Source organism: Felis catus, chromosome F2, assembly GCF_018350175.1.
Source record: "Felis catus isolate Fca126 chromosome F2, F.catus_Fca126_mat1.0, whole genome shotgun sequence".
Classification (NCBI taxonomy): domain Eukaryota; kingdom Metazoa; phylum Chordata; class Mammalia; order Carnivora; family Felidae; genus Felis; species Felis catus.
The window spans coordinates 39410792-39482880 of NC_058385.1; the positions used below are offsets into that span (position 1 = coordinate 39410792).

The following is a 72089-nucleotide window of genomic DNA, read 5'->3' on the forward strand; positions in this document are numbered from 1 at the left end:
CACAGTAGAAATGCCCCAGTGTTTGTTCGGGCTTTAAGAAATTGGCAACTTCTACTCCTCGTCTCCAGGGACATCAGCTCTTGTAACCCAGATCCTACTCTGTGAGGAAGACAGACAATATCCAGCAACCAACTTACCAATCATATAAGTGAGCCATTTTGGATGTGGATTTTCCAGCCCCAGGCAAGCTGGCCTAGCTGATGTCACAAACAACAGAGATAAGCCTTCTTGGATGAGCTCTGCCCAAATAGTAAACTCGTGAGTTTAAGAAAAAGAAAATATATATATATATATATATATATATATATATAGTTCAGTTTATAGCAAATGTCATCTTTCCAATTAAAGAAGTCTGCTATTCTTTGACTTGCCTTTCTATTATGATTAATTGGTGGGGTTGGTAATGGACCTTACACTTAACCAAGATGAAATTAGCTAAACGTGAACAATTGGTTTCTTTGGAAAATGACATCAGAAGACCCTGCTGTTGTTTTAAGCCATTAGGTTTTGCCATGGTCTGTTTTGCAGCAATAGATATCTGGAATAGTCTCTAATAATAATAAGTCTCAGAATATTTGTAAAATAAGAACAAAGATGTTGTCATAGTTTGGCTTTCCCTAAAGCAGACCCAGATGTGAGGTGGCTGGGGTGTGATGTGAAGAACAAGGTAGGAAGGAATTTTGAAGACACGAGGCCCTCCCATCGATTTCACATCACATCACAGAGCTAGTCGTGATATTTCTTCTAAGTTTGATTATGTAAACGTATCATGTTTTCTGCCATGGAGGCACCTATATCGAAGAAGGACTTCATGATTTTGTGTTTTAACTTTCAGCTTATTTAAGTGTGAATGTATATTACAAACCACTGGAGTTATGGGTAACAAAAGGCAAATAAAGGAATGTCAACTTCTTCTCCAACGAGATGTCATTTGCCGTAATCTGAACCCCTTCGCAGCAGTTAAGTCCTACAATGTCACATTTCCCTGTGTAGGACTTGGTGCCTTACTAGATTCTCCCTTGTAAACGAACATCTCACATATTTTCAAGAAGGCATGATTATTTTCATTTCCCGATGCAGAAATAAAAGTGCAGTAAAGTTAGGTAACTCTCAGGAAATGAAATGGTTAAGCTCCGGCCCTGGCCTTCCTGCATCCTAAGCAATCTTCAATCATACAGAACACAGTGAGATGAGACTTGACCTCTTATTGGCACTGTAGATTTTCTTAGTGTGACCAGGCAAAGTAAACAATTCGAGATTATAATCATTAAAACAAATTATTGATATTTATAAAGTATTATCATTTTAAATCGCTCACACATATTTTATTTGGTCTTCACAAAAACTTTATGAGATGAATAGGGCAGGAATAGAGCTTCATGTAATTTTTTTTTTTTTTTGTAGTTTAGAATAATAAGATTCAAGACATATAACTGATTTGTCCAAATCGATGTTTGACCTGAGTCATCTATGTCGATTATGAACATGGAGCAAATTTCCTGGGTAATTTCTAATTTTCCACCATCAAGGCATAACAAATAGGTCGTTTTAGAACGCTTTATTAACAATTCATTGTTCTATATTTTAGTGACCTTTCCTTTGAAACTTTTTAATTCACTGAAGTCAAGGATTAAGTATAATGGTCATTTTGAACTCTTAATTTCTAAAACTAAAAAAAAAAAAAAAAAAACCCCAACTCCAAGAAACTTAGAACTTTCAGACTTGCAAAAGACCTTTAAGAAAATCTTTGAAAATTTTCCTTTTGACCAATGAAGAAACTAAGACTCTGAGAAATGAAACGATGTTTTCACAGTCGTGGCTAGTTTATGCAGAGGAGGATCTAGGACCCACACTTTCTGACTGTTCACCTTGAGACTGTACTATAGCTTCTGTCACAGCGTGGGGTCTGTGATGTATCCAAACGGACTTGGTTTCTTCCTTCCTTTCTTTTTTTTTTAATTTGTTTACTTATTTTGAGAGAGAACTTGAACAGAGGAAGGGCAGAGAGAGAGGAAGAGAGAGACAATCCAGCCCGACACTCCCACAAACCGGGAGATCATGACCTGAGCCAAAATCAAGAGTCGGACACTTAACCGACTGAGCTACCAAGGTGCACCTGAACTGACTTTGTCTCTATTATAAGCCACTTGAAGGCAAGGATTAGGTTTTATTTTGTTTTCCTACAATGTCTAGGGCCAATTTAAGTGCAAACCAAATACCCGAAAGGATGGGTGGAATCTGGCTTGGAAAGGAGGATGACAGCATCAGATGTATGATATACAATGGTAAGCCATTTTCCCTCTTCTTTCCCCTCAAGAAATTTGCATGGTAATATGGGCTCTCTCCACAAGCCCGGCAGTTGTTACAAAATAGTAACAAGGAATGTTTTTATGGCTCCTTCCCCTGGCTCTTGCATACCTGCTCTTACTTGATCCTGCCACAACCACAGGAGGGCTTATATGTGAAGGGAGCACATTTTGGAGAGGTTAATGGGTTTGTTCAAAGCTATACAGGGAATACACGTAAAGCAGGGGATTTGAATGTGGGCTTTCCGTTCCAGAAGTCATGCTCTTTTCAGGCCCTGTCTTGAACCTAGGGACCACCTAGAAGATGGTTAGGACAATGGATAAAGAAACAAGAAGTCACATTTGAAAAATAGTTTTACCAAACGTATTCTGTAACCTTAGGCAATCTTTGATGTGCCTAATTTGTTCACGGAAAAGCATCTCTTGAGACAACCCAGGAGGAACAGCAAAAAAAGTGTAGAATAAATACTTTTCCCCTTTTTATGTAGTAGATCCCACCCTTTGTTTCTAAACACTCTAGTGCGAGATGGGAAATCCTAAATCCCCTGAAGTGTCTTGACATTTCAAACTATTATCGAATACAGATATTCAATTCAATTTGAAATAGGAAATAATGTTTTATGTGGGTATTAGATTCCAGCCAGATAACTTTTTTTTTTAACAAAATAAAAATGTGAGGATACTAGTTCACAGTTTGTGTTGCAAGAATATTGCTTTCGTTTCTTCCCGAGAATGAATAGGGCACACCCCTGCTCCATCTACTATGCCGTTATCACTTTATTTGCAGTATATAATCAAACCCAAGGAGACATCTCTTTTGTTCACAGCGTGACTCTGCAAAAGAGAGAACGTATCTGTTGGCCAGTCTGATATTCCAATGGAGAAGGGCTGTCATTAAAATTTTGCATACTATCAAGTGGGAATGCAGACTTATATTGCAATTACTTTCCTATTAGCTGCTGCCCATTGCTCCTGACAGGTATAAATTAGATCTCGCTAGGTTGCCTACAGATTAATGAGTTCCAGAATTGGCATTCAATTGTTTGGGAGTGAAAGGCAGAAAAGGGAGTTAGATGCCAAATCTTTATACACCTGTGATTAGAAGATATTTTCTTTCATTTCATATTTTTCTTCCTTCCTCGGTATCGCTTGGGTGATAACTGACACTTCTATCCGAGGATTCCTTTCCGCGGAGCAGAAACTTGCAGCTGAGACGAGGCCAGAATTAATAATTTGCGTGAGCAAACACACAGCTGCTGTTTGTGGAGAGAGATTCTATTAACGAACAGTGAATTCTCATAATTAGCCGAGCGGTTTCTGCAGCTGCCCGCCTGACCCCCAGACTACACAAATTGTGGGTAGTGTTCGGCCTCGAAATCAATCTTACCTAATTACTATAAGCATGTTCCTCCAGTCCTAATGACTGCAAAAAATTAGACATTTCTTACTCATTCAAATGCTCTTCTTATTAGATTTTCCTTTGTACCTAAATTTATATTTGTCTATTAGCATTTCTAAGAGTGTACAGGTGTAGTTACAAATCAGACGCAGAGGAGTCTAATTCACGTTCCTGCGAGCGTGTACCCGCAAATGTCGGCTCTACAAACAGGAGCAAGATCTGTGCTCCCTGAAAGCATCATTTCCCAAACAGCATTGAGACAACGCTCTGTGGGTTGGTTGTCACCCAAAGCCCTGCTTCTGTTCTACGCTGAGGCCCCCTTTCCCTCAGCTGCCGCTGCTCTCCTCCCCCGCCCAGCCCCCCGAAACTCTATTCAATTAAAAGAAAAGAAACTGTGCATGCCACATAAGCCCTGATCTCATGGGAGCCGGGTTTCTATTTGCCATTCTGTCACCCTTAACTCAGACTGACTTATTCGACATTGAATTGCTCGACAAGGGTGTGGCCAAGTGTCCCATGCTCAGTCTTGCCCACCCACACTGCAGCAATTCATAAGACGTGTCTGGTATTCGTTTGTTCAGGTAACTCGCTGTGTTTTCTTCGCAGAGGCAAACTTTGAACCAAGTCCTCAGTCCACGATAATGGCACCGAGAGTTACGTTTGCTGCTACAGTGGAGGCATGTGCGCATAGCCCAGGTGCATTTCAGCTACAGTTCTTTTCCCTGAACTTCCAGATATGTATAAGTGCTATTTTGAAGTAAGGTGATTATACGCAGGCAGTGTGGTGCAGCTCGGGCCATATTCTCCAGTCCGCACTTAGAAAATGGGGTTTGAATTGTTTCCTCCATGAACAATATCATCCAGGTCTGAGATGAATAAAGCTAGTGTGAATGTTACTGGAACTATAACCTCTTTTTGGCCATCTACCGGATTCAGTGGTGACTTAGTTGTTTTATCTTCCCCTTCCTTCGTTCCTTCCTTCCTTCCTTCCTTCCTTATCAAGTACCTACTATCTACCAAATATTGTGCTAGGTAAGAGGTACACATTAATGGGTAGAATCAATAAAATCCCTCACCTCATGGTGCTTCTACTTGAGAGGGGAAGACAGTCAATAAACAAGTGAATAAATACATACATACACAATTACCAATTGCAAGAGGCAGTAGTGTTATTTGAAGGGTGTAAGTTTAGAATCAGACTTTGTGGGTTCAATTCGTGGCTCTAAGACTTACTTGCTGCTTGTTTGTTGACAAGTTATTAAACCTTTCATGCCTCAGTTTCTTCATTTTTAACGGAATAAAAGTAGGCATACTCACGTGGCTAAGATGAGAATTAAATAAACTGACATCTGCAAGAAACTTGGAACCTGGTCTGGTATATAGGAAGGACACACTACATGTTGCCTATTACTGTAACTGTCACGCAAGAACAAAATAATCTATAAGAAGAAATGGGGGAAGATGCCTTAAACTGGACGGGAAAGGAAGACCTTTTGTTGGGGCTAACATGAAGCAGAGACTTGAAGGTTGTGGAGAAGCTGACTGCGAGGAGACTAATAAGTATGTTCTAAGCAGTGAAGCCACACATGCAAAGGCTCTGGTAGGAGCCTGGTAGCACAAGCTTGATATGTTTCCAGAACTAAATGTGTGGCAAGGGACCCAACACAGGGTAGATTACAATAGCTGAAAGATGAAATGCTCCAAAGAGCAAGCATGAGGAATGCTTTTGAATATCCTTTTGAGAAATCAATGTTACCATTCCATGTTTATTATATACTCTATTATAATCTTTGGTCTAAAGATGAGAGACAACAGAATCTTCCAAAATGGCGCCCTGAGGAAAATACATGTGATCTGAGAAAGCAGGCAGGCAAGTTATTATTTTGTTTCTTCTTCATCAAACCCTAAGTGCATTTGTCTTAATGGCAGCTACATAAAAAAGAAAGTTTGGGTGATGAGCCTTTACTGAAGTCAAGAGTTGAAAATCACATCAGAACTCAAAGGGAAGGAACCGAAGGAACTTTGCAAATCAGATCTAGTGAACTCCGGGTGTGAAAGACAGAACATCCCCTCCCCCCAACCCAAGTCAAAGGCTGGCACTCACATCCAAGTCTGAATCTTCAGAGCAACCTTGGTATGTGAACAGGCATAAGTGGATTTAGGAAGGGCTACCTCACATATCTCAGTTAAGGAAAAATAAAGACTTTCACATTTCACACAGAAGGACCAGAAATGAAGCAGCCCTGCCTTCCAATTACTCACGTTGGGAACAGTCAGGGGCTAACAAATGCTGATATGTAATTGCCCTGCAAGGGAAAGGCCATGGTACCATAACAACGTAATGCATCTCCCTCCTCGCCTCAGGGATTTGGGGCACCAGGTGACGTTATTTCCTGTGGCCTTATGAACAGAAAAAAGTATATTTTAAAACAGACTGCTGCCATCCACCGAAAGTCATTAATTTACCATTAAATATAGAGGCAGCTTTATGTAATGTTTTATAAAGTATATGAACATTCCAAAATCATCAATTCATATTTGGTCATAAGCCAAAACCAGCTCTTTAAAGCAGAATTTAATTAACTGTTCAGTAAACAGTGGTAAGATAAGGGAAATTAGGCTGCGACTTCCTTTGGAGGTAATCTAGGAAATAAGTTGCATCACTGTCTGGCTCCCTTCTACCAAGAGGACTGGATGTGACTGAAAGTGAAAGGCAGTTGGGGCTATGATGCTTCACATAGGAGGAGCCATTTAAAGGGTTTTTACTGCAGGCTGTTGTACCTGGAATTTATGGCTAGGGCTTGAGGTCCTAAGCATGATTCTTAAAGTGTGATTTTTGCATTTGCATTGGATTCCTTTGAAATGCACACAGTTAAAATGCAGATTTACAGGCCTACCACTCACTGCTTAAAACCATAATCTGAGTGGAGCGGGGAAGAAGGCTGGCCCAGGAATTCCCAGTGATTTTGATTCTCACTCCAGTTTGAGGATACTGCTTGAGGTTAGAAGATTGGGTTCATATAGGGGCATCTGGGTGGCTCAGTCAGTTAAGCATCCGACTTCAGCTCAGGTCATGATCTCACGGTTCGTGGGTTTCAACCCCACGTTGGGCTCTGTGCTGATAGCTCAGAGCTTTGAGTCTGCTTCAGATTCTGTGTCTCCCTCTCTCTCTCTCTCTCTCTGCCCCTCCCCTGCTCACGCTGTCTCTCTTCCTCAAAAATAAATAAACATTAAACATTTTTTTTAAATGAAGATTGGGCTCATATAATTTACTCCAGAAAAATGGAGGAAATGCAATTCTAAATTTAAGAGCCACTTTGTATGTTACAGAAGTTGAAAAGTTTCGTTTTAAAGGAACTAGTTACATATATAATTTTTTAAATGGAAATTTTAAACTTACCTTGCATGGGTGACACATATAGTAATCACAACTCTGGCTAAAAATCATTGAGCCATCTGGAACACTGACAACACCAAATGCTGGTGAGGATGTGGAGTAACAGGAACTCTCATTTATTGACGACGGGAATGCAAAATGGTACAACCACTTCGGAAGACAGTTTGGCGGTTTCCTATAAAACTAATCATACCCTTACCATATGATCCAGCTATCACAGTCCTTGGCATTCGCCCATAGGAGTTGAAAACTTATGTCCACACAGAAACCTTCACATGGATATTTAGAACAGCTTTATTCATAATTGCCAAAACTTGGAAGCAACCATGATGTCTTTTGGTAGGTGAATGGATAAATAAACTATGGTGCATCCAGACTATGCCAAAGAGAAATGAGCTATGAAACCATGGAAAAACAGGAAGGAACCTTAAATGCACATTCCTAAGTTAGAGAAGTCAATCTGAAAAGGCCACTTTCATATAGTGACCACATCACTATATAATATGTGACGTTCTGGAAAAGGCAGAACTATGGAGACAGTCAAAAGATGGGTGATTGCCAGGGTTTGGGGGAGGGGAGGTGGGATGAATACATGGAACACAGAGGATTTTTAGGGCAGTGAAACTACTCTGTATGATATTATAATGGTGGATACATGGTCCTATGCATTTGTCAAACCTGAACATTGTACCATCCTGAGAGTGAAGCCTAATGTAAACTATGAACTCTGGGTGACCATGATGGGTCAATGTAGGTTCATTGACTCTAACAGTTGCACCCCTCTGGCGGAGGAAGTTGATAACAAAAGAGGCTACGCATGTGTGGGCATACAGGACAATTTTTCTGTCTTCTGCTCAACTTTCTTACAAATCTAAACCCTCTCTAAAAATAAAAATAAATTAAAAAATTAGAAATCTAAAAAAAAATATTGAGCCACTCAGAAAGAGTTATTGGGTCTCTGTTATTTGAGACATCTTATTAAGTGCTAACACCGTGGGCTCTCCGATGCCAGGCCCTGAAACAAGGTCTTGCACCAAGTGGTCGTCAGCAATTATTGGTTACATTGAAGTTAAGTGTCCAGATCTGTGATTCTTCAACACCTGAATTAGAAACTAGATATTTCATTGCTTCGTGTATTTTTTTTTCATTTGCAAAAGAACTGTGTACATTGGGATGCTTTTCTGCAAAATGGATATATTCTTGGTCAAGCCATGCATCCAGTTCTGAGCCTGAATTTGTCTATTTTAAATGAAAGATGATGAGAATCCCGACATGTACTGAGGGCAAGAAATAAAATAATGTTTGTAAATGTGTTTGGCTGACCATATATAAGTGCATTGAATGTATAGATAATAAACTTTGTTCCTTTTATAAGTGCCAGCTTGCTTTAATTAGGAGAAGTATGTTTTCTTAATACTTAATACTTTTCCCAATTGGTATAAACTTCTGGAAGATGGCTCAGGCTTCCCATATCTGAAATTGAGGTGGGTTGTGAATCCCTTAAGGTTTCTCCCATAAAGTTCTTAACGATTAATGGGGAAGAGAGGGAAAACTGGTAAAAGCTATGAGTTTTCTTTGTCAGGAAATGCGTGTATACCTTTCAGGTGGCTTACATCTAGACCCCCCCCACCCCCAAAATCTGTTCAGGGAGGTGAAGAACACCTGTAACTATACTAGATCAATGGATAAGGAAGATGTGGTGTGTAGGTGTGTGCTATAAATCACACACGCACAGGAATATTAGGCGGCCATTAGGAAGGCTGAGATCTTGTCATCTGCAACAACACGGATGGACACGAAGGGTATTACGCCGAGTGAAATAAGTCAGACAGAGAACGACAGATACCGTATGATTTCGCTTCTATGTGGAATCTGAAAAACCAAACAAATGCATAAACGAAGAAACAAAAAGACAGAATCAGACCTGTAAATACAGAGAGCACCCTGATGGTTGCCAGAGGAGAGGGGGATGGGGAATGGGATTATGGGTGAAAAGGGAGAGGGAGATATGGGCGTCCAGTCATGGAGTGAATAAATCAAGGGAATACAAGACATGGCAGAGGGAGTATAGTTAATGATATGGGAATAGCATTATATGGTGACAGATGGTAGCTATTCTCTCATGGCATAAACTATTGACTTGTCCAATCACTATATTGTACACCTGAAATTAATGTAATGCTGTGTATCAACTAAAATTAAAAGTTTAAAAATGTAAAAAATGTGGGCACCTGGGTGGCTCGGTTGGTTAAGCGTCTAACTCTTGATCTCGGCTCAGGTCATGATCTCACAGTTCATGAGATCGAGCTCCATGTCGGGCTCTGTGCCGACAGCTTGGAGACTGCTTGGGATTCTCTCTCTCCCTCTCTCTCTCTTGCGTGCGCTGTCTCTCTGTCTCTCAAATACACAAACTTTTTGAAAAATGTAAAAAATGTAACTATACTCCTTGAGAGGGAGTACTTTTATTCATTCATTCATTCATTCACTCATTCATTCAATTAACCAATATTTATTAAAGCTTAGTACTAGGAGCACTAAATTCTTAAAAGACAGTAAGGCATGGCCCCGCCTTCCTGGAGTTTACAGTTTGGTAGTGAAGAAAGATAACATCTCAGTGAATGGAAAAGTGCTGTGGCAGAGGAAAAGGTAAAAGGAATATGAGGTCCCGACAAATCGAGGAAGGCTCCTAGAGAGGCTAATCCATAGAGGTGTTGGGTGGAGACACCGAAATTGGCCAGAGGGGAGGTGGGGGGAGGTTAGAGTGAAGCCGAGAAGATGAAGGACATTCCAGGGAGAGGAAGGCAAATAGGTGGAGAACAGGGTCAGCTTTCACTGGGCAAGAGGGGTGGGTCGGCAGAAGGGGAGACCAGGCTGGATAAATTGGTGAGCTGTCTGCCACCCCAAGAATCCCAGAGGTTACCCGGAAGGCTATCCAAGAGACAGAGGATGGAGGTTGGAACTAAGGCTGTGAGCCTGAGGCTGGGGAGAAGGTGGTGGGTTCAGGATATATTAACAAGGTTGAATCCAGCAGTCTAGAGCAGTGATTGGGTGAAAAGTCAGACTATCAGAAGCATTTAGAAGGCCTCAAATTTCAGGCTTGGGTTGGGGCAACAGGGTGAATCGGTCAACACCTTTCGCTGAGATTAGGCAACAGAGGAGGGACAGCAGGTTGGAATAGGATGATGTGAGATAATGAGTTAAGGTGCCTGTGAGACACCCAAGGGGTGATGTGTATTTAGACATCCTGAGGTTTCAGAGCAAGATTTAGGCTAAAAATAGAAACTTAGGTGACAGTAAAAGGGAAGGAATCAAAAGGGCTAAGTAGCATGCAGATTAGGAGTTATGGTGAGAGAAAAGGGTTAAAGACAGAAACTCGGGGAATAGCTTCATTTCCGGGGTGGTCTGAGGACACACTGCAAAAGCCGTGAGGTCAGAGACGTAAAAAGAACCAGTTTCCGTGGTAGACAAAAAAAGAAGGTTCAAGGAGAAGGGTGTGGTGGATAGAGCCATCGTTTCAGAGATGTAACAGGAGATACAGACTAACGGATGTCCATCCATCTCAGGAAAAAAAAAAAAAAACAGAGTCACTGATAAAGGAAGAGAAGACTATCCTGTCAGTTTTGAAGGCACTGACAATCAGTGCAAATTGCACCACACATGACAATGTCAGTGTCTGAGGTACAGTGACTGCCTTTACACCACGGTATTTTCCTAAGAAGTTTTAGATCTCTGACATTTCTTGAAGCACTTTAATTATTATATTTCTAGCTTCGTTATTTTATTTCGGTAATGACCATATCCATAGGATTTTAATAATCAGGTGTTTTAGACCTCACCCTCTGGAAAAAATTGTGCGTTTTTAAACACACTTATGAGCTTCACTGACAGAAAGGTGATTTTTGAAAGTTTGCTCATGTGTTTTTATTACATTTTTATGGGGAAAAAAAAAGAGGTGCCTGGGTGGCTCAGTTGGTTAAGCATCTGACTTCAGCTCAGCTCATGATCTCATGGCTCCTGGGTTCAGGCCCCAAGTCAGGCTCTGTTGCTGACAGCTCGGAGCCTGGAGCCTGCTTCCGATTCTGTGTCTCCCTCTCTCTCTGCCCCTCCCCCGCTCGTGCTTTGTCCCTCTCTCTTTTGCTCAAAAATAAATAAACATTAAAAGAATTTAAATTGTAGGAAATATCTTTTCAAAATCACGCAGTTAGAATTTTTAATTAGGAAGTACAGGGACCTAAATTATGAGGTAAATAAATGACTTTTGAAACGTCCTTGTTTTTAGTGATACTTTAAAAAATCGATCTTTAGAATGTCTTTGATGGGGAATAAATAAAGGATAGAGGCATTTGCTTCATAAATTTCATAGTTTGAAGGCCCCAAACCAAGCTTCTTTCTGACTCCAAACTGATATACAGCCTGATATGCAAGTTTGAGGAGTTCCTTCCAAGTTTAGAGAGATTTACCCAGGACACTAAAATCTGAATGGATCCTTATTTCAGATATTACAAAAGACCCAAAATTAAAAAAAAAATAGAAGGGTGGTAAATATAAGATTTATGATGAAAAGGGGCTGTAAATATCATTTTGTTTCACAGTATTAATAAAAAGGTCCTGGCAGTTCACTAATTTTTTCCCCTTGAAGTGTGCTTCAAAGACTGCACACAGGAAACTCATTTTTAAAGTCCCATTTATTGGGATTTACATCTTTTATTCTAGAGTGGGAGGGGGGCATCACTGTCTACATAGAACAGCAGTAGATAGCTATTCTGGGTACCCTCCTTTTTTCACTCATCACCAGTCCCCAACTATCCCTCTTTGGAACTGAGGGACAAGGTGATAGAAGCCTGGCTGTACATTACAAATAACTGGGGAGTTTTTAAAATACTGAGGCCTCGGCCCCAACCCTAGGAATTCTGATACTTTTTGTCTAGAGTAGGACTTGGGCAATGAAATTTTTTAAATGCTCTGTAGATGATTCTAATTATGTAATGGGATTAAGAACAATTGTGCTAAAGGTAGTTTGCACCTGTTCCTCCAAGGGAAGCATTCATCCCATAGTGCCATCAGTTCGGCTGAGACACGAATAAGGCTGCTGGGTGAACTTGATAGTTTCTGATAAAGCAGCAAACATATGCACTTCAGAGTCACGCAATCGTTTTTTCACTTTTAGCTTAAAAAATTCTTTCAATTCCAAGACACAAAATAGGAAAAGGCAGGCTACCTAGAAGAGATTTGTTGTCACTTTAAAAATGATTAATGCTAATTTAGCAAAAACCTTTAAGTGAGGGTTCTTGTTCAATATTAAAATTCTAAAGTGTGTGTGTGTGTGTGCATGTGTGTTTATGATGGTGCAAGTTTTCTCTTTTTTGTTTCTGCAAGATGAATTGATGAGTGAATTTATTATCAAGGGGTTAATATTAAGCTACTGTTTCTTGGAATAAAATGTTCTGTTTTTAAAATTGTTTCACTCTCGAGATAATGTGACAAAGACACAAAAAGAAAAAATGGCTATCCGATGGTGATTGGCTTGTGTCCATTTGAAAGAAAGGGCTTAGAAACGACTTAGAAAGTGCTTTTTTTGCTTTTTGTTTTTCCTTCTGGTTTTCTTATCTGACAAGGAAGTGTCTTGTTGATCATCCTTTTTCCGAGAGTTTTCTCCTACAGAGGAACGGGCACTGCCTACTTTTGGGCTGACAAGCACAATTTCTCTGGGAGTCTCAGTCAGTGACCCCTCTGTAGGAGAAGTAGGGAGAAGAAACATTTCCTTCATCCTTATTTTTCAGCATTAACCAAAGCACTGGAAGGTCCCTACTTTTTACATTTCAAGCTGAGTTTCACATGTTTCAAGAGTCCTTTAATGGCTCCAGTTTGAGGGTGTATTATTCACAGTAAAAACATCTGTAAAGCAAACATCCACCGATTAACCTAAGAGTAATTTGTTGGGCTAGTTGTGGATGTTTGCTTTGCAGATTTGTACACTGGGCAGACATTCGTGCATGAAAATCAGTTCTCTGTGTTGTTTCGTGGCAAGAAAAAGAATGTATTTTTCCTGACTACGAGAAGAAGGATGCTAGCTTTTATGTGCGTACTGCTTTAGGCTTCAGGGCAGTCTAGGATTTCACAAGATCTGTGAAATCCTTTTTTCCTCACCCTCTCTTTATTCATGGGAAATAATTCATTGAGTCCTCATCTGATAGCCTTTCTTTCAGTGGAGGTGTTAAAACGAATGGTATTTGATGACGGGATACATTGCCTTGGGCCAGAGTATTTCAGTCATGTGGACAAACCAACATTTATCATTCATTTCCTTCCATTTCAATCCCAAAGAAAGAAAGGCAAAGCAAGGTAGGGGATTTCCCCTATGTATATGCCAGTCTATCCAAAACTGCAGATTTCCCTTAGTCTAAATGGCATGACAAGAATTATAAAGACTTGTTTAAACCTCCCCAAACAAGCTATGGTTCTATCTCATTTGTGGGTCCAATGGATGAGCAATCGAATTTTTATTAGTATAGTGGCAGTGTTATTTTTTCCTTCCTTACATCTTCAATATGGACATGCCCTCCCACCGATGACACGTTTCAACACAAGTTATGTGGATTTTATCTCCTGCCTAAATGAAATCAGATATAATTTTTAAAAATAGTTTCAGATGTCATAAAATGTTATCTGTAGCATAATTAAGGTTGGGTTCGAAAAGAAAGTCATATTAGGAAAAACTGACCTGAGCAGTCGGAGCTATTATACTCAGTATAATACCTGAGCTATTATACTTATGTCATAATCCCCCCGTGGGTGACTGAAATGCGTTTGAATGAGTTAGCACCCACGCAAATCCTTGGTACACGGAGCATGAATCTTTGAGACCCACGTGTGTTTACACATGAAAAAACAAAATGCTCTTTCAGAGGGAAAAATCGCAACCATCAAAAAGCTTTTGGACATCAAATAGATTTTAAAAATCAACAATTTGATGAGTTAACTCAAAATGAATCGGAAACATATGGATTACATTTCTCTTACCAAACACATGGGTTTAAAAGGGAAAGAGAACTTGGAAAATGTGTTTTGAGTTTACTCAAAACCCAAATGTTTGAAAAATAATTTGGAGTAATCGGTGGAATCCAATGTGCTTGACTTCTCCCAATCTTGAGTACACCCAGTTATTGAGTCTACAGTGATAACATTTCATTTTTTAAAAGAGTAACAAATACTAAAGGAGATTCAGATTCTTCTGGATTTGCCCGCAACGTGTGAACAATGGAGTTGAAAAATTGTCTAGCCAGCATTTTTCAATAATTACTAAGAGTTATTTTGAAATGTCTATAGAATATAACTCATGCTTTTGCTTTTGAATACATTTTGTTTTCCATATGGATTAGGAGAAAAGGAGGAATTAAATTTTGCCAATGGTAGTACACAGAGCTCACAGTGCTGCGAGCTGATAATGAACCAACTTTTTAAAAGAACCTGTGCTCAGAGTGTTTGCATAACTGCATAAGGTGACATACATACTTTCACATGCTCGGATATGTATATATCACATGAAACGTGAATCACATTTTTAATGTCATTTTGAGGATTCTTTGGTTTCTGAGTTAGTTCTAAAATACCTACACAAGAATATTGAAATTGTATTTGGTGCTTACTCACAGGGATACCTGGATTCTTGTCTGTCTTGAACTAAGGCATAAATTGATTTTTTCTTTTTTTTTTGTTTTGTCTTCTTATAGCAACACTACAGAACTCATTGACCCACTGAGCGCTTCACATTGTTTGCCTTTATAATAATCATAAATGCTACTGATGGCTTTATGAGAGTCAAAGGGGAGTTTTGTATTCAAATTATGTGTCTTATTATAGAAGACCCATGGGGTCGTCTTTCCCCAAAATGGAGACAAGTGTGGCTGTACTTCTTTCCAAAAGTCTCCATTACCTTGGTACAGCCATTGTACTGACATGTACCGTGAGCACGCAATGGAGGCCGCGAGGTGATATGTCGTGTCCCGTGGTGCTTAAGAGCAGGAGCGCTGGGTACATCGCTCTGCATTCAAAACCTGGTTTCCTCAGTTAGGAACTGCATGCCTTAGAATGAGGTCCCTCACCTTTTCAAGCTTCGGCATTTGTCATCTGTAAAATGGAAATAATAATAACACCGATCTCATGGTGATTGTTGTGAGCATCAAAGATAATGCACGAAACATGCTTTAGCATTGGGCTTTTTAGGTAGCTCTGAAATCAACACAGGTTAGCTATGAATATTATTGACGATGAAAAGAACCTGGATTGTAGGAATTAAATGAACTAATATACATGAGAAAAGTGGGTTTAATTTCTACATTACTAAACAAAATATTAACAAAAATTAGCTAAAAGCTTGGTTTCGTGTTCGGGGAGCAGACGAGAATGAATGCAAGAAAGAACAAATAAGAGATTTCTGATGTTATTGAACCACTTCACGCATCCCTTCTAGACCACTTAATACAAGACACTTATCTGTAGAAAGGGTAATGAATTCTGGCGTAAATTTTAATAATTGCAGCAGTGATTACCTTTAGATCCTGTGAGTTCATTATTGGCTGAACAATTCCAGAGGCTCTCGTTAAATGGCCCATGGAATGAATCAGGCATGGAATTAACCTATCTTTAGTTCCCTAAAGCTTATGTCCCATGAAGGAGTACTCATATTGCTTTGTGCCTATACATTCCATACCCTTGATCCTTTTGAAAACAAAATTATTTAAAGGGGTTAAGCCCAGAATTCTGGGTGAACTGACCCTTAAGTGATTAAAAGTGAAAAGGAAAAAATTCCAGTGGCAGAAATTATTTTAAATGACTACCATCTTTCTCTTGCAGCTACTTTAACTGCAAATCATTATTGGTTATGCCCTGTGGTTTGGATGCCAATTGTAAGACGACTGCCCTGTCCCAGCCTGGGAATTCTCTGCAGGGGATTCTTCAGGAAAAGAGGCATTTTGTGCAATGGAAAGATAAGTACTGGGTTAATAACCACTAAATATATCTTTTTCCAAAGCTCCAGTGAAATTCAAAGAGCATTTTAGCTGCTTAAAGTGTTGCTGTTTAATGGGAACACTGAATTGGGTTCCCTGAACTGGTAAGAATATTCCTTCGCCGTAGAATTTGTATTTTTATTTTTCACCATGGAAGAAGTGGGCATTACTACTTTAAAAGTGTTGTCCTAGAAGCATCTTTCAATAAATTTCTCTTTTACAGAGTTGCATTTAGACATTCTGGAATTTTCTTTTTCTTAGTCCCTTCTTTGGGGGACTCTGAAAGGTTATAGATTCACTGAATCTGAGGGTTCACAGGTCATCTCATCCAACCTCTTGAGCCTTGCTTGAGTCTTCCATCAAATCAAATCACTTTATAACCTGTACTTTAATATTAGAGAACCCACTTTATCCCCAGGCAGCCTATTTGGCCTTCAGAGGGCTATGCTTGTTAGAAAGCTCTTTTTTTGTGTTCAGGGGAAGTTGATTCCTTTATAACACTCACCAACGAGCCTAATTCTATTAATTGGTACCACACAATTCAGTCGAATCCCCTTTTCACATCTCCAGTACCTGTCCTAAGTCAGTTTAATTCACATACTGAGCCTGTGAGCTGGCAATCATTGCTCATTTCTCATTTTAGCTCTCTTACCATCTGATTTCCTCTTGGGATGTCCTAGTTTATCCCTGCTCACCCTAAAGGGTAGTGGTCTACATACACAGTGATATGTCGGGAGTAGCGTGACCGAAGATCATAAAGGCCTGATTATTATCAACTTTGGGCTAGCATCTATATGGATCAGTGAAAAATAAGTTTGCCTGAACCTTATGAGAAGTCTTTGTAGAGCCGACTCACAATGAGCTTGAAGCCTTTCCAGCACAAAGCAGAGAAGCAAAGAACAGACCCCCGTGCCGCCAACCTCCTCCACCTCACCCTTGTCTTTTAGCACCAACCTCCCTCATAGATGTGAGAGTGTACAGAGGCTGGGGGGAAGTTTGGTGATCCCCAAACCTCACTGGGAAGCATCTTCTTCCGTATTTACCTCTCCTGTTGTTTCCCAACCCTGTATTTCGATGCAATGTTCTCCAAAGAATCAAATGGAGGACTGTGCATTTATGAGCATTGTCCTTTGTTAGATTTAAACTACTGTTCTACTTAGCAGATCTTCTGGAATCTTCACGTTGTCGTTTCGTGTATTCACTAGACCTTCCAGGCTAGGTTTTTTTTTTCTTTTACCAGTTTGATCTGCTTATTATCAATTAGCAGCCAAGGTTGTACATATCCAACATTTAGCAATACTAAACAATTGGCTCATATTCCACCTTCTGGGTCTGCCACCTATTTGAGGGCTTCAGAAAGAACAAGTTTCTTAGGATAATTAGTTCAATTCTTTGAAACTACCAACCTCCAGGAGACAGCAACACCTGACTTTAGCGATATGTCTTATAAATCACTTAAAGGCATTCACACAAATCAAACTGATGTAAAACCAACCAACAAACAACTATGTTTGTGATGATATGGATAACCTACCAATAAACTAATACACCTCTTTCTTCCACGTGGAAAACTTGGCCAGACGTCCTTTATCTTATTGTCATGGATTGTTATTTCTCATAAGCTTCAGGTAGGTAAAAACCGGACAACAAATTAGCTCGCAGTTTGAAGGACCTCATGCGTAATTTCATATTAGATTGATTTTATGGAAGGTAAGTATGGACCACAGTATCAACGTAATTTATATCCTTTGAGAAGCGGGATCAAATAAGCAGTAATGGAATTTAAAAAACTTAAAAGCTTCGGAGAATTGATTAAGATTCCCCCATACCTGGTGTAGAACTATTGAACCCAAAAAAGACTCTACACCCCCTGATCACTAATCTTCTGGAGGCATTGATTTATTGGATTCTTTCTACCAGCTGTTTAGAGGTTACAGAAAACGCACCAGGCTTTGCTGGTGACCCCAAGTGCTTTAATTCCTATGCATGCATATTTTAACATTATTACAGAAAGGTTTCATTTGCAATTTACAGGCTGAGTAGCAATGAGTCCGTTTCAAAGAGGTCAGTGCTTTCACCATCCCTCTCAGTGATGGAATTATAGTTTAAACAGCTGGAGCACTGTCCCAGGAGGGACACTGGGGTATGGCTCCTTAACGGCAGAATAAATCCATCAGACATATTTCATGTGTCTGATAACATTAATAGATACCAGGGCTGTTTAAATATTTAATGAACTCACTCAGAGGCTGTTTACCGGGAGGGGAGGGGGAAGAGCTATCAGAAAGGATGATCACATCCTTTTGATCTACCATGACAACAACAAAACCGAAATCTCAGCCAATGATTTTGCTCTCTTGCTGCAAACTCCATCAAGGGAACCCGTTTGCTACATGACATGTTTCATTTCCACAGTGTGCACAAGAGTGTTTTCAGTTTTGCGGTTCAAAAGTTAATCATTTCCATGCGGCTCACTACTTAATAGAGATGCCAGAAGTCATAGAATAGCTTTTGGTTGGGATGGGGAAAAGGGGAGAGGGAAGACAATCAGAGACACACAGAGAAAGCGAACGGTGCGCAGTGCACAGAGCCCCAGAGGCCCTGGGGTGCCAATGAGGGGGCAGCCAGTAGAAAAGAGGGAGCGAGCCTAAGGAAAGTTGGGGCTCCTGGTTACCTTTGCTAAGGGTCTTCGGAGGGTTGCTTGCTACACAGTCCCTTTCTCCGAGGGTGAATGATGGTCATTAAAAAAAAAAAAAATCACGGATTTGGCCTAAGTTTATTTTCGTCTGAGAGCAATTTTGTTTTGGCTTACAAAATTTCACTAAAAGCGGTCTGGCTAGGCAGAATAAGAATGGTTTTATTTTGTGGTTTCAGATGCCTGTTTGGTCATGCAAAAATGAAACAACAGCTAAGTTTCAAATGGTGGGAAATTGCTGGCACTCTGTCCTTACTGTCAATTGGCAGCGACAAACCCTCATGTTGAAAAATGATCTATTGCACACTTTGCAGAGCATTTTTTCCCTCAATCATATTGACCATAACCCGAATCCAGTTCTCTGTAAGGGATCAAGGCTATGCCTAGACCTCGTGTTTACCATCTTGGTCTGTTCTGACCCCTGAGAAACAAACCCTAGATTAGAATGAATTAAGGACGCTTCCCAGCCCCGGCTGAACATCTCTGGCCATGTGGCAAGTTAAATCTAAGCCCAGGTGAGGAGAGCAAAAAACGCAGTGGCAATTTTCTGACGTTTTTGAACATCTCAGGCCAATGCCATTAGCATTATTTATGCTCTTGTCTTCTCTCGATTCTGTTTTGCTATTGGTTTGTACTTTGTAATAAGAGCATCAGAAAGCAGATGGTAAATTTCCTAAGTGCATAGTGCTGCACTGCTTTTTTGAAAGGCTGTCATTCTCAGAAATGAAAGACTTACACTAGACCATACCTTTTCAAACAAATCATTTTCAAGTATATAAATAGCATAATTAATCACAATGGAAATATAAAATGTTTAATCAGTAGCAGATGGACCGAAACAAAGAAATCTTATGTAGAAGACTGTTTGAAACCTTCAATTTTGCGCACTTTTAATATGTTTGTAAAAATGGATTTGGGGGACCACGTTTTTATTTAAACTTTATTGTAAAGATTTTGTTCCTTTTTTTTTGTTTGTTTGTTTGTTTCCAAAAGAATTAATCAGTCTGTCCAGCTGCTGTTTTAGGGAAGCAACTGAGTCACTACCTGGCAAGAGGGGAAAGCTGGCTGAAATCTACATTTATAAAGGAACAGTTTAAATTCTCCAAATTCTTTCTTTTATAGTAACTAACAGTAGAATTTCTTCACGACCTCAAGAGGAAGTAACCTGGGGGAAGCCCTCTGTGGGAAAATGTAGTTGGGATACAACAGGCACCGATCTTTGATGTCGATGGATGAGCGTTTTAAATCTTTTAAGCGAGTGCATTTTAGAGAGGAGAAAATTCTGATAGTCAAGGAGTCGGGACCTCCTTTTGGAAATTGGGTCTGGTTTGGACTAAATTCTGTAGCAATAAAAGCTGAAACTAATTTCCAGATGGAATAAATTGGTTCCAGGGTTTCTGCGATTTTGGCCAACATGTTGCATGGCTGAAGTTTGATCCTTGCTCAGAACTGTTACCAAAGGGAGGGGATCTGTTTCCCAGGAGATCACAGGGCTGGGCAGTTGGTGTGCTCCTGCTTCCCTTCAGCCGTTTGTTTCTTTGTGTCTCGAAGGGCAGTAGTTCAGATCAAGCCTCTGAACATTATGTGGACTCTACCCCTGTCCCCAGACAGTCTGACAGACACAGTCTGCCAAGGTCATTCTCCCAGTGATGGAGAGTCTAACACTTTATATACATGCACCTGCCAGGCATTGGGTCACTTTCTGAATCTACTGAAGTGGGACAATGGTGGATGCGGGCTTGAAAATGGACAGGCTCTTTCTTTCCAGAAAAAAGATAGAGGACGTACTGCTAGCCACCTCGGGAAATAATTTTGAAACGCCCTCAAGTAGATGCGTACCACACAAATAAGCCCACAAAATGAAACCTTGATTAGTGAAATCTAAGAATATTCCTATGTGGAAAATTCTTGAGATCTCGGTGACCTGAGAACTTCTTTTTTTTTTTTCTTTTGAATACTCTAAATATTCTTTATGGTTCTCAGTGGTTTCAATTCTTGACGTTTTCTACCAACCTTCTTGGATGGTTTTGAATGGCCAAAATCTCTCTTTTCCTTTCCACTCACTGTGAACAAATCCTGAAATCTGAATTCTTTCCTCACCATTCTATAGGATCTCCTCACCTGGAATATTGCCACATTTTCTCCTCATCTATTATGGTGCTCAGTGGATTTACTTCTCTTGTAGTTCTTCTCAGGAGGCAGTTTAAGGGGGTGGTAGGGGGATGATAGGAAAGATTATATAAAGACTTGTTTCAGAGACTGGCACCACCAGGCACTCCCTGGCCCAAATCAGGCATCTGAAACTCATTCTCTCTCGGCTCTGATGTCACATTGGCATCCAGGTTCAGAATATTGCACTCCATAGCATCACGTGAATCTGCCCCTTCCCTTTTCTTCTCGTGGCCTTGGCCTTATTTCAGGCTTTCATCATTTCTCATCTGGACAATCACATTAGCCTCTTGACTGGTCTCCTCGCCTCCATGCTTGCTTTTCTTCTACCTATCATCCCACAGGGCTGCTAAATTAATTTTTGGAAAGCACACATCTAAAACCTGTTAACCATTGTGCCCTGTCATTTACAGCGGAAAGCTCAAACTCCTGGTTAGCAAAGCATATAAATCATCTCCAGTCTCGATTTTAGCCATGTCCCACCCTAGTAAACGGTCCCTCCTAAAAATTCCTTAGAATGCCTACCTGTAATCATTCCTCACCTCACACCTTCTCACATATTATTTCATCTACCTGGATACTCATTGCTTTCTTTGCCGACCAAATAGCCCTTCTTCAACAAATCAAATGGATCATGCTCCTTCCTGTTACAGTGACATTGAGCCATCGAGGGAAATTGTGGCGAACATTAGTTTGCAGCTCTCTAAGCTTTCATTTCTTCGTGCAGAAGTCGGGAAGAGGTGTGAGGACTAATTGAGGTAGGATAGGCTCTGTAAGCTTTTTAACACAGCGCCTGAAGTAAAAATAAGCACCCCAAAGTTGCTATTATCTTGTGTGCGGTTTCATTTATAGGGTTAATTGTATGTTTTGTTGTTTGGTTTAGTCGTGCTTTGTTTTGTTGGGGGCGGGGCTTGGGGATTGTTTGTTTAACCTGGCTGCCTCTCCCCCAACAATAGGAGCCCTGCTGGCTGCCTCGGTGAACGCCACGTTCTTGCTTGAGTCTTTTATATGTGGGCATTTCCCAGATCTTCACTTCTTAGCTCTGTCCTTCCTCCAAAGTTGACCTATCGTCTGTCCTTTCCACCTGGTTTTCTTCCCTCTAACCCCCAAACCATTCTTCAGTCGCCCCAAGATTACAATCCTTAAAACACTGGTCCCCTCATGCTGATTACTTCATCAAAGGCCATTAACTGACTTTGTGCTCTCCCCATTGCCCACTGAAAAAGCTCCATTTTTCGTTACACCAGCATGCAGGGGTCTGTCTCCCACAGTCTCCACGTTCAACTGCTCAACATATCTTGTTGATTTAAACGTAGTTCCGGTCCCCGTCATTTCTTCCATCCTTCTGTCCACTTTTGACTCCCTCGATCCATTAGTAGAGTAGTAGTAGATCCACTAGGAGAGTTGTGCTTCTGATCACATGAACGTGTAACCTGAAATTTTTCAGTGACTCCCTACTGCCCACAGGATGCAAAATCAAATACCCTCAAGGCCTGTCGCGATCTCACTACTGTTCATTGCGCCAGCTTCACCTCCAATGACTCCACCATATTGAAAACAATCGCAGAGCCCGCCGCTCCCCCAACCCTCCTCTGGCTGTTTCTCGGCCCTTGTATTAAGCTGGAGTCTTATCCTCCCCTCTCTCACCATCTCTTCTGCTGGCAAATTCCCTCACATCCTTCTGGTCTTAGGCTTCTAACAAGAAGCCTTCCTAACCCACCAAACGAGAGTGAGGCACCTCACTAGTGCTTTCGTGTTGCATATTTACATTATACTTTCCTTGTCTCTCTCATTCTGAAAAGATGGCAAGATTTGTGAAGTTGGGGGATAGTGTCTTTTTTTCTTTTCTTTTTTTTTTTTTTTTTTGGTAAGTTGTGTCCATAGTTCCTAGCTCGGTGCCTCATCAATGGTAGCACTCAAGTAAATATTTATTGAATGAATAAGTGTCAACCCCTTCAGAATTTGTCTTCATCCAGCCACATTTCTTAAAAGGAGCTAGGGTTACATTCACCTCTTTCTATTCCCCAAGCACATCTTGCTTCTTCTTGCCTCAGTGACTTTGCTTATTCTATCCCTAAATGAGGAATCCTTATCTCCTCTCTCACCCTGTCTGGCAACGCACCTATGCAGGTTCTGTTAGGCTAACTGTCAGGTCAGGAAATACTCGAGTTCTTCTTCACCACGGAGCTTTGGCTGAGATTCTTGTGACTGTGCCCTCCACGAACTTTCTATTTACTATAATTCACTGCCACCTAATCAAATCATACCTTGCTGTGGGTTTTAACTTTGTTTTGGGTGGAGGAAAGACTTCAGGTACAGAGGATGAGTTAATCATAGCCCATTTGAACCCTGTATGAATTTCTAATTTACCTCTCAATGAAATAGCAAGGTTCTTAAAGGTGAGAATCGTTGGTTTATTGATAACATACATAGCCTGAAGCATCTTATTAGACCCAGAGGAAATAATAAATATTTGTATGTGAATGAAATAATTCAGTTTTGAATTTATGATGGAAATGTACCACATAAGAGGAAAAATACATAAAATAAACAGAAATGATTAAACCCTTACCAGTTGATAACAAAATACTTGATCCAGGTTTAAATTAGTGGCCAAGTTGTGGTTGAGACCAAATGACTTTTGAGTGTAGATCCTAAAGTGAAAAGTCTTCTTTTCACTTTAGACAGAGAGGGCTTTAAACTCTTTGAAACTACTGAGGCACCAGGGCCAAGAATTTGCTTCACAAGGTTATAACATACTGAGCTGTATACAAGTAATCTTAAATAATTGATATTCCTCAATGTGGTTTATTTAAACCAAACAAGTAAATTATTCACCTGAAGGATATAGAATGATTCACTCCTTTCTTGCTCCCTCCTCCCTCCATCCTTCCACAAACACGGATGAATGATTATGTTGGACAAAGAGGTAAGTGCCTGTCTATATTTATGCCCGGTGGCTTCTTGCAGACAGAGTTGCATTTCTGTGCCATGAATAAATATAGTAAGAGAAATTTGAAGAAATGAATTCTTGGACATGAATGATATTTCCCAACTGCTGCGTGATTTCTTCCAGTTGCAATTGTCATTAACAAAGGAACGTGTTTTAGGTTTAGTAAGAGTGATTCTATAGAAAAGTAAATAGTTTAAAGGAGGGTGTAAACTGTTCACTCGACATCTCCCAATTATGCTCAAATAAGATGGTAACTTTTTATCTTGAAATGAAGCTTTATATATACATCCATATTATTTGAAGTCTAGGCACAGACACGTACAGACATGATACAACTCATCTTTCGTGTTTAACAAATGTGACATTTTGTACATGTTTTGTCTTCATTATGGAACCCTATGGTCTCTCTCTGCTCAGAGATTACTTCCTAGTGTATACATCTCAAGTGGCCTGTATATAAACAAATTAGTGAGAACACTCACCCCAACTCATTAACTTTAGCTGCATTATTGGAAGAAGTCATACTATGAACTGGAGATGGTCATGTTGGTGTTCTAAATAATCATGATAAACTTTCTCATGCTGTTTGGTATCATGGGTAATAATATCACTGACATTGAGGCTGAGTTAGTAGAACTACGTCTGTTACTTCTATTTACATGAGTCTTTTGATTTTTGATAGTGAATGTTAAGAGTGACAACATTAATACAAATGTGTTTATTTTATTTTATTTTTTACTATTCTCTTTGGAAGTAAGTTTTATTTGCATCCTTCTTTAGCCATCCCTGAAGCTCTCACACCCAGCATCTTCTCTGATTCACATCCAGAGAAACAAACAAGCAAAAAACTGACATAAAGCAAAAATATTTTGAAGTTAAATAAGTTGCTAAGTGTACTGGAGAGATAAACATCATGACTTCCGTTACTGCCACAGTCGCATCTCTCTTCATCCCACTTTGCCTCAATTCTGTGATTCAAACTCACATCGTGGATCCAATTTGGAAATCATCATATAGTGACAATAGATTGTGTCATGTCACTAAGTCAACAGTGATGCTGAACTTCTTCAGGAGTTGAAACCAGGTTTCGAAGAAAAGAAATAAGCACACCTCGGAGGCAGCATATGGTGCTTTCATCACAGATACAGAAGTCAGAAATTGTGGGGCTTCCATTAACTTTCATCTTACCCTGAAATAGAACAAGAGAGATAGAGGGGCATATTTTTTAAAAACAAAGCACCACAATACCATGCAAGCAGGAAAAGAAAAAACCCAGCCAAAAAAACTCCATCCTGGGAGAGGTAGTAAAGCATTGAGGTTAAGGGCATAGGCCCTGGAATCACTTTGCCTGGCTTCTAATCCCACCTCTATAGCCTAATAACTGCTAACCTTGGGGGAGGTATTTTAATTTCATTTGCATCTCAATTGCACTTACAAAATGGGTAATAATAGCTTACTTAACTCACAGAATTCTTGTGATGTTTGAATAAGTTAATACTTTATCTCACAGAACATGACGCATTATATTAACCAAATAAACTATACCAAATAATCCGTGACTTCCTGGAGATTGTCAGACACATCCCAGTGTTTGAGATATTATATGTAATAGGAAATGAGAATCAATAAGAATATGGCTCCTATGGGCATCTGGAGCCGTGTCTACAATTTCATATTGTGTATGAGATGTTAGCTGCTATTATTTGTAATGTTCAAGCACTCGTCGTCCAAGAATCATCAGTAAGATGTATTTGAATTGTTTCCATTTTTTAGCTTCTGGGGAAGGGACAGTTGTGTTCTTATACAAAACAGGTCACTGGAAAGGTAAATGTTTCATCTCACAATATTAGCTGGCCCTGCTATCTAAGGGTGACTCAAGGGAAGTGCTGGTTGAATAGGACCATACCTCCCAAAGCCACAAACAACTGGTGAGGATTGAGCCTTCCCAGGTGGACAAAGGAACTATCTTTCAGTCAAAGTTAGATGAGGCCCTGCACTTATTGCTAGGAACTCCAAAATATTCTCAGGGCTCCTGCGTAAAAAAAAATCCATGATAGGGGCACCTGGGTGGCTCAGTCGGTTGAGCGTCCGACGTCGGCTCAGGTCATGATCTCATGGTCCGCGAGTTCCAGCCCTGCATCGGGCTCTGTGCTGATGGCTCAGAGCCTGGAGCCTGTTTCAGATTCTGTGTCTCCCTCTCTCTCTGCCCCTCCCCCGTTCATGCTCTGTCTCTCTCTGTCTCAAAAATAAATAAACGTTAAAAAAATTAAAAAAAAAATCCATGATAGATAATACAAAGGCCATTAAAATCTCCATAAGAACAACAGTTCAGAAATTTAAAAATTATAGAAAATAAGATACAACCAAGCAACTCACTCTTTTTTACTAATGAAATTACAATTTTATGAGCTATGAGTATATGTGTATTAAATATATATGTATATATGTTTTTCCCACCCATATATTCTCAGACTAAAACTTGGATGGCTTTAATAAAGAATAAAATAAGTACCTGAATACAGTAGTTTCCTAAGTCCTTCTCTTAAGTAGGATGAGATAAATATTGTTTAGCGAATGAATGAATTAAAAATAAATGAATGAGGCAGTAAACTCCAATGGAATGGCCAAATGAGAGATGTCACCTTTCAGCAAAAGTGCTGGCTTTGTCATCTCACCCAGAGCCAAGGTCGCAAGACTTTGGGGGCAGGAAAGCGTAATGCCTAACAGAGTAGCTCAGAAAAAAGGGGTTCAGCTAAGTCACTGAAAGGCCAAGCAAAGAGCATATACTAAAATGGAGAGATTTGTTTCTCTGACTCATGGCGGCAAGGTCAGGCATTTCCTTTGCTAATAGCCAGTGAACCAATGGATGGCACACCATTAATGGATGTCTTAAGTTATGGGAAGGAATCGGGTTTCCCAAATGAATGTTCTTTCAATGCACTAAAAGGAAATGATCGGCAACCTAGAACTGGAAGAGCTTTCACATTAAATAGCTTCCTTTACATCTTGAAATGGGCATCGATGGTTTTGTTAAAAAGGAAGTGAACAATGACTAAACGCCTAAAGGAAAAGAAAGTAGCACCTTCTTGGCGACAAATCGGGGCAGATATTCACTCATGACCGGCAGCTGTGTTCCCAACTCCGGAAACAAATAAAATCCAAAGTCCTAAAAATTAAAACAAAGCATATTATGTAGTAAGATAAGAAATGGCAAGTGAGAAATGAGAAGATCCACCTGTTTAAGGTCAAGTAAGCTCTTCTATCTGTGGCTAAAAATTTACCAATATTTGCCTAAAGGCAAAAGGCAAAAAGTTGGTTTCTTGGGCTTCCGTATGCTTATCATGACACAGCTAGACAAGAAGGGTAAAGCTGTAGAAACTCCCAGGGTTGCAAAGGGATTTCTGACCTTCACGTAGGATTTCTCGGTTGACTAGATATGTGATATTATTGTGGGATTTTCTCTTAACTCTTAAGTACCTGTCCCTATTGTAGCCACAATAAAACTCATGGAAGCTATAACTGGAACACAAAGCCCAATTTGTCATCCTATTTAATCACAACAGGGCTCTCCTTGTGGGGAATCAAGTCATGATCCCTTTGTCCATCCCCTCAGCGGACAGAAAGTGAAAAATATCTTTGAGGAGGCTATTTATTGCACTATAGGCTAATGGTACTTGTCCTTCTTTGATAAAGAAACTACTTGCTTTCTCGGGTCATTGTTTCGTCTTTCTCCACGCCCTGTACGACTGATGCAAGTACAGTGATACTGACTTCAAAGGGAGCTTAATAGGGCATGGAGAAAGACAGGAAACATGGCGGGAATATTTAAGAGAGGACTTCACAAGGTCAAGTTTCCTTGTTGCAATTTCCTTATGCATATCTCAAACTGATTTGTCTTTCCATTTCAAGAACCAAGGGATGTTTAGTCCCTTTCTTATCCACAATCCTCATTAAAGTCATTAAAATGTTTCATTTGAATTCTACATACCACACAATTAATACATGAGCTGTGCTAGTCTCTATATGCAATTCTATTTCCTTGCTTGAAAGCTCTCTCACCAGTGTTCTGTGGATGAAATCAGAATTTTGATTCCGACTTCTAGCATCTTCCTTAGATGTAAATACATTTGCAAAGATAACGAAAACCAGAAACTCAAATGTTGCTTTTCTTGATAGAGCATCAAAGTCAGTGCGACCCACACGTGTCTTTGAGTCCTCTTCTCTCTCCCCACCTGATTTACTCCTGCGATCATGTCGATGATGGTGGAGTGAATGGATTTAAGCCCTTTTTCTCTTTGAGCCTTGGTATAAAGTGTTTCCAAAAACATATTCCATTTATATAAAATGAGTACGCATGCAGCCACAATCTCCACCTAGGCTAAAGCATTTTCTTTATTATAATGAGATGCATCTTTCTGGATTTTCTGCACAATCAGACTATAATTAAGCATAGGAAGATACAGGTAAGTGCATGAGATGCATGTTTAATTAAAAGAGAAAATGCTGGTTAAGTATCAATTTGTAGACATTCAATTTACAAGGAGGATTCCGAAAGCGACTCTGTCTTTCTCACATATTTCCTTTGATATGTATGTATGTGTTTACACGCATGTATGTTTTCACACTGAAATCATCTTCTCATTTCATATGCTAGAGTTCCTGCCACATGTACTGCCCCCATCCAAGAAAATGTTGGTATGTATTAAAAATCCCCATGAAAAAGAAAATGCTTGCATAAATTCATGTAGGGCAAATAAAAAAGCAGCCAGGACCCAGCGGGCTGAGTCAATGTATAGCTTGCATATGGAAACAATGACATGATTGTTTACTCACTGGTTTAATGATATTCACTTTCTCCTAATGGCAACGTGGAAAATGTGAGTGCCAGATGCTGCGCCCAGAGCGGAGAAGAGAGAACAGGGGAAGGTCTAGAGTAAGGAATTTATCCTGACACCAGAATGTAGTGTAACTCTTCAGTTTATTAAATGCTGTGTTTTTTTTTTTTTTAGAAAAAAATACTTTGATGTCTGCAGCTTAAATTTCCATATTTTTATATCAGTTCAGCAACAAATTTACATATTTCCTGGAATCTGCAGATATAAAAGCGGTAAAACACTCCAGGCATTATTAGACAGTAGATTATAACCCATTACTATTGTTTCAATTAGCAATGTAAAAGTGACCTGCAGTGTTCAGATGACCCACTAATGGATTTAAACGCTTTCAAATATTAATGCAGGTTTTCTAAAGATGAATCCCAAACCCATTATTCCTGGAACAACTATGAGCTGAAAAGCTGGCAATGATTGTGCATTATGTGGAAAGGCTCATGGTTAATTAAATGAATACCTAGCATTACACTATTCACTTTAGTGCTACAAAATTATTTCTCATTGATTTTTACATTCTGAGTCTGTGATTCAATTTACTTCTGCAATTTGTGTTGCCGTGTCAATAAAAGGGAACTGCTTGAAGATAGGAGCATTAGAGACTGATAAATACATTAAGATCCAATGAAAACGGCAGTTTTTCTATTGTTTTCCTCCACTGAAATATCATTTATAGCAGCACTCTGTTATGTATTATTAATACAATTTTTGTTTGCTTCCATCTGCTCTCTTCCCCCCTTCTCTATTCAGGAATTGGAATATTAGTGATTGCTTGAGGGTGAGTAGCTAATTTTTCAGTAACAAGTTCTCTCACTATCAAGAACAAAAGCACCATCAACACAAATCTGTTATTTCATGTTAAATGAACTAGAAGGCCAGATTCCTCATCAAAGACAGTGTGGGGAGTTGCTGTGTGTGCATTTTCATTTCAAGGACTAAATGACACTTGTGTTTGTTAAACCATGAAAGCTAAAAAATAACAAATAGCTCAAACCCCGTCACCCAATTTATGCGATGTAACCACAACGTGATGTATTTAGGAAGTGTACGTTTTATTCAGAAACTTTATTGCCTGTTTTATGATTGAAGCGACGTGTGTCTTTTTCCAAGTCACCTGGACTCAGTTCTGTCAAAGTCTGAAGTCCTACGTTGAGATTTGCTTCACCACTCTTCGTTACTCCAAAATGTTGCAAACTTCACCTTCGTTGTTCTGGGTGTGCAAAGAAACCTTAGATGTGAAATCTTAGACCTGCCTGCATCAGTGTACACTCATAACCTAGGACGTGTTCGTTATGTATGTGTGTATGTATGTATGTATGTGAATTTAACTTTTCCTGAGAAAGGTAGGTTTACCAGTCAAACGTAATAATTAATATTTTCTACCTAGGATCATCTCACTGGAGTTTATTGTGCCCAAATCATCTCCATGAGGATGATCAGTCAGCTAACCTCATCTCATCGTACATCTGAATTTTTCTGCACTCTACATTAGACCCAGTGGAGAATCCAATCTCAGCAAAGGTGGTATGCCCAGCCCCAAAGGATTCACCTTCCACTATCTATGCTCCTTACAAAATCTATCTTCAAGCCATTACTTTCCATATTGAGCTGCGTTGGTAACATGAGTTTGAGTATTGATTTAATACAAAATGTACAACATGGAAAATTTTATATTGAAAATCGTTCTGCAAAGTTTTCAGAAAAGATCACTCTAGAGACATAAAACTAACAAAGGGAGAATGCAAATGACCAATAGACACATTACAATTTCAACTTCCTTATTCATCAACGAACGTGGATTTAAAATAATTAGCTTTTTTTGCCCACCATTGTCAGAGATGAGAAGAAAGAATACTTCATATTAGTGAGGAAAATGGAGCTGTGCATGCATCTGGTAGGATGTACGATGATGCAGTTTTTCCAAAGGTGGTGTGAACATATGTGTTTTTAGATTTTGAGAGGCTTGCCTACCCTTTTTGCTATGAAATTCTACCTTTTGGAATTTAATCTCAGGAAATAATTATGAATGTGTCCAAAGATTTAGCTATACAAACTGTTCATCTCGACCTTATGGGGTCATTCGTGAGAATAAAAAAACTGAATACGTCCTAACTGTCTAAAATGAAGAATTAGCTAGTAAATCATGGGGCATTAGTACAATTGAATAGTGCTCAATCCTTTAAAATTATATACAACAATATTCGATGATATGGGAAGACATTTACGGTATATTGTTGATCGAATAAAACATACCACGCAAACACACACGCTCACAAGTGACCAAACTGTGTATAACCTATTTGGTGTTTAAATAGTGACATTATATAAGTTCTTTAATAATTTTGAAGATATTCCAAAGGATTCGAATTACTGCTTCAAACATGTTTTTTCTTATAAAAAAGTAACTCGTGCTCACTGCAGAGTAGTTTAAACGACGCAAAAATAACACACTCTACATCTGTACATCCACATGTAGGTATATGGAAGAAAAGGCACATGGGCAAGAGATACAACAAAATGTTAACGGAGATTATGTTTTAGCTGTGCTGTGAGTTACTTTCTCTTGCATTTTCACTTCCATGTTTATATATGCCTACAAATAATATGGATAACATGTTTTCGTAGTTAGAAATATGATTGCGAATTCCCTCTTAGTTATTCTACACAGAAACCAAATGGGAAGATGCCCTTGTAACTTTTATGGGAAGGAAGATAAAATAATTAGAAACAGCCATGACAGAGAAAAAAAATACTGTTTACCTGTCAAAAAAAAATTCTAAATTAGAACCCTAGCTCTCTGAATTACTAGCTGGGGACCCCGGCAACTCACAGAACTTCTCTGAGCTTCGGTTCCCTCTAAATATACTTCTATACCCCAAAGCAACAATGGTCAAAAGAGAAAAGCAAATGTCTGCCTAGTTGCATCTGAATATTGAGACATAGTGACTTCTGAGCAGGTTGCAAATAAGCTTAAATACCACCGAATACTCCCTCATGTTCTAGTTCACTGTTTCTTTCACTCTTCGGAGCCTCATGCACACTTACAGCCAGTTGGACTTTTACCTTGTGACATTTGCTCCAAAGGATTTTCTGTCATTAAAATGAAATACATCTTTTCAGAAGAGGACAGAGCAGTAAGTAATGCAGCGATGTTCATAACGCTTTGCCCCCAGTAATTAGCAAACGTCGTTCTTATTGTTGTGGCCCTTGCGTGAGCTCTGCAAGCACAGCCCCTGCTGCTTTTTGCTCACTATTGCACGCTCTGTGTCTGCACATAGTAGGTTCCTGTTGTCAGATGAATCGTACAACACACCCAGGTTAGAGTTTCAAAATTTGAGGGCCGCATTTTTACCTTCGTTGCGGCAAAATTGAAACAAGTACTTAGAAGATGATTATATAACACTTTGCCAGTCATGTAGCTGCTAAATAGAAATCGTGTGACGTTAGAAAGGAACAGTCGTTGCTCTTAGAAGCTGGGGTTATCACATCGGCAACCGGGGGAATAGCTCCTCCCTTTGTCAAAGTTCCCAGCTTCCCCCTCGCCCCCCCCAAAGCAGAACCAAACACCTGGAACTGGTTCCTGAATGATGCCGCTTAGACAGTGTCTGTGCTTGCTGATGTGTTGCTGGCTGGTGGAGAAGGCCAAGCACAGGCCTTTGGGCTCTGCACACGACACCTTTTCTTAGGTAACTGAGCAAGGGGATTAAAAAAAAAAAGATTTCTTTATAATACAATTTTTCAGTATCCAGACCACTACGTAATCATCATTAGTGAAGGTGGGCTCTAAGGATAAATGCACTTCTAAAAGCTGCTTTGAGTCTAGACGGTTTCTCAGTTTGACATATTTATAGGAGTGGAAAACTTAGGCTTTCACCTCAGTTTGCTCATCTTCGAAAAGGGACTATTCACAATGTATCAATTATAGGGTGGTTAGAAAGGAACAGGAGTTAGTACATGGAGAATACTTTCAACAGTGAAGGCAGAGTGAGTTTTTAAACACAAGTTCCAGACTATTCCTGCCTCTCTACTGCTCCTGCTGGGGCCTGGAGTAGTGTTTCAAGAGGTTGTGTCTCGGGTAGGACAAAGCAAGTGGGAGTCTCTACGAACTGAATGGTAAAGTAAGACAATGGTTCAGATGACCAAAGCCATGAAGATATTTGACTAAAACTCCTTTACAAGTTCCTTAATTCCTCACTCAGTAGGCATGACCATGGCTATATATATATTAAGAAGGCATTGTTTTACAGCTGAAAGAAACCTTGTGGGATATCTGGTTTCGTCACCTTAGTTGGCTCTCCCCTCAGAGAGGTAGGATGGATGGCTGAGGGTCGCCCAGCCAGATGGCAGTTTAAACCTAGTCCTCATGCTGCCTGCCCTGGACCCTCCACCGTATTTATTTTTTCTTAATGGCGTAAAATACACTATCTTTAAATTAAAACAAAACTCCCGCCAAAAAAAAAATGTTGTTCTCTTAAGTCTTGAGGCATTGGCAGCGACCCATTTATTATAGGATTGCATTTTACAAATGATCTTATGTATTAGACTGTACACGCACACACACACACACACACACGCACGCACACTCTCCGCCTCCTAATCATTAACTAATATGCTGCTAGATCTGGGGCTTACAAACACATTTTTGATAGAACCTTACAAGGTTCCCATGTGTAACTGCTTTTTCAGTAGTGTTTTGCAAAGGAATGACTGGAATGATAATGAAGTCCGCTAGGCTGGTATCCAGGGCATGGGCTGGCTGCATGGAGGTTCTAGAAAGTGCTGAAGGATGATCTTACTGTCTGCTGCAGTGTGAAGGGAACACTTGATTAGAGTATGACACTCCTGTTGACCTTGAAAATAACATATAGAGTTAAATGGACCCAGTGCTGAGGTATGTCGTTTTCAATGCTATAGAAAGGAACATTGTTGCCAGTAGATACAATGTTACTCTACCCTGACAGTTCAGGACAGTGTCACCAATAGCTCCTTGGACAAGTGCACTTAACAGGGAATGTGACACTTTGTGCATCTGGCCAAAATTCACGTGACATTAATTTTGTTTTGTTTTTGCCAAGATTATCTTTACTTGCACCATTACCTTGATTAATGCACAAGCAGATAATAACATATAAACATTGAAGTAACCGCAACATAACTATCCAGAGGAAAATAGCTAAATGAAAATAGAGTGGAATGAAAAAAGAGCATTTCACAATGAACTAGACAAGAGCACATTTTAAACATGCATTCTCCTCTAAATGTTTTCACAAATTTGATAATTACATTCATTTTATTTAAAGTTAGCTAAGATTAACTTATACCAAGAGAAAGAATATATCCTCTGTACTGTACTATAAAAGCTATAAAATCTAATTAGATAGTGGGAACTCAATAGAAATTATTATAGCCATAACGAATTAGAACACAATAAATAGTATAGATTTTGGAAATTTACTGTCTAAGGTAGATAGTGCATACATTATTAAACTATGCAGAAGTCGTCTGGAGAAATGTTCATTCAGAAGTGAGCTAAATGAGGATGCCGAAGATTATTAAGGTCACCATAAAGACATTACACCACAGAGGGGAGGGGGAGGATTCTGGGAACAGACTCAATGGAACCCTTGGTGTCAGAAATCCACAAAGAACCGAGTATGTTTGTGAAGACACACTGCATAACAACGTAACTTTTGAATAGTTATATAAATAGCTTTATTTTCTTCAAAAGAAACAGGAAATACATTTTACATAATCTGATCAGAACAGGAAACCTGCATTTTGTGCAAAGCATACTATGAATTCATTTTCTTTGTTATGGCTTAACTAGCCCTAGCCTCTCACCTCCAATCATAACAGACTCCTTCTGGTTTAATTATGCTTCTAGTTCTAAAGATGAGTTAACCGCTTATGCAGAGAATTGGACTTTCAATAATCAGAAAAAAAAAAAAGCCTATGTTCTGATTAACCATTGAACTGACCACCATTTTAGTTTCTTATGATAGTTCTCTCTCAGACATGGGAGTAAGCCACCCAACATACAGGCAGGAAGCAAGAGGACCCCTCAGGTACGCTAAAACAATTGCAAACAGTGTTATAAGTTAGTTTTTCATTAAATGCACAGTAGAGGGGCGCCTGGGTGGCGCAGTCGGTTAAGCGTCCGACTTCAGCCAGGTCACGATCTCGCGGTCCGTGAGTTCGAGCCCCGCGTCGGGCTCTGAGCTGATGGCTCAGAGCCTGGAGCCTGTTTCCGATTCTGTGTCTCCCTCTCTCTCTGCCCCTCCCCCGTTCATGCTCTGTCTCTCTCTTTCCCAAAAATAAATAAAAAACGTTGAAAAAAAAATTAAAAAAAAAAATGCACAGTAGAGGGCCTGGGACCTGAAACAGGAGAGGACTTACACTCCACTGGAGGAAGCTATACCTTCAGAGACCAAATGGTGAAGGAAGTTACTAGAACGAGCAGGACAATTGATCCGAAATTTGACTATGCATCGTAAACTTTCCTCCGGCTAAAAAGTATCAATTCCTCAGTTTAGCCTTGCCATTTTAATTGCAGGGCCAATGAATCGCAGGAGAGCAAAAGTGAGGTTAGGTCTGAAAATACGTAGCTTATTTTGGCAATCAAATAGCAACAAAACTATTGAAAAGACAGCGTCTTTTTCACTTCGTATGGAGCATGTGTTTTTTTACATTCTGAAAAGCATTGACGATAGACACACATTTTATAGTTTTTACGGAAAATAATTAAAAAACATAACTTTCATTTAGTCTAAATATCAGGGTTCTGGGCAGAGGCTACTGAATCTCACATCGTGTTTTGTGACATTTTTTCCCCCTATTTTGCGACTGTGGGAAAGCAGATTTGGTACTCAGTATGCTTGTCTTTCTTAGATTTTCAGGATATCATACTAACAGTAATAATATGTAGGTATTAAAGAGTTTGCTATCGAGCAGCCGTTCTTCAGAATTGTACATTTTGGTGCGATCTTGAATTAGTTCTATGGATTTAACCAGTGTCTACTCTCCAGTGTAAGATTTCCTGGACCCTCTCTCAAATTTTCAAGTTCCTAATGTTCAGCGAGAAAATATAACTTCTTATGATCCATACTGTGGCATACCTCTTAATATATCCAAAATAATTTGCCTACCTTGAAAATGAAAAAGGCGGGGAAATAGTTTAAAAACAGGGCAGGAAAACCAAAAAATAGCAAAGTGTTCCTTAAAGGAATCACTTGATATTTAAAAATAAAATTGTGCAAAGGCTATGGAAATCTTAAGTCCACAGTCATATGTATATATATATATATATATATATATATATATATATATGGCAACCTCATTTAAGATTTCACTAAGATTCTGCCAGCTGAAATTCACTGTTGATAAGAAAAATGAAAAGTGTTTGACTTTACTGGACCTTAACTTCATTGGAGCTTAGTATATCCATCTGATGTAATAAATTCACACTTTTCTATGTTAAATTCGTTCATACAATGGGAGCTTATAAAAAAGAATATAGACTAAAGAGTAAGTTGCATAATGAGATTTAATCTATGTAAAATATGTCCCAGAAGAAATGTCCTTTGCTTTGATCATATCCCTTGAAACAAGATCCCCTGCTGGAAACCACAATAAAATGAGAGCTTGGGAAAAAAACTCCTCTGGCAAGCAAGCTTGCTTTTTAAAACAAAAGTTCACCAAGCCCACCAAGCCCATGATCCTGGGGTGGGCTTAATTAATGTCAATGAAATCTCAAAGGTTCCCTGAGGCTTAAAGGGGAAATAAATCTCAATGGCTGCTCCATGCCTTCCTCTCTGAGATTCTCAGATTGGAGACACACACACAGATGTGCATGTGTGTGTATGCATTCACGTCATACACGCATACACACGCTGTAGGTGTCTATTTCATTATGAAATGCGCTTCGCAAGCTTTATTTATTCCAGAGTAGGTTTATATATCATTTTATCATCATTTTCAACATGGCTCTAGAATGTCAACAGCTATGTTGTCATCTTACAATCAGAATGGTTTAGCATATTTCTCTAAGTGGACATGGTAACATTTCTGTCTTGCTTTTGGGTTCTGTCATTGACTCATGTTTATATGGAATCCATGGGGCTACCCTATCGAGCTCAGCTGAGAAGACATTTCTGAGTAGAATCTCTAGTTATTTTTCATTAAAATTTTACTCCCTGTTAAACAGTCCCTCACTGAATTGAAAAAGTTGGTGGTGGTTGTTGTTTCCACATGTGCACACTCCATTTCATTTTACTCAGAGTCAATGAGGTTCTGATCCTGATTACCAATTTTCTAGAAGAAATGAATAAATACAACAAATAAACAACAAATAAATAAACAAAATGTTTAATTTTCTCTTATATTGGTTATGTGTGCAAAGACTTATCAGGAGCAGGTTCGCAGATCACAGAAAACCATGTTATCCCTGAAAAATAAATGAGGAGGTTATAGCCCAGTTTTCATCAGTACCTAAATGCATGGTTAATGCTGATTCGCTGGCTTGGAAGTTACAATTCCACCCTGTAAATTGCACATGTAACTTTTAATGCGAAACACACACACACACACACACACACACACACACACACACATACACATGCAGGTTTCTGAGCCATTAAGCTGCTGTCCCGTCCAGGGAAACAATCATATTCACTCCTGATACACACACTGCAAAATGATTATTTTTATGAAAATTCTCTTCCAGTTGTTCTTCTCCTATCTTTCCAATTATGTCAGCCACATCATTTTGAGCCTCTGAGTCACTTTAAAAGTTTTGTTCTGCAGACTTCAATTTTCTAAAGATCTCAGAAATTTACAAGTGGTCTTAACAAATATGGTGTGACTGCCGCATGGTTTTGTGTTGCCTTTGTAGTTTCTAAGACACTCTAACATTATTTAATTAGCTAAAATTTCTCCTCTCTTGAGAAATGGAAACTCAATGAAATGTCAACAATGCTGTCAGTCTGCTTCAGGCTAAACTCATTACACAAAAACTAAAGGTAAAAATAGTCCGAGGCAGAATTCTTTGTCGCAATTTTGAGGCCCACACCTTATGCCAATGAAATCCATATGTGATTCTATAAAAATGCTAAGCCGGGAAGAGTAGCTAATAAATTATCTCAACAGAAACAATAATTGATCAGCCCTTGCATAGAAATTTATCTAATTAGCCAAACAACATATCAAGTTCTGTTGGGGATTCTCTGAATACCACATTTATTCTTTGACGAGCCTTTACTTTTCAGCTCTGGTAAGGCTGAAAAATGCTCTGAGCTGCTCTTTACACCTAAAATGAATTTCTCCCCCAAGAAAGAAAGAAGAAATCATTATCTTTTTAAGCTGAGTACAGCCAAGAACGGAACAAAAATGCCTCAATTTATCTGAATTATCATGGAGGGTTGGGGATCCATGGACACATTCCTAAAGATAATACAAATTTGGCATTTTCTATTGTCTAAGGGTTTATAAAGGCTAAGTTTCTTGATTTATTTAAATAGGCGCCAGCAAAGAGCAAAGTACAAAAACAAGTGCTATATACTAAAGGTATGTGAATTACCTCCTTCCCAAGGATAATGCAAATTAGAAGTACGTAAAGCTTTGTCTGCACCTGGGATCTTTAATGAGGATAAAGAAAAATCAGACAGAGATTCTCCTGGGGAAAGAGAGGATCGTTATTTGAATAACCTGCAGTGAATTCTAATCAATGCGACGTGACTTTGAAAATGAATGTGGTCTTTCAACCCGCTGTACTTGAGCTGTAATATTAATCATAACTTCATGGTACAGTAAAGCTTATGACAAATGCTTGTTCAGTAGACTCAGAAAAAGACTGGCTTGGATGTGCCAAGGAAATGTGGAACCATGGAAATACAAAGGCTCTTCTTTTTTCCTCCTTGCTAGCCCATTTATTGGCTAGGGTTTTCTGTTATCTTTCTTTAATTATCTCAAAAGAGGTTGATACAGATTGCATGTCATAACTGTAATTGTTTTCTTTTTTTTTCTTCCAAAGGTGACATTTCACATGTCCCTATTTCCTGACACAGTTTTAGAGTGTTATTTAACATTAAATTATACCAGGAAGCTGGTGTGCCAATCAGCTAAGGATGCATTAAACAGCACAGCAAACCTCTGCAACACAGGAGGAGGAGATTTTTAGCTCTGCCCCAGTAGAGCCTGCATTTTTTTATAAGTGCCTCCTGGACCTGAAGAAGGTTGAGCCTACACACACACACACACACAACAGATTTCCTGGAATGCTAGGTAGAAAAGTGCTGCTGGCTTAAATAATAATTTTCAAAAAAATCAGCTCTCAAGTGTTTCGACCTCCAAGAAAATGCAATTGGCTTTTGACAAGTTGACATTAAAAGGCTTACTCGGAGGAACATAACGTGTTAAAGCTAAACGCTCAAGAATCACATGAGGAAGGAAGACGACGACAAAATAAACAACTTAGAATAATTTAAATCATTTTTTGTCAGAACGTAATTCCAGGAAAACAAGGGGCCTGGCATATTTGCCCTGGTCTGACGGAAAGAGTGTTTACCAATCAGAGCCGCCATCTTGGTTATTGTGACGCTCTGATGTGAACGGCAAGGGCTGTGACTCAGCTGCACGGTCCAGCCTGTGCCATTAGTGCGTGATGAGGCAAGACAGAAGTTAGCCCTTCAAATGTGTGTGTTGACAGGAGAGCAGTTTCTGGGTTTCAGTTAAGAAGTAAAAGGGAATGTTGGGTGGTACAAATCTGAGGGCAGCCAAAGTGGACAGATGCCCCCCAAGCTGACTTTCATGCTGCTCTCCCAGGGTGCTAAGAAATTACATGCTGTAAGAGACAGTATTTTTATCCCCATTCTAGAGATGACAATCCAGGGTCTGAGGGATGTTGCATTACTTTCTCGACGAAATCCAAGTTTTAAGGGGCAGAGCCAAAAATGATATGTATACTTCTAATGTTAACACTTCATGCTTTTTCACAGCAACGTTTTTGAGTTACAATTTACAGGCCACAAAATCCATTCATTTTTAAGCGCGCATGCAGTGATTGTTAGTAAATTTACTGAGTTGTGTTACCATCAGCATAATCCGGTTTTAGAATATATTCATCTCCTCGGTAAGATTCCTCATGCCCATTTACAGTTAATCTGTCCCTACCCTCAGCCCTAGGCTACTGTTAATTTATTTCCATCTCTATAGGTTTGTCTTTTCTGGACATTTCACATAAATGGAATCATACAATACGAGGTCTTTTGTGTCTGGCTTCTTTCACTTAGCGTAATGCTTGGAGGTTCATCTGTGTTGTTACCTCATGCTTTTTATAATGCATTTGTCTACTCTTCGCTCTGCTCGCTGCTTCTGCTCTATTTTGAGCTGTTTCTATTTTGATCTCACTTAGGATGAGAAGCAAAGAGAAGCAGTGTAGTACAGGAGAAAGAACTAGCCCTGAGAGGAGGATCTGGATTTGGGGCCTATGACCAAGGCAATCTGATCTCTCAACTACCTCACCTGTAAATTCCGCTTGCTCAGAAGGCCAAATGAGATAAATCCGTAACAGTGCAGGTAAAACCATATAAAATGGTAATTTGTTATGACTGTGTTTATTACAGCATGAGGTAAACGACTCGAGTTTTCAAGGTGCCATAACTTCTCTACACTCAAGGAATTCTGGATCTGGGGTGAGAAAGGCTGATTAACATAATCTCAACAGTGATAGGGAAATCTAAGATCCTTCAGTTCAGGTCACGTCACCGTTTCCTGATTATAAAGCTGATCTAAACTCAAGTTTAAATGTGCCTGCCCCCAGGGGTAGGCTTGAATTTTTCAAAGCTTCTAAACTATTGCTAAATTCTATTCACCCATAGTGGTGGCCACCAGTCCCAAATTGTGGGAACCGCATGCAAATCATCCATGGGGTCGTTTAAAAATGCAGATCCCTGGATTTACTAGAATTGGAGCTTAAACTTTTTCATCTAAAGAAAAACTCTTGAAGATGATTCGTTTGTATCCTAACATTCCCGAACCAAACTTGAGTGAAAACTGTTGCACGTGTTACCCAGAGCACGGTCAACATAACAATATTATACCACCCTAGAATCATCACAGACTCTTATTATGCAGAGGTTGCCGTTGGCCTCCAATATCCATTTTCCCTTCTCTCTTTCAATATGCTCATCCCAGAATTTTAACTGAGTACACGGTCGCCCAACCTTCCTTGCTACAAGGTGTGGGCATGTGACTCCTTTCTGGTCAATGATACATGAACAAAAGTGATGTATGCTATTTCTGGGTTATGTCCTTAAAAGGGAGGGATTTGGTTGCCATTTCTCTCTTCCTCTTTGTCACTAGCCAGTCTATGGACAGCATAGTGGTGAGTCCTCTGTGACCACGTGGAAAAGGGCAACATTAGTGAATGGCGAAGTGGAAGGATAGAGGAATTCAGGTATCGAATAATCTCGCCCACTTCCTACAAACTCAGGCTCTTAAGCTAGAGAAAGAAACTGTTATTTTGTTTAAATTATTATTATTTTGTTTTTTGCTAAATAACTAAACCAATGTCTAAAGCTGCTAAAAGATATTGGATATTCAGAAAAGTCGGGCAAGTCGCTTTTTAATGTCTCAATTTCTAAGGCTGTTCCTTTTCTCAACACAGTCACTTCATGTAGTTTAAGATATGAGTCTCTCTGCTGTTCTGTGCAATAAGGTGTTCCATTTGAAGAGCCTGAAGTTGTGGTCAAAGGAACACTCCGACATGAAAGTGTATGGAGGAGGTGGCATAGAGAATCTAGTTTCTATGCTGAGGTTTACATTTGGTCCGACATTTTCAGGCTGGGTAATTTTGAGATCGCTGGGAGAAATGGAGGCCAGGTGACCAGTCTTAATAATCTTTGGTTTCTCCTGCGCACTTGACACACAGTAAGCACTCAAAACTATCTGCTGATTTACCCTCAGCAAAAGACTCCAGTGCAGCATGAGTTGCTGATATAATGAAGTTCGTAGGGTTATGCATAGGGAATGCAAACTGACGCTGGGGCTATTTCTTTAAAAGGGAGACAGGTACAATACGAAGCAGGTGGAATTGGCAATTGTTGGGTTCCTTTCAGCTCTCACACTTCATGGCTCTCTCTCCCTTTCCTAAAATTTGTTGCTGATTCTCTACTACCTTAAGGATAAACTGGGCACACAAAGATTCCACACCCTCCCTAAATGCACCTCTCTTGGATCTCTTCTCAGCTTTCTCTCTCTACACTTGCCCTCAATTCTCCCTGCATTCTCCTGACCTTACATCCTACTCCACCTGTTCCCTCTGCTTGGGGACATATCTACCTATCAAATTCCCATCCACTCTGCATGAGTGAATGCCCTTCAGTGTTATGTGAATACACATATCCCCTGATGGCAGGGGAGGTAAACAGCTCTGACAGCTCCTGGACGTCATTCTAATAGATTTTGAATGATGATCTCTCACTGAAGAGACTCCATGCAGCAAGACTCCAAGGCAGGAACCAGAGCATGGAAGACGCCTGCTGGAAGAAGGGGTCATCCCCACATTCTGACCTCTGACGTCGCTCTGGGTGGACTAGATCGGCTGATTCCCCAGCATAGTCCTTTCCTGAAGGCTGCTTCCATTTGGGAAGTCTTATGGGCACAGTCTCACCAAAATACCTTCTAAGTGCTTCTCATCATCACCACCTCATCTGGATACCACTCATGCCTTCCCGACCATTACTCTCTTAGTCCGAGGCTCCATCAGCTCCCATCTGAACTTATCTGAACTACAGCAGCAACTTTCCCATGATTCCTCTTCTTCCACTGAAATCTCCCCACCCCAGTTAATTCTACACAAAAGAAGCACAGTGACTTAAAATCCACCAATGGCATCCCATTGCACTGATTATGAATCTAATAGCATCTCTACTGATGTAGCTTCTGCCAGTCTCTCTGACTTCATCTTGTACTATTCCTGCCTGACCACTCTACTCAGCTACGCTGGCCTGGTCCTCAGCATCCCAAGCCCTCCTTGTTTCACAGCCTTTGTACTTGCAGTGTCTTCTGCTGGGGACACATCACCCTTTCACCCTTTCAGCTGGTCACTTCTCAGCCAATGGGGCTCAACTCAAAAGTGAACTTGTAGAGTGAACTTTCTTGGCCCCCTCTAGTTGGTGTTCCTCTCTCTCACCATATCAAACCATTTTCTTCAGATCACTTCACATTATTCGAAGTTATTTTAATTGAGCACATCATTAGATATCATTAAATTGTTAAATGAATGAGTTTAGCATAGTGATTAAAAACTCAACCGGGAGCCAGTCCTCCTGAGCAAGTCTTGGTCCTGACCTTTGACATCTGTGGGTCTGTGGGCCAATTACTTATCATCTTTGTGACAGTTTTCTTTGTTTCTCTGTCTACAAAATGAGTTACTAATAGCACCTACTTTTAGGGTGAAGATTCGATAAATTGATACATGCAATTAAAAATTTTTTTAATGTTTATTTATTTTTGAGAGAGACAGAGACAGAATGAGAGTGGGTTAGGGGCAGAGAGAGAAGGAGACACAGAAGCAGAAGCAGGCTCCAGGCTCTGAGCTGTCAGCATAGAGCCTGACGCAGGGCTCGAACTCACAGAACGCGAGATCATGACCTGAGCTGAAGTCGGACGCTCGACCGACTGAGCCACCCAGGCGCCCCGATACACGCAATTCGAGAGGAACAGTGCTTATGTGGAACATCATATGCACTCAGAAAAGGCAGTTGACAACCTAAAGAATTACATTTAAATTTCTAACTAGGATTAAAGCAGAAAAGCATTATGGTAACTACATAGGTTTAACAAATGCTTAAGGTTTTAGGTGGAACCAGAACGCTTAGTAATCATTTGATGCCAAATTTTTAGGGCCCTGAATTGTTGAGGCAAACTGTTTCAGGGTCTAAGTTTTTCTTTATCAATGCACTCATTTATCAACAAGATTTTACAGAATTATTATATGTAATGGTCTCTACTAGGTTATAAAATGGACGGATTGCCCATAAACTTGAGAACAGATGTAAACAAGCCTTTACGGTATGGGGAACATCAAAAGCTCTGTATTCAGAACTATGGGAGCACCGAGCAGGCAACATGGAGGAGGAAGAATCTACCCCAAGTCTTCTTGCGGGTGGGGATAGGTGGCCAGAAAAGGTCTGTGGTCCTTGCACGGCAAGCTCTAGCCTATTTTGTAAGCACCTGTGGACTCCCCATCGTGGGCTTGAACAGCATGCGGGGAACATGCAGTCACTTCTTGACTGCATAACCAGGAAAGAATGCAGAGTCATTTGCTCTACCCAGCAGCATGTGAATAAATATGCCACACATATGTATTTACACAAATGCAGAATTATAGGCTTGCTCCAGAGGGGGGAAGGAGAAGAGTGTTGAAACCTGATGGCATAGCAAGCATTTCCTGAGGGATGTTGTCTGTCAGTCTGTTTGTGCTGGCTGATTGAAAATCACATGTGGCTTTCAGATGTAGAAAAGGAAAAGTATTTGCATACAAAAATGGGAACATTTTTAGCAAAGTGCTTGACAAAAGCCACTTGAGCAATTATACAGTATTTCTGGGCAAATCCTTGGGCACAAGTTTCTGGAAAAGCTTCTGAAGACCGTCTTCTTGGTCTTCCCCTTTCTTCTCTGGCCCCGGTTCTCCTTCAGGTAGGGGGTTTGTTCTCGCTGAGACCTTCAACACCCACCATCCCTGCCCTCCCCACCCCAATTCTTTATTGCAGGGAGATGATAAAGGTGTGAACCTTTATTTTCACTGTTTTCCCTTCAATCAGTATCAAATCTTACTACAGGCAAGGTGAATGGGAACCAAAATTCTGATAAGGCTCATGCCATGAATAAAAAGGTCTGAAGTTGACATTTTAAATGGGGGAGGGGGGAGGTCTATGAAAAGGGCACTAAAGAAGTATAAGGTGACAAGTGTAAGGTGATCTGTCCTAATCAAAAAAAGTAAATAAAGCTTCAGAATACGAAATGATATAGCACTTTAGCTGAGACCTATAGATAGGAAAGCTGGCTACTCACTAATTGTTTTACCTTAGCGAAAGAGCCTGCCGGGACTTCTCAATATCCATCTTGTCCTTTTCCTAGACACATGGCCAGATTACATTTCCCAGTCTCCTTTGCACTATGTGTGGTCACACGATTAGATCCTGGCCAATGATCACCTCTACCCTCATCCATGGCCAAACTAAATTAGAATGTCACATGAGATAAAAGGGAAGTTTTCATGGATTAGGCAGCAGAAACGTTGAGGTTGCTATATGCTAGTTTACTCTTACACACTTGAACAAGATTCCTAAACTTTGTTTTAGTTTCATAGGTAGAGGGGGGCTAACATACTTCCCTTATGTGGTTGTTACCAGGATCCTCAGGGGGTGCCTTTCTTTTTTAATTCCTCCAGTTACTTTCCTTTTTTTTTTTTCATGTGCTTATATTTTTCCTCATCACAGCAAAAAAAAAAAGTTTCTAGTTCTCATTTCTCTGATGTCCACTCTGCTCGCCAGTTCGATAAAAATTGTAGGAAAAGTAAAGCAACCTAAGAAATGAGTCATTGCTAGGAAGGAGTGACAAAGTGCTGTATGTCCTTAATTCAGTGTAAGAGATAGGCTGGGGCTCTGCGGGGCTGGGGTCTGAGCAAAAGCATATTAAACAAAAACACAAAGCTCACTCTAAACTTTGAAGGTGAATATGGACTGTAATTTTTCTCAAAGGGAATGACATAGGCATCTTACACATCTTTCTCAGAGTTTCTGAGAAATGCTTTCTAGACAACAGACGCTCAGGATATCTCATATCTCATGATAACTACTGAAACCCTGTTCCACGCTCTCACCTACTTGGTTCCCTTTCCATCTCAGTCATCATTGCCTTCGTTCTTTCCTCCCCTCCACTGCTACCTCCTTGCTGGAGAAAAGGGATGGCATGTCTGGCCCAACCCACTGGCCAAATACCTTGCCATGAGCCTGAGGTCCTGTCTCCTACTTCATGCAGGAAGGTATACCTGGGAGGTGTGGATTTAATTTCCTCCAACAGCTTATCTTGTAAATCAGCCTCATGGAACATTTTTGGAAATTCTCCGTGCTATTATATGATTTGATCTAATGACTCATATGACCTGAGAAAAGAGAAATCAGAATGAAGCCATTCGTGTATTTATTCTGACAATAAGCACTCATGAAGAGGTCTCTACAGTCAAGGCAAAGCTAAGAACTCATTCCAGGGCATGGAAGGATGAATGGGGCTGGCCTGAGAGGCCTGGATGAACAGTGTTAATCCTTGACCTCTCTGAAGGGGTGGGCAGGGCTGGCCAGATGGGAAGGAACAGTACACTCCAGCTATGCTCTGATTTAATTCACACAGGGGGAAGCCTCTCTTGTTAATAACAGCTATTACTTCTGGCTTCCCATGGTACCTGAAACAGCTACATCTCTAATACATAAGGTTAAGACACTATGAAAATACTACTACTTTTATCTGTGAGAGGAAAAGAAAATAACAATTGGTATTACTTCAGACTAACCTTCAGGCATATTTACTCAGTCACTGGGGGATGGGGACCCTAGGTGATTAACCTTAGTTGAAAGGGGATGAGCGAACAATATGGGGTCCCAATGGAGTAGGCAGCCAGAAGCAACCCAACGTCCTGTGATCTTTCATTCTGCTGGACTTGTGGTTGTTAAGAATTGTGAAGGGTCTGAGATTCTACCCTACTTGCAAGCTGTCATGAGACTCATGATTCCTGACTGAGAGACGAACGACTTTATTACTTATGGAAGAGCAGGCAGCTTAAGTGTTATGTTGCACTGCTACCCCTTGTCCCCAGGTCCCATGGGGCAATGCGCAGGCAGTGGGTCTGAGTTACATCTGCAGAACCCTGAGCTTAGAAAATTCGAATCTTCTCTCATGGGTTGTGAGCAAACCTGTCCAAATTTGGCCATGGAGGAAGATATTATCTTTATTATACTGGACAGCAGACAAATGTGTCTTCTTCTCTGCAGAGAGAAACCAGTTCTACTCTGCAGGGGTGTTCACTCTAGACACATTCTTAAAAAGATTGTTGAGAACAAAAGGTGGGCGGTGTCTCTGCTCACCAGATGTGTAGAATTATGGGAATTCTCTTCCAACAATGTGGCTGTGTGAACAGGAAGCAAGGCATATTGGGAGGAGGTGAATCTCCTGGGGTCCAGATCCGGCTCCACCTTTATTATCTAGCAGCTTTCAGGAAGTTGCTTAAACTCTCTGGAGTTCAGTTTTCTCATCTGTGAAATAGGGAGGATATTACTTATCATATGGAGATTCTATACAAAATTAATAAGACAGTCTAAAATGATAACTGTGATAATATACGTCTATTACACAGGTAATATGTAACATGATATCCCAAATTTCACAATATAATGATATATGTTATTTTATTTTGCACTTCTTATTAACATAGGTCATATTTCTGTTGTGGCTAACAAATCTAGTTAGCTTTGAGTTGATATTTACCTTTGTTTATACTGAGAACCATAAATAGCCCTGGACAAGAAGACAGGGTACCTTGGTTCCAAGTCTACCACAAACCGGCCGTGTAGCCTTAACAAGTCACTGAAACTAATTAGTCAAAGAAGGAGATTGGACAGGAATTCAGAGATAGCAAAAAGATTGTCTCAGGGCCAGGCCTGAGCAATGGGTAGTGAATGCCTGGAGAGCTGGGTTAATAAACATTTTGAGCCCATATCTAGGGTGAGCAGGAAAGTATGCCCATGGTGAGCTAGTCATGTCTTCAGGGTGAAGACCTGAGTGGGGCTGGGGTGCAAAGAGCTGAAAGAGGTAGAAATGTGGTAGGACCATTGCCATTGCTTTGCATATAACAGGTGCTAAGTTAATGCCTGTTTGTTCATTAATTGATGAATTGGGTAAGGTGGTTTCTGGAATTCTGAGTCAAGGATGAAAAATGTGGAGGACCTGAATTGATGGGCAGGGGAGGGGGATGACGAAGAACCACTTTATGATTTCACTTTGGAATGAGGGGAGACCTACTTTTAGTTAGGCCACGACCTCTAAGCCAGGTTAAGTACTTCTGGAAATCCCCATCTGTTATCAGGCTGTGTGTGGAGCCCAGGCGGCCTTTTTTTCAAATGACCTGGTGTGTTGTTGCTGCCTTTGGTTTCTCCTGGGCTCCAAATTACTGCTATGAAGCAGCTGCTCTAACACTTTAATGGCCACAATTAAACAGTCCCAGAGGCTGACCTTTAGACATGGCAGTGGTTAATTGAGCCAAGTGCCCTGGGGTCTGCCATCTTTGGCAAAGCCTTGCAAAAGTCCAGGGTGGCTTGATCTTTTGTTTGGTTTCCCCACACATGTTCTAAGAGGAAATCTTACTTCCAGTCATACTAGTAGAAATGGCAAAAACCTGGGGATGAGACAAGACTGATGAAGGAATTCCAATGTCTTTATAAGAAAAATATCTCGTAAATGGCACATCTGAGGTCTCTAAAATTGTCTGGATTTATTAAATCCTTTAATAGGTAGAGCCAAGCTTTGATGGGAAAAGGCAGAGAATTAGCGACTAAAACTTGGAGTTTTCATCTGTTGTTCAATTAGCATTCAATTAACATTAAATGACCAGTAAATAGCAGGGAATGCTTCAGATATGGGGAGACAGCCTCAGAAAATAAGCTAAAAGGTAAGTTCATAAGAGCAGAGACTGGGGTGCCTGACTGGCTTAGTTGGTAGAGTGTATGATTCTTGATCTAAGGGTTGTTAGTTCAAGCCCCATGTGGGTGTAGAGTGTACTTAAAAAAAAAAAAAGCAGAGACTGCTTTTGTTTGGTTCATGACATCTCCCAAATGCCTAGAATGCTGTCTGTACATAATAGATGTTCATTTAATAATTTTTGAATAAATGAGTGGACAAAACCTCTGCTCTCGTTGAGCTCACAATCTAGTACACAAAGGTGTTACACAAAGGTAAGTACACAAAGGTGTTAATCATTCGTGATGAGTCTATAAAGGAAAGAAATGTTGTGATATGGAAAGAAGGAAAGAAATGGAAAAAAAAAAAGAAATGGGTTGAGGAGGTGATAAGTAGTTTGGTTAGAGAGATTCAGGAGTGTCTCACACACAAAGAGGAGCTATCTATGAGAAGACTGTAGGGGTGGAGAGGAGATTTCCAAGCAGACAATGGCAACAGGCAAAGGCCCCAGGGAGGGAAATGCTGGAGGGTTGAAGAAACAGAGGGGGGAATGTGAGGAGAGGCTCCTAGTGAGGTGGAGAGTAGTAAAAGGTTAAGTCTGAGTGGTATGCAGGAGCCCAGGTATAGAGTCTCCTAACCATTTAGGGAAATATTGGTTATACTCAATGTTTAATTTTCCTAGGGCTGCCAACAAATTACCATACTGGATGGTAAAAAACACCAGAAATCTATTCTCTCACAGTTCTAGAGGCTGAAAGTCTGAAATCAAGGCATTGACAGGGTTAATTCCTTCTGGAAGCTCTGAAGGAAAATCCATTCCATGCCTCTCTTCTAGTTCCTGGTGGCTTTTGGTAATCCTTGGTGTTCCTTGGTTTGTACATACATTACTCTCATCTCTGCCTCTGTTTTCACAAAATACTTTCTGTGTATCTTTTCTTTTCCTTACGACACTCATCATTGTATTTGTGGCCCATTCGGATAATCTAGGGAGATCTTATCTCAAGATCCTTCACTTAGTTACATTTGCAAAGAGTTTTCTTCTGAATAAGTTCAAAATCACAGGTTCCCAGTGGACATATTCAGTGGAGGGGCACCATTCAATTCATTATACTTTATTTGCAATGAAAAGCCACTGGAGAGCGTCATGCAGATGAGTGACAAAAGATTTACACTTTTTTGGATAAGGAGTGGACTACAGAGCGCAAAGCTGGAAGATCTTAGCAGCGAAAGATGGTGTTTGGAGATTATCTCATCCATGTAGAAGCAGGAGTAGATAGAAAATCCGAGTTAGGACTCGGGCCAGGGTATTAGTGTCAAGGCAATGTGACAGTAGTTTCCGGGTTGAAATGGAGGCAGTGGCATCCAGGTAGCATCTCAGTCCCAAGTACAAACTCACATAGATGTCAGGTCTTTGGCTGGAAATCAGCCAGGCATTTTCCTTTTTTCTACTCTTCATTGCCCCACTCTTGGCCCCTGCAGGCCTCCTTTTCCTCTGGGCAAGGTCTCAACAAACACTCAAAATTTTCTGCTTTCATGCCCTTATAATTAGGGTTCTGCTCCTTCCTAAATAGAACTCACATAAATCTCAATGCCCCACTACAAAAGGCCCTGAAACTCTTGTTTCTTTGCACCATGTTGCCTTGTAGGGTCTCTATATGCGCTGCCTGTCTGTTACGAGTTGAGACTGCTATAGGCAGAAAAAGAGATCCCGCCTCCCATTTTTTTTCTAACCGAAAATTGGATCTTGGCCAGGAGTTCTTCCTTTCCCTCTATGGAAACATTTCTAATAGCATGCATAGATAACTTCCTCTGGAAGGGGTGGGGTGGGAAAACCCAAACCCAATAGTATGGACCAACACTTGCCCTCCACAATTTACAAGACTTTCACAAAGGCATGGAAGCAAACGTAGGATTTATGACCGGGAACTAAATGTGAAATTGAAATATTTTCTTTTGGAAGTCTAAAGTGCAAAAGTGTTAGCGTAAGGCTATTGAGAATTCTATTTGTTATTCTACCTGTCTCACTAATGAAAGAAAAAGCAACTTTTTGAGGTGCAGCAAGAGTTTGAGTGCTCTGGAGATATATAGACCTTTCCTAAAAATGCAAGTTTCCCTACTTGCAGATTCTCTATATTGTACAGGGATCCTCAAATGATGGGTGTTCCTGTTTTAAGTCTTTTTCTGTTGTAAGTGACAGAAAAAGCTAACTCAAATTTCCCTAGCCAAATAGGAAATTTAATGGGTGACGTAACTGTAAAGCTGAAGTAGTCCAAGACCCCAGGCGCTTAAACACTGTGTCTGGAATCCAGTTTCTTTCTGTTAGTTTCACTCTATGCTGACATCAGACTTAGAAAGCTCTCACCTCGTGGTGGCAACAAGGATTCCAGACCTCTAACTTCACAGTCAACATTGTCATTGCTTCTGATTAATTCATTCTTGATCCATTACCTCTGTCTAGTGGAAGACAGTGCTGATTGGCTAGGTTTGAGTCACACGACCTCCCCTGGACCTGTACGGTAGTCAGCATCATAGAAATGGAATAGTCTTAGTGGAGGAAGGAGTGAATTCTCAGAAGGAAATCAGGGTGATGTTACAAGAAAAAAGGAAATGAACAAGGTGAAGTAAAGTAACAACCACAGCAGCCAGCAAATATCCCTTCACTGGCCATGACCTGGGGCAAATTGTTTCCTCCTTGTTCCTGTTTTCTTATCTTTAAAGTGGGGATAATGATGTAAGTACTTTCTTCATAGAATAATTGAGAAGATTGAGTTGGTACATGTGACACACATAAAACAGTGCCTGGTCGCATCTGTTTTAGCCTTATTATTTATTTATTTCCTTATAATGGGAACACTGTCCCTGCTGAGTTTCGTGAAGACAGAAGTCAAGCTACTTTACTGAGCAGGTCTGAGCCAAATAAAAAATGGTGAATTCACGCCCAAGCAAACAGAACTAGAGAACAAGCAGAAATCTCAAAAGGGAGATACAACATATCCTGAGTCCTCTCACTTATCACCACTTGCACTGCTGCCCCATTGTCCAAAGCACACAATCACTCAGTGGACTTCTGAGGCATCCCCTTCTCCGACTTCTTGGCCCTGCTCTTGACCTTTCACAGTCCAATCCTCACACTACTGCCCAAGCAATCTTTCTGAGGCATAAATCTCTAGCTTAGTATCTTTTGGTATTTCCCCAACAGAGACCAGAATAAATGAACTCCTAATTTGTTTGGTCGTGTCCTTTTCTACAATACTGCTTCTCTTCACTGTGCCATGGTACTTGATTTTTCAGCCTTCTGGTCTTTCTTCTGCGTCTTACACATGCAAGCTCATCCCCATCTTTTTTTCAGAATTATCTCCCCTTAGATCTGCAAGTGATTTCTTTCTTATCACCATTATGACCTCATTTTAGTTGCCAGTTCTACCAAGATACCTTTTCTGATTAAGCCAGACAAAGTCCTTTTCCTTCCCTACCTCAGTAATTTTCTATATTATTTTGTCTCTACTATATCTTTTAATCATTGCATTTGTTTCGTTTTGTTTATTTTTTGATTCCCTCTTTTAGAAGCAAATTTTTGAAGTAGTCATGAGATGGTGAAGAATTACCTAGGACAGAGATACAGAGAATGAGCCTAGGGTTTGTGTCTTCTTTTCTCCTGAGGACATTTGCTCATACTTGAGAAGTCAGCTGAGAGTTTGAGAAGGTGAACAAAAACTCTGCCAGTCGGTGAGCCATAGGAACAGAGAGAAACTTCTTGCTTTGTGTCAGGGCCCTAAAAACTAAACAATGGAAGTAAGTGTGAAGTGGAAGAGACAACAGTTCAGCTTTAAGTCACTTCCATTACTAAGATTGAATTGAGGAAATTTCTTGTGCCTGCAAGTGCTCTGCAAACAAAATGTAAATCTAATCATGAAAGATGATAGCATCTTAGGGCTCAAATTATTTCTACAAACAATTTTGTGGATGTAATTGCTATCATCAATAAACACTAACTGGGGACATTAAGAGACATGATAACAGGAATGAAAACCAATAAAGAAAAACAGACAACAGGAAAAGATTCAGGAGAGCTCTGGATACTCAAGCATCAGACACAAAGTTTAAAATAACTTTTACTATGTTCAAAGAAATAAGAAAAGATTAAAAATTTCAGCAGAGAATGGGAAAATATTTTTTATAAAAAGAAACATGGACATGCTAGAACTCAAAAGTAAAGAATTCAATAGATGGATTTAACAGCAGATTCAGCTAGAAGGAGAATTAGTGGACTGGAAAACATAGCAGAAGGAAATGGAAGGGAAAAAATGAATGGAAAATACAATAACTAAGGTAAGAGCCACAGAGGATTCATTGAGTAGATGTAACATTGCAGTCAAAGTCTCTGAAAGACAGGAAAGGTAATGGGCCCTCAATTCTTACCTCAATTACTGGGTTTCTCTGCTTTCAGGTTGGTTCCTACTTCCATCTATAACACTGCTGGTGTACAGTTTTTAAAACAATACCCTAGTACTTAAGAACATGGCATTAGTTTTATATAGTTTTAATTAATTAATTTATTAATTAATTTATAGTTTTTGAAAGCGAGAGAGCATGAGCAAGTGGGGGAGGGGCAGAGAAAGAAGGAGGGAGAGAATCTTAAGCAGGCTCAATGGCTCAGTCTCACAAACAGTGAAATCATCACCTAAGCCAAAATCAAGAGTCGGATGCTTAACCGACTGAGCTAACCCAGATGCCCCTGGTTTTATATTTTGTCTTCATCACTAATTAATTGAATGACTTTGGTCAGGTTGTTTAATCTCTTTGTGCTTCAATTTATTCTTCTGTAAATGGTTACAATTACATCTAACTCCCTGGATTATTGTAAAAATTGTATGTCCGTATTTATCCATTTATATAGCTACCTACGTATCTATTTAGATCTAAATATCTAAATAGATACATATAGATATATAGTATTTGGCTTAATGTAACTGCTTAATAAATTACAGCAGTCTGCTGTTACTCATGTTTAAACAACTGCTTTTATTCAATTTACACACCATGACAAGCTCTTTTACACACAGGGTCTTCATATATATATTTTTTTTCTTTTTCTAGAATGTGTTTTATTACTTCATCTCTGCTTTCAAATTTTATGTTAATCAAGGTTATTTTCTCTAAACTTTTCTTTATATCAGTGATTCTCAATCTTATCTGCAATCAAGATCACCTATGGAATTTTATAGAAATACAAATGTCAGGGTTCTACCTAGAAATTCTGATTTAGAATGTCTGGATATTTACTTTTTACACACACACACAAAAAATCCCCAGATATATCTGAATACGTCTCCAGAATTAAGAAGCTCTGCTGTGCTCTCCACAGTTTCTTCACATGGTCTTATCCATGTTTGTTTTCCTCGAACATCAGCAGACACCCAGATTATGTTTATAGCCTTGGTTTTTCTCCATGATCTTTCCCCTGTGCATTTAAGTGCCAGACTTATATGCACAGCTGCAACTACTTGGATGCTCAAAGAATGCCCACACTTTATATACCATCACCCCTCCATCTAATCTCCTTTCCTATATTCCCGGTGTTGGTAAGGGGCACCATAATCCACCAGTAAGCTAACAGCTCAGACTTGAATGTTATTCACAAGGTAATAAAATTTATATGTAACAATGACCTCAAAGAAAACCACCCATAATCCCAACTGTTACATGCTTTGATCACACTGCTATATGCATTTTTTTTTAATTGAGGAATTAGAGTGTGTCTATGTTCTGTTTCTAAAATAAGTCAATTCATTGCTTTTGAAAATGCCAGATTGCTAGGGCAAGTACATATAAAATGTATATGTGATAAATGTGCCACTAAAATTAATTTGAAAGTGATGGATTATACAATAACTGATGTTGGAGTGAATGGCTAAGCATTTGGAAAAAAAATCATTCCCCAGTTACATTCTATACTGTAATATATTTCAGATAAATTAAATAGATAAAGTAGACAAAAATTCTAAAAATTAAATACAGTTGCTCTGAGCTGGAAGAAATTTTAAAATGATACTCACTCTAGGAACTTTAAGGTAAATAACTGAGAGATTTGACCACGTAAGAATTAAAACAAAAAGTTTTTGCTTTGACAAAAATCACTCAATATTAAAACAACAAACTGGTGAACACTCAACATTATGCCTATGCTCTTTAAGGTTAAAAATAGCTCATATAAGAAACATGTATACCACAATAGAAAAACGTAAGGAGTTGAATGTGCTGATACATAAAACTAATCAAATAAGTGAAAAAATTTTTTAATGTTTATTTATTTTTGAGAGATAGAGAGACAGAGTGTGTGAGCAGGGAAGGGGCAGGGAGAGAGGGAGACACAGAATCCGAAGCAGGCTCCAGACCCTGAGCTGTCAGCACAGAGTCCTATGCAGTCTCAAACCCATGAGCAGTGAGATCATGACGTGAGCAGAAGTTGATGCTTAATTGACTGAGACACCCAGACGCCCCTCAAATAAGTGAAAATTTAAAAACAAAATATAGCATTTACTAACCACATTAGCAAAGATGGAAAACAGGACAATAATCTGTGTATGAGCAAATATTCACTGTAATTTGATGGAGATGCAAATGGGTACAACCTCTCTCAAGGACAGTTTGGTGTTACGCATCAAATTTAAAACATACCAATATGTGATCATGTGATTCTACTTACAAAAATTCAACTAGGGGTGCCTGGGTGACTCAGTCGGTTAAGCGTCCGACTTTGGCTCAGGTCATGATCTCATGGTTCAACTAGAAGTAAATGGCTAAGTGAACAAAAATATAGGCACAAGAATATTTATCAAATTTAGTTTTTCATATCAAAAATAGGAATAAATGTGCTTTGATAAAGAATTGGCACAATATGTTTCAATTAAATATGTAAACAGTAATAATAATGTCATAGACATGGAAAAATATATATCATAGAAGAAAGAAGCAAATAGAGGGAGCTTAATTCCTGTTTAGAAAATGAGTATGGTACACTCTATAATGTTCCCGGTGATTTCCTTTATGTAGTGGTGTTATGTGAAGGTTTTACTGAATTCTATTACTTGCCTAGGTTTTCTGTGTTTAGTCCAATGAGCATGTATTATCTTATTATTAGAAAATACAATGAATCTGTTTATCAGAAAAATAAAGGGGAGGGTTGGCGAATCTTGGAAGCTGGATCTTCTTATTTTTGTTATAATGTTGGCAGTGGTAGGTAAAAGTTTAGAACAATTGTTCTATCAGACTGCCCTAACCATATGAGGTTAGATAAGATGTAAAGATAAAAACATAGCTAGGTTTCAAAGATCCATTTATTTTTTGTGCTTGCTTTCTGGAACAAAAGCAAAGCACATGGAAGGTGAGTTGATATATATATTGATCATATAATATGTGATAGGTATTGTGTTACGTATTGGCCATGCCTAAATAGTCATTTAGTGTTTGGATTATGGTCACATTCAGGAAATGGTCATTGTCTGCTACCCAAGCAGGAGGAATTAAATCATTGGGCATATTCTCCTGCAATCCAGAAATGGTTTGCAGTAACTACCAACCAGACTCAAAAGAGAATCTCTGCATTAGATTTTTGAAAGGATTGTTATTGCGCTTATCTAAATACGGCATATGTTTTAATTGGCAATTAAGGCATACCTAATGCACTGTGGGGCAGGAGGATGACATCTGGGAACATGGGCAGGTGGAATGCCTGAGAAAACCATTGTTCTTTTAATCTGGACCCCAGGAATTACACAAGGTGTGTGTCAATTTCCTTAGGAGAACCTGAGTCCTTTAGTTGTGTTTTAATCTAACCTGTTCACTTGACACATTTATTCTAATTGGTATTACTCTGCAAGTTGCTAAAAAAATATGAAAATACTAGTGATTGCCTCATTAATATTCAGGGACCTCCTGTGAGGGAGGTAAAACTCAACAGCTGGCTTCTTCCCACCTAGGCTCACAAGAGAATTGTCTCAGTATGCCTCACAAGTTATTCAGAGTTGTAAGGGAGACCCAAATACAAAATTAGAATAATGCTTTCTTACCTCAGTCGGATCACTCACAGCAGATTGTGTAGAGCTAGGTAAAAATTTGATGACAAAAATAGTTTTTGACTGAAACTGGCCTTCTCTTATGACCCACCCCAACAATTTATTTTGGATTTATTTTGGGCAGTGGCTACGCCAGCCTTTGAACAATAGGAGCCATCAAATCAAGACGCTTTGACCTGAAACCAAAGTAAAAATGCCTTCGAATCTTGTCCCCAAATCTGTAAGTTGAGGGTGATGATAATACATACTTCACACGGTTGTAGTGAGGACCAGATGAAACAGATGATCGGGAATTGTAAATCAAACTAAAAATTTGATTTCATCTTCTCCAATAACATTGGCAACATTTTGCAAGACTAGGCCAACACAAGACTCTTAAGACTCTATGGAGACAAGTACTCTCAAACAGCACTGCTGGGACTAGAAGTTGGTATAAAATTTTCAAAGGCATTTTGGCAGTGTATTTCTGAAGCACACTTCCTTCAATCCAACATTTCACTTCTTAGAATCTGTACTACAGAAATCCTACGTGATTAGGTGAGGAAAGATGTATAGTATGTTTATTGCAGCATTTTTTTTTTTTGAAGTGAAAAATTTGAGGCCATTTAAACACCCATCACGAAGAAAATGGCTACATGTAATAGAGTAAAACCAAGATATGGCATTCTGTGTAGACCTTAGGAAAAAAACCTGTGTATATCCATATATCTATATAGTAATATCTGTATATCTATATATATCTAAATATCTATATACAGATACATAGATATAGATACAGATAAAGATATACAAGGTTGGGGCGCCTGGGTGGCGCAGTCGGTTAAGCGTCCGACTTCAGCCAGGTCATGATCTCGCGGTCCGTGAGTTCGAGCCCCGCGTCGGGCTCTGGGCTGATGGCTCAGAGCCTGGAGCCTGTTTCCGATTCTGTGTCTCCCTCTCTCTCTCTGCCCCTCCCCCGTTCATGCTCTGTCTCTCTCTGTCCCAAAAATAAATAAAAAACGTTGAAAAAAAAATTAAAAAAAAAAGATATACAAGGTTGTCTGTGTTATATGGAAGGTTGTTCAGGATGTATCATCGAATGAAAAAGGCTAGTTACAAAATAGCACCTAGAGGATGACACCATTTCTGTTGACAGAGAGAAAGAGAGAGAAAGGAAGGAAAGAAAGAAGGGAGAGAGGGAGGAAGCATCTGTGCATATAGCTTGGAATGCATGCCATGATATTACCAATAACAGCTTGTGGACTGGTATTGGGACAGGGCTTTCAACATTTATTATATATAATCCTCTAATTAAAAAAAATTTTTTTAATGTTTATTATTTTTGAGAGAGAGAGAGACAGAGACCAAACAGGGAAGGGGCAGAGAGAGAGGGAGGCACAGAATCGGAAGCAGGCTCCAGGATCTGAGCTTTCAGCACAGAGCCCGATGCGGGGCTCAAACTCACAGACCACGAGATCATGACCTGAGCCGTAGTCGGCCGCCCAACTGACTGAGCCACCCAGGCTCCCCTCTAATTGTTTTTTTTTTTTTAAGGAACAGTTACTATCTTGGAAATAAAGGCATAAAAGAAAAATAAGATACTTATGTGAAAACACTAGTCCTTCAATATTCATTTCTAATTTACTTACCCCGCTCTCACCACTTCTTTTGAAAACTTTATTTCCTCCCTCCTTCCCTCTCTCTCTCCCTCTCTTCTCCTCTCTCATAGTTCTTTTTTTTTTTTTCACATGAGGTCAGAGCCAGATTACATTTTGGTGCTTTTTCAATTCTTTCAGGTCCCTGTTTGCCTACTGAGAAAAATCCTGGTGCTTAATAAGGCATTCAAGGCCATCCCCACTTTAGATGATTAAGGTATAGGAAAGATTTCAGAGAAGTGATGAATAAAGATAAGAAAATCGTACCATTGTTTGTAGGTATTCCGCTAACTACGCAGTGTGCCATCCTTTTATATTCCTGGTTATCTTACCATTGATGCGACCTGGTAAAACTCCATGCAACCTATGACGGCGCCTGACTGGATTTCACATCCTCCCCTCCCAAGGCACTTACTCTTATGCCATAAGCTATGTAAGGAGTTACCCTCCATATCACTTTGTCTCGTTCATTCCACTAGTATAGCCCATGTAATAAATTATTATTAAAATATTCTATAGTTGCCTCATTCAAATCTAGGCATTTTATACTTGTTATCTGAGTGAATACACCAAAGTTAAGCTCTGTCTGATTCACATACCATTGTGATTCATGACTATCTAGAATGGCGGCAACACATTAGGACCATGAACCCGTGCCAGACTGTGCTGTGGAGTCTGGGTGGATATTAGTGAATAAGATACCTGCTCTTTTGTGATATTGTAATCCGATGTGCTTTTCTCTTTCTTTTGGCAACCACATCCTGATTTTCCTTAGGAGGACAAGGACCTACTTTCAGACTACATGTTTAGATAAGTCTTTCTTCCATAACTGGATCTGGAAGGCAGTAGGCATTGAAGCGGTCTTGGCCAACTGGGGGCATCATATTCCCCTAATTGTGGTGATAGTCAAAGATGGGCATGGGATTCAAACGAGGAAAATCAGTGTTAAACTTGGGATTTATAATGGATAGGCAAGAAGAGTCTTTTTGCCTTTTCACTGGGTTTGAACTTTGGGGATATTTAAGTCTAGAGCTCTCGGTGAGCCATGGTGTGAAATCTGAGCATAAAGCCAACATGAAGGAGAGAGGGGTGGCAAGATGGAGACAGCCTGAACTCTGTGGTAACTGTATGAGCCTCTGGACCAAGTCCTACTGGAACCCACTTATGCCTCAGGGGTTTTCCATTAACAATTCAATAATTTCCTTATTTGCTTAAGCAAGGTTGTATTTTTGCGAATGTATAATTTGAATCCCAGAATTCTAATACCTCAGATTGTGAAAAGTGGTAGATTGTGCCATTACTTTAAGCATCTGGCAAGGAATTAAAATTAGCTGTAATTTTTAAAAATTCACAAAAACCCAAGGAGTTTGCCACAAATAAAGAAATATTGGAAGACTTTTGTCTTTTATTTTTTTTAAATTTTTTTTTAACGTTTATTTATTTTTGAGACAGAGAGAGACAGAGCATGAATGGGGGAGGGGCAGAGAGAGAGGGAGACACAGAATGGGAAGCAGGCTCCAGGCTCTGAGCCATCAGCCCAGAGCCTGATGCGGGGCTTGAACTCACGGACCGCGAGATCGTGACCTGAGCTGAAGTCGGCCGCTTAACCGACTGAGCCACCCAGGCGCCCCAAGACTTTTGTCTTTTAATTGAAAGACCTTTTTAAAAAACATGTAAATATTTTATTGTTTCCCGTATACAGAAGATACGTCATATGTCTTCCAATGAAGACAGGCTCAGACATGTCCTTATGATCCAGTCAAAGAAACATTTCTTGCTTCTTACTGTGACCATAACAGCTTTCAGTATAAACAGGTAATGATTGTACATTGCCCTGATATTCTTTATTCCAACGTCACTAGTAAGGTGGTCCCACAAACAGGACTAAAAATTAGGGATCTGTCCAGTTTGTAGCATTGGGGGGTGTCGCTTTTTCTGACCACAGAAAGAATGCATCACTTACTTATCTTGGAGGTTTGTTTCTACTTTACATGTGGCCCATGTTTAATACCTTCATCGAAGTAATCACCATCATTAGAATGAATAGGAGATCATATTCACTCAAAGTGTTGAATGCTATCATTGCCTTTTTAGAACTTATGCCTTATGTTTAAAAAACGATAATATATATTGAGGATAACTTCAGTAAGCTGCACTAATGTAGATGGGCTAATTTCTTTAGAAGAGCGTAGTTAAAAGATACATCATATTAATAAAGAAAGATTTAACTGTGTTCAACCTTTGTGATTATGATTTATGTGGTGATTTTCAAAATCAAAGAGACAAGACAATTTAAGAGGGAGGACAATTGTATTACCATCCTCTAAGGAGAGACGATTTTGAAAAGTACTTGGAGAAAGGGATGGAAACTAATAAGAGTATATCTTAATAATCTAGGTATAAGTTGACTGGGGATCAATCCAGTGTACCCACCAAATATTTAGCTGGTACCCAAAGCCACAATCTGTTTAAATTATTTGACAAAAATATCAATCCAAAATAGGTGCCCACTTAGAAGTCTTTAGTAAATAATGTCATGGTCATTTCTGTACATTTCATAAAATGTCGCTATCTTGAAAATCGCTCTTTGTTATTGTTGCTTCTCTAATTTCAAATTTGGAAAAGCCGAGCCGGCGGCATCATATTAACATATTTACAGGATGAACTATGTAGATGGGGTGTAATTTTTGCAGATTGTAGAATCGGAGAATACTGACGCACCAGGAGGAAACCCTGATATTTGAAACCCTAGTCAGGAAACTATTTAAAAAATATATTTCCTGATTGTTTTCTCATTAAAAGTGCTGAAGTTCTTTTATTAGAAGGATTTTAACATATTGTGTCGAGCACATATGTGTGTAGAGTTCTGAAAACAAATCTTTAAAAGGAGGTGAGGTCACAGACCATTTGAGGGATATATGTGTGCATGTTCTATTTGTCAGCCACTTTACTGGTTATTTTGCCATTTTGTTCTCACAGTGAGGTAGGTATTAATGCCCCCCGTCCTAAAAAGTTGAGGCTACAGAAGACAAAATGCTTGCCCAATGGCCCTTAGATGGTAAGAGAATCAGGAACCAAAAAGAGTCTGTCTAAAAGAAAGCTCGCTTTCTAAATCTTTTTTCTTATGTTTCTAATATTCTAGCCTTTCTATTTTCTGATCTTCTGCTGTGTTACAACGTGCACTTCTAGGTTCTTGTTGACGATAGGCCCGCTTCCTCCTATTCTTCTGGTTCCTCCACATCCTTCACAATTCTAACTTGTATTCTTCAAGAACTCTTGATAGAGCTGAGCTCTCCTTCTTCATATACACCATTGCAGGAGTCCTTCGAGACAGGGCCAATTGCAATGTCTCATCTTACATCTTGACAGCTGGGATACAGAAAACGTAGCATATTTCACAAACAGTGATAGTGTTAACACTAGCTAAACTAGCAAAATCTTTAAAGCCTTACTATGTGTCAGTCATTAGACTAAGTGCTTTACCTTAATTATCCCATTTAATATTCTTAAAAATCACACAAGTGGTTAGTACTTTGCCCTGCTTTTAAAGATGAGGAAAGAGAATTTGAATAAAATCCTCAGGATGACGCAGTAAAGGCTTGAAGAGCAGGTATCTTTCTGGTGGTGTTGGTAGACAAAGGCAGGGGTGTTCTTACGTGTTTTGTCTCATTGGAGGACCCATCTCTCTGTATCAATAGGGTTACCTTTGCCATGTGGACAGGAGGTTTTGCTTAGTTTCATGTGTTTCCTGACTCAAAAGAAACAATATTTGACCCAAAGATTTCACAACCGTTCAGTTCTTAGCAATCGCCAGTGTCTGAAAAGTACAGCTAAAATCGTTTCACTTCTAGTTCCTGAAATATTGGGTGTTTGAAAGGTGTACAGTTCTCGAAGGTTAGTTTCCAGTTATCATTGTAAAACAGTGTGTCACCTTCGAAGTTATTTCTAAAAGATATGCATGATGACGATGTTTTGGTTTGATTTAAGATTGGCGTTTGAAAATGTAATAGACATTCCTAAGATGAGTTGATTTTAAAATGCCTCATGGAAAAGGAAACGCACTTAAACTAGAAAGGGGAATTTGGCATGAGTGACTTGTTAGCTGGTAAAAATAGGTGTCTAATTCTGGAGGAATCCATTATTAAGTGCTTCATAGGGAGAAGATCGAAATACAACATCTCACCCCCCTTTGTTTCTGATATTTTGCAGTGGCTCATAATGCTAACTTTGATGTGGATAGTATTTAACAGTAAGCAACAGAAGCTACTTTTCCTTCTCTTCTTACTCTCAGGATTTAATTCTTCACACTACCATCCACAAAAACATGCGCGCATGCTCGCACACGCACACACACACACACACACACACACACACAGTAATAAAAAGACGTTGGGAAGAAATGCAGCATGCATTTGCAGGTCTAGATGGACCTTTCTGCCTTAAACAACGAAAGGCAATGCTGCCGAAGCAAATGGTCTTGCATTCATATATATTCTTTTTAAGATACAGGCAATTAAAAGTTTTAGAACTTTACATATGCTGTGTAAAATTTTAAACCCCCTCCTTCCACAGGAGAACACTGGAAGAGTCCCAAGATTTTCTTTCAAGAAACATCATATTAATATTCTCGTGTATTTGAGATTTAACATTTCATATTCTTTCCTCTGCACCTTTTATTGTTCCTATTTACAGTGCACCTGAAACACATTGTGTAATTGGCAGAGAGCCCAGATTTTCCATTTAGGAACAGTTTGATGATTTCACTTTTTCTTCTTCCTTTTTTTTTTTTTTCAAACAGCAGGTGCTCTACATTGTAAACAATGCCAGTCGCCATAATATTATTAGCTTTTGAATTTTTATTACATTCTTGCCTCCCTACATATTTTAAACTTCAGTGCAAGGAATTTTTGGCATCAGCTCAGCAAGCTTCTTATTTCATAAGGAAGACAGATTCCAGCGAAGAGAGTGCTTCATTGTCATTTATAATTAGAAAGTGTTAAGATTTACCTAATCATAAAATCACCCAATATTTTCAGGTTTGTTTCTAATTTTCTAGGCAATACATTCACATCTGTCCCATGCAGAATGCTAATTCCCTTTCAGTTACATTAGTTTCTCAAATGTTTAACCCTTTGTTTACCTGTTATTTAATATAACTCTCTTTTGGCTTGACTTTCCTATGAAGGCTGTAGTTAAAAGCTGTTTTTTTTAAACACTTCTAAAGTGGCCAAACGTCATCAGAATCAATGCATTCAATTGAGTTGTTTTAGCAATCAATGTGTATCACTGTGTGATCGATGTAGCTTCAGCAGTCAGCATACAATAAGGAGATGGCCGAAGTGATACAATTGACTGTGCCTCTTGCCAAATGTAATTTATCATATTCCCAGCAACATGACCAAACATCCAGCAGGGAGACGGTGTTTTTGCACATAGCAAGTGCTCAATAAGTATTTGCTAAAATAAACAAAGTTGAAAAATACACCCATTGTCCTCAGATGTTAAGATGTTATTACGTGTAATACATATGTTTATGAAAATTTTAGGGAAAAAGTGGGTTTTAAAAATAAGTGCAAAGCAATCTTGGAAATATTGAATCAAGCAGTTCAAAATGAATTAGCTGGGTAGTTGATACATTGCAAAAACTGCTATGTATAGACCGATAAACAACAAGAAATTATTTCCAGCTCCAAATCTGGATATTTGTTTCACTTCCTGAGATGAATGTTAAGATAACACTTAGCATAAATAATATTTAGAATTTTTCTTCACAGGTTGTGAGGAACTTTCCATTAGCAAACCAAAAGGGACAAAAAATCAAGCTATTTTATTTCTACAGCTATGCTCTTTCCTGCTAAACTGCATTTAGAGCAACATTTTTTCCAGATCACTTCAATAAGTGAAAGCCCAACAGAGAACAGATGCAATATAAGAGCAATAAAGGAAGGAAAAAAATTAAAAATCCTTTGTTCTCCCTGCAGTACATCCGTAAATCTATTAGCATTATTTTCCTTTCTTCTCTCTCTCTTTCTCCTTTTTTTTTTGTTTTTGCATCCCAAGCCAGATCTCAAGTTCTCTGAAGCAACCCTTAATCAAGCTCCCCAAAGGCCTACGACTGCATGCAGCAATTTCTCCCCTGCTCTCAGCACAGATGTTTCGAGCACATTCCATTACACCTACATGCCATTACAGCTAATGGCTTATTCTGATGAAGAAAGCTGCTTTCTGCTCAGTGCAGCAAAGGGGAAAATTTCCTCCTGTACAGTTCAATCCCTGCAACAATGAAATGTGGGGGCAGGTGGTACAACAGAACTCTCTAATGTTAATTACATACTGTATTACCCCCAAATTTGGCTGGTCATTAATTATGCTAATTTACCTTCCTGAAAATTAGCACCATCAATGTGAACATTTGAGCAGATTATAGCAAAATGTAGTCTATCATAGTTGCTTGTAAACCTGAACCTTCTGAGCCATCCAAAGAAAAGATGACTGTTGTCGGATAGAGCTAACTTAGAAGAAATGATTTCTGGTTACCCTTGCTATCCCTCATAGTAAATTTCCTAATTTTTCAGGAAAATAACGTGAAAACACAGCAATTTCTGCGAGTCCTGACTAGAAATGCATTTTGTTAATTTTTAAATTGATAAATTGCTAAATACAGAAAAAATAAGGAAAAAAAAAAACTAAAAAAGCAAAGAAAATAAGCTAGTGTACTTTGCCCTGAAAAAAAATCATAGTTATTATTTTGGACTAGAAAGAGTGGAGGGAGTGTGGAAAATAAAACTTCACTGGTAGTATCTGAAGTTTTCATGCTGTGGAGTATAAGGGTTTTCTTCTATCCATTTTTCATAGTCTTGATAAAGAGAGATGAACATTGTCTTTAACAGCTACTGCAGTTACAGACTGTATTTTTTTAATTTATTACTCTATAAAAAATTAACACATCTCCCCTTCCAACTAAAGCTCAGATTTTACCATATTGATCATAGTTTAATAAAGCGTATGAATCAGGTTAGGCTCATTTTCCATATGAATTAAATAAGTACAATTTCCTTTCGGCCTGTAGAAATTGATTGGATTTCAGAAGTAAATAGAATATCTTCTGTATGGAGTGAACAGTCTCCTTTTCCTCTTCAAGGCTGCTGTTTCCTTCCATCCATCTCCAAGAAGCCATCATCATATTAACATAGATGACAATCTGGCAAGGAGGTGCTGATCAAAGATAAATTTCACACTCGCACTTCGCATTTTCTAATTACACCATCTGTGTCAGACTCTTTCGTGGCAGTTCTGCCCAATCTGTCAAATGCTGCGTGCCTATGGGAATGCAGAGGAGCTGAGAAAATCTCTTCGTCTCCCTCCACCCTCCCAGCCGATCCATCACCCCCAATCGGAGCTGGGCAGATAGATTAGTCTAATTGGGGACTGGAATGAAGGTTCCAGGTTGAATGGGAGATGAGGTGTTTGGGGGACGCAAGACATGAGATTGCAATTTGAATCATATTATGGGGCCTGCCCTCGCTTGTCTGGGAGCAGGCTGAGAACAAGCCGTGCATGCGGTATCAGGATGGGAGGGGTGAAGACAGGGAGCCGTTTTTAAAAGAATCATGAATGAGAAAGTGTCTCCTTTCATTTCTCTCTGTTTCTTTCAGACACATTAAGGATAAATGATTGTGAACAGGCACTGAGGGGAGGCTCTCAGCCTTTTATTATAATGTTATAAAACATAAGTATAAGGAGTTAAACACAATGACCCAGTCGATATGGCCAGATCTAATCTAATCAAGGCCAAGTAAATAAATCCAACAGCTTTCCCCAAATAACACAAATTAGTTCTTGTGGAATGTATATGACAGTCACAAATGGACACAATGGACTAAAACCGGGAGGCACTGGAGGCTGCTAGCAACTCTAATAAAGAGTTCTCAAAATATATTAAACTTTAAGATCCACTTTGATCCCCTCTTTTTTTAATTTAGGGTGACAGAGTCCATGAAATACCAAAGAAAAATGAAATGATTGCCCTTTCAAACCAGAGCCATGGCATAGCTAACTATTCCTAGTTACTGATTTCTCTCTGCCACACGTCACTGCCTTTAAGTCATGTTGCCAGTGACGCCAAGGTAAGCAAATAAATGTAATAGCTCATTTTTGACTCTGCCGGGGGGTACCCTTTTGTGTGTTTATCCAAAAAATGGGACTGCTATGAAACCAAGGAGAATCTACCCTTTCTTCCTCTTTTAATATAAAAAAAAATCGTATGATAGTACTGCTTCTACTGGCCTTAAGAATTTGGAATCACTTTTTATCTTAGCCATTCTCCGATGGGAAGGTGCGTAGTGAAATGGAACCAGAAAAATGATGAGTTCGAAAATTTGATGGTTCCATTCATTACTTCCCTGACTCTCTGTTTTCCATAAACTTAATTCTTCCCATTTCACGTTTGTGGCATATGCATGTGAAGGCATGCGAAAGATCATAAAACATCCCCGAAACGATGTCATATTGTTCACGCATTCATTTGTTTATGCCTTGTTTCAAATCATGTGATATTTCAAGTAGCTCTTTAATTACAGTTGATTGAAGAGACCTTTCCCCAAATTTACCATCCCAACGTCCAGATGCAGAAGGGGGGACTTCTTGTGCACTCATTTTGTCCTGTAAGGACTCAGTGCTTGCAGGACAAGGACTATGTCTCATTATTCTCTGTCTTGCGTATCGCACATGATCACAAGTTGTTTATTAAATAGCATCGGTATTTCATATTCATAAAGAGAGAAAAATGCCACTTGAGTCATTGAGTAAACCAGGCTGACAGTGCTGACATGATTGCATTTGTAGGGAAGGAAACCCCCTCAACAACCTGTCACTTAAGCATTTCCTTGCTTCTGAAAATCAGGAATTTGCCATCAAATATTTTTGCAAACTTTGTAGTTTTTCTTCAATTCTAGAATTTATCCTCTTAATGTGATGAACAAGGTGACCTTCATATGGACTATTCCTGAATGGTTTCATTGTGAAGGCATAAATAGATAAAGTTTAAGCCTCTACTTACAGAGACTGTCTTATCCAACCATGGTAATAAATCCGTGGAACTACTGGTCTTATGGGTGTTTATCGTTTTCTGCTTTATTAAGATTCATTATCATTAGCTGCTTCTCTAGATAGATACGTACATACACACATACATACATACACATACGCTTGTATACATCTTATCTATCTATCTATGTATCTGTCTATCCATCTATCCAATAGTAATATAACTCAAGAATTCAGAGCAAATGTAAGAACATTACAGATGATTAAGTTAAAGCCCAGAGACTGTGCATATGTTAAGGAAACACTAAAGAAATCTATTTTTGTTTGAAGAGTAGAAAGATGAGGAGAAAATTAGAAACAGTATTTAATTTCGTGAGGAGTCAATGTCCATGGTGCGTAGGACAGTGTTCTTCATTTCAAATCTTTTGATTGCCCTAAGCATGGGCCTATGTGAGGGATCCACTTAGGAAATGTTGTCATTGAGTCACTTAATCAACCCACATGCTAATTCAGTTGTGAGGGGACACTGGATATTAGCAGAGGCAGATGAATTTTTGTTTTCAATTATTTCCATGCAACAGTGTTCAATGTCTTCTCTAGTTTCATGAATTCCTAGACAGCTAGAAACAAAATATTCGTACATCCTGTGCACTCTTAGAGAAAGCAAACGACCACTTCCAGTGTTATTTGCAGGATTGCATGTTTCTGGAGTATGAACTTTCCTCCATTCTGCTTAAAGAATATTGGTTATCAGATGGTAAATACATGTGGTCTGTTATAATACATAATTTTCAAATTTAAAACTGAATTCTTACATATGATGTTTTTCTTCACTAAACTCATAAAACAATTTTGTCTCCTGATATGTAATTGCTAGATCTTTGACAGCTCTAAGATATTTACAATATAGTGTCACACTTGAAAATGCTAATATATTTTTTATTTTTTACGAGATTTTAAAAAAACGTTTACTTATTTTAAAGAGGGGGGCAGAGAGAGGAAGGCAGAGGATTCGAAGTGCGTTTCACACTGATAGCAGAGATCCCCATGCGGGGCTCCAGCTCATGAACCGTGAGATCTTGACCTGTGCCGACATCAGACGCCCAACCCACTGAGCCACCCAGGCACCCCTGGAAATACTCATGTATTAAGTAGAGATCTTTTCTAAATTCACAAGTAAAATTAAAAAAAAAATACTTGAGATTTCAAAGGAGCAAAAGGGCGTAGAGACGTGGGGAAGTCTGTACCACTGTTTTAACCATTCCCAATCACTTCCAGAACTTGGTTTCTGCCCCAACACCCACTTCCATGTCACATTTCCATTAGGCACTACGAACTAAAAATAAAGTAATTATGTCACAGTGATGGAATCCAATCCAAGGAATCATGCATTCTTATTTCAGTAATGCTTCTATGTATAAATATTTCAAGAATAAAGATTATTTTTGTGCTCTCTGGCTCACTAAAACTCAACAACTCAAAGTATAATATTTACAAAAAAGAAAAGTAACATTTGGGGCCAGTGTTCACAGAGCTGTCTCCTAGATAAGGCATTAGGATGGGAAACCTCCAGCTTCACCTCCATCATCCTGGAAACCAAACGGAGAAAAGCCCTCCTGCCAATTCTGTCTCATCTTGATCACTGTCCAATCCCACCCCAGCAAGCTATGTTTCACACCCCATTTCGAGCACGCTTGGAGGGGCACCCAAAGATTTGGAAGTAGACTCAAAGCTTATCTCGACTCTCCAGACATCAGCAGTGTGAAAAACGGGACTTTTTAAAATAACGTTTCCTGTTCTTCCCGCTTCTGGTCAAGCCAAAAATTCCATAGGGACCGTTGTTCTCATGGAATTTTGGCACCTTTTCTGCAAGGCACAGCCAGAATCTGGACGTGCAGAGGGATGTGGAAATTGAAACCGATTGAAAAGTCTCAAATCAGGGCCACAAAAAATGTTAGGGGAAGCACATCTAACAGGGCTGGAGTTCACAAGAACACTGAATATATGAGTGCAGTTTCCCTAATGACATAGTTGAAGTCCAGCCAATCTCCCAAGATTCATTCTCAACACGGGTCTTACAGTCAGCATCTATGGGATTCCACGTAGACTCACAACTAGTGACTTCTCACTCAGTCCAGTCTCTGGGGAGAGTAATTTCAAATACTCTTCACGATCAAACATTTTTGCTTACTTACAGTGAACAGATTGATTGGCAAACAGAAAGAATAATAAATGTAAAAAAAAAAAAGAATCTATTTTTTTTTAAAGAAATGATACTGGGATTGGGAAAAAATAAGAAATTTTCTATAAAGACAGCACTTTGGGGCACCTGGGTGGCTCAGTCAGTTAAGCCTCCAACTCTTGATTTCGGCTCAAGTCCTGATCGCACGGTTCATGGGATCGAGCCCAACACTGGGCTCTGTGTTGACAGTGCAGAGCCTGCTTGGGAGTCTCTCTGCCTCTCTCTCTGCCCCTCCTCTGTTTGCACATGCACACACACTCTCTGTCAAAATAAATAAATACACATTTTTAAAAAGACAACGTTTTTCTGAGCTGCTCACTAACATCTCACTGATAAGCTGATTTAACTGTGCAAATATAGTCCTAGACATTGATAAGATACGGTAAGTGAAATGGACGCTTAACATACTGGTAGTTACTTGAAGGATGCAAGTGCAGATAAATAAAACTTTTTCTTTTTGTTTCTTGAGGAATTTAATAAATTATCTCCAATTACAGAAATTTTTGCTTAAAAATTCTATTGTATCAATGGTCATTGGTTTATAAACCAATTGGTTTATGAACGCACTGGTTTGGAATATCATAGAAAACATATTTTTGAATAGCCCTTTTTATAAAGACTGTGTTTGGGCTTGCATCCGGTTAAGTTTCCATCATTGCGTTGAATGTGCCACTGGGGTATCTGACTCAAGGGCATGGTGTTTTAGCAAAGCGAAGTGTGAGCAAACACTCTCGATGCCAACGTGAACACGGTATGGCTCTGTCTGCCCACAGGCTGCAGAAGGTTGAGACCACCTTCTAGACATTCAACCCAAATAAAAACGGTATCATCCTGATATAAAAAAATAAGTTCAAAGTCTTGGATTTGATGGGAAAAGGGATTTTGTAAGAACCCAAGGGCAATACTTGAATTATTGTGAAAAAGATTTCAACTCCTTAATTCACATTAGATATGTGTGCTTCTTATCAGATGCAATCTTTGCATGGACAATAAGCTTTTTTAAAATTAAAACATGTGGTTTGAGAGTGTTTGGCATGAAACCATTACCCGAACACAAAGTCTTTTGTAAATGAGCTTAGAATATTTGTAAAGCTTATTGATAAATAGGTGTTCCCCCCCACCCCCGAATATTCAAAGTCCAGAATGTCCAAACTGGACTTTATTCAGGCCAAGATAAGAGTTCCACATGACGGTGTAGAGAGAAGGCCACAGAACAGAACGGCTGTTGCACACCTTTCTGGATGAGACCACGACCAGCGTGCCCGACACAAAGCAGGAAGGACGCACTTAGAATTATGTGGCAGACAGGTTTATCACACTCAGATGGCAGGCCCACAAATAAGTCCTCAAAGAATCTAGAGTTCAAGAAGCAAATTTTGCAACGTGACTTTACCACTTACTGATAACACAAGGCATCAAGAGGACGGGTGAAAATCATGTTTTAGAGTAAGCCACCGCAGGTGGAAATTCTGCATCTCCCCTGATGAGCTGTGCAATCCTCAGAGAAGTTACTTAGCGTCTCTCTGAGCTTCAGATTTTTATCAGTAGACACAATATGTTTATGCCATAGATTTGAAAGAAGTTGAGTCAGAGAATATAAAAACACACACATACTTGCCTACATGTATGAAAAAGCATATATGTATGTTTCATTATCTCGTGGACGTGCTAAGTAACCAATAAATGCTGATTTATGTACCGTTCTCTTCCCTTCTGCTGGAGTATGAGCCAGAGTGTCCTATCATGGTCAGCATTAATGGAAAAGAGAAAGGCCTTTATAGTAGAAATGAAGTGTATTCACTATGACTCAGAATCATGGGAAAAGTCACTTTCTCACTTTTAAGGTTGCCTCCTCCTGTTTGCTGAGGCCCTTGTTTCTTGCCAGTTGTGGTAGAGACGGTAGTGAGTGTGAAGAATGGCTTATTTTGTTTGGCATGGGATGATGACAGAATGGGCCAAGCATGGCCGCTTTTGGTAAACGTTGGTAAATTTTTAGTTGAATAATTTCTAGTGTATTCCTCATTAAGGCTGTTTTTCTCTTAAATGGTCTCCCCTTCCCAATTTAAAAATGGCATCGCGTGACGGCCAGTTTTTGTAACTTACTATGACTGGGGACGTGGCCAGTCCCCAGTTTCCCGCCCTGTCTTCTCTGCCTACTTTTCGGGGTCAGTTCTTTCCCAATATACCTGGAGTGCCCTTGACCTAATGGTGGAAACACCGCACACAACGTGATTCACAGAAAATGGGTAAAGCTTCAGTTTACCTTTTAGCAATTATATTCTCATTTTAGAACTCACATTTTGATATTCACCAGCAGTTACAGACAAATCTAAGAGATTTAATCCTCCTGGCAACCCTGGACAATCCGAGGGCTTTATCTCAAAGGAAACTGAGGTTCAGAGAGATTAAGTAATTCACCCAGTGTCACATAGCAAGCAAATGCCAAAGCAGGGTTTTGAATCTACCTTTTAGAACAAAGCTACTCCTGTTCTGGTTGCCTCTTCCACAGTCTTGTACCCTGGGAAGAAGATAACAGAAATAAAGGTCTG

General features: G+C 39.5%; 2 long non-coding RNA genes across 2 annotated transcripts; both read right to left on the reverse strand.

Moving 5' to 3' along the window:
* Window positions 1-24640: 24640 nt before the first annotated feature.
* On the reverse strand, window positions 24641-35060 carry LOC109496097. The gene is made up of 2 exons (XR_002739498.2): window positions 27010-35060; window positions 24641-25116 (listed from the first exon to the last, which is right to left on the reverse strand). It is a non-coding gene; the product is annotated as an uncharacterized LOC109496097 (long non-coding RNA).
* Window positions 35061-36150: 1090 nt separating this feature from the next.
* Window positions 36151-53171, reverse strand: LOC123383118. The gene is made up of 3 exons (XR_006592501.1): window positions 50907-53171; window positions 46957-47124; window positions 36151-45980 (listed from the first exon to the last, which is right to left on the reverse strand). It is a non-coding gene; the product is annotated as an uncharacterized LOC123383118 (long non-coding RNA).
* Between the last annotated feature and the right edge of the window lie 18918 nt (window positions 53172-72089).